Here is a 71,584-nt window from a genome sequence, read left to right as displayed (position 1 = left end):
TTAAGTTAAAAAGTGGTACAAGGGACAAGACAGTCTTGTATACTGATACATCAAAAAGTAGATGTAAAAATTGGAAATACATATGCACCTAACAGCAAATCTGCAAAATATATGAAGAAAATACTGGAAGATTTGAAGGGTGAAACTGATGGTTTTACATTAGCAGTAGGAGACTTTAATATACTACTCTCAATAATGGATTGAACATCTAGACACAAGATCAATAAGGAAATCGAGACTTGATTGATACCCTAAACCAACTAGACCTTACAGATATATAAATATATATATATATATAATGTTTCACCCAACAATAACATAATACACATTCTTCTCAAGTACACATAGATCATTCTCCAAGATAGACCATATCTTAGGTCACAAAATAAATCTAAATAAGTTCAAAATATTGAAATAGTACAATATATCTTCTCTGACCACAACACAATGAAGTCAGAAATCATTAACAGGAAGAGAAACTGAAAATTTGCAAATATGTGGAAATTAAATAATGTACTCTTAAACAACCATTGGGTTAAAGATAAAATCACAAGGGAAATTAGGAAATATCTTGAAGGCAAATGAAAATAAAAATATAACATACTAAAATTATGGGACACATCAAAGGCAGTACTGAAATGAAATTTATAGCTCTAAATGCTTACATTTAAAAGAAGAAAGATTTCAAATCATGGAAATCCACCTCAAAACTGGAAGAAGTAGAAAAAGAAGAGAAAATGAAACTCAAAGAAGCAGAAGGAAGGAAATAATAAAGACTAAAGTACAGATAAATGAATAGGAAGAATCAATAAAACCAAAAGTTGGTTCTTTATAAAGATCAATAAAATTGACAAACTTTTAATAAGAATGATGAAGAAAAAAGAGAGAGGAAACAAAGAACTAAAATCAGAAATTAAAAGGGAGCCATTACTACCAACTCCACTGAAATAAAAGGACTATAAGAGGAAACTATGAACACCAACATATTAGATAAACCAGTTGAAATGGACAAATTCCTAGAAACACCCAAACTACCACACTGACTCAGGAAGAAATTGAAGATCTCAACAAACAAATAACAACTAAAGAGATTGAGCCAGTAATCAAAACTTCTCAATAAATAAATCCCAGGATGAGATGGCTTCGTAGGGAAATTTTACCAAACATTTCAAGAAGAATTAACACCAATACTGCTCAAACATTTAAAAAAAATTGAAGAAGAGAAGCACTATGAGGCCACCAACACTGTCATACCAAGACAGATAAAGACACCACAAGAAAAGTAAATTATAGACTATTATCTCTTATGAATGTAGATGCAAATATCCTCATTAAAATACTAGCAAACTAAATAAAAAGCATATTAAAAGAATTATAAAACAAGGGAGAGGGGCAAGATGATGGCAGAGTTAGGAGCTTCAAGAGTCAGCTCATCCTACAGGGCAGCTAGTAATCATCCAGGAGACCAGAAGAGCATCCTGGCCTCCTTAAAAGAATGGAAGGAGGAGACTGCTTATCTGAAGTAAAGTTGCATGAGTAGAGCATTCCATGCCACGGAGGCTGGTGCCAATCCCCCACTAGTGACAGAAGCTGCCTCAGGAGCTATTCTGTGGCTGGAGTTGAAAACTCCATTCCCCAAAAACAGGGGAGGAAGAGATTGTTGGGCACCAACTTCAGCTACTGATTATTAAATTTGGCTGGCTAAAGTATAACCCTAAAAACAGAAAAAATTTGAACCTGCCCAAGTAGTAAAGAAGCCAGTAGTTGCCAATTTAACTCTGCCCCTGGGATGAGGGGAAACAGGGCTGATTGAAAATCACAGTGATGGTAGGGACCTGCTTCTTTCTACCCAGATCAGACTGCAGCTCTAGCCTAGGCTCCAACCCCACCTCCAGCAGGGAGGAAACTGGGGGGGACCTACGCCAGCTTCTCTGGGCAATTGCAGGAACTTTTGCCAGCACAGACTGAATAGTCAGACACCTGGGGCTTCATTCTCACACTCCAGTAGGATTGGAGAGGAGCTGTGTTTCCTTGGCCTCTCTGGGCAACTGCTGGTGCTTTCAGCCTCCACAGACTGATATGTTGAGCATCTTCGATTTCATCCCTGCCCCACCCCCCATAGGATAGGAGAGAGCTTATATTTCCTCAGCCTATCTGGACAACTGCAGACACTTTTGGCTTGCACGAACTCAACTGTTAGATGCATGTGGCTCCACCCCCACCCTGATAGGACAGGAGGGAGGCGGTGTCTCCCCAGCCTCTCTGGGCAACTTCAGGTGCCTTTGGCCCATACAGACTGAATAGTCTGACGCCTGTGGCTCCATCCCCATCCTCCTAGTATGACAGGAGAATAGTTGAGTTCCTTCAGCTTCTCAGGGCATCTGTATGTGCTTTTGGTCCACATGGATTAAATCATTGGGCACTCTGGAGGGTCCATCCCCATGCCTGATGGAGGAGGAGGGGGTTGGTGCTACATCAGTCTACCTGGGTAACTGTGGTCAGTTTTGACCTGCATGGCTTAGTTTCTACCTACACCTGCAGCTCCATCCCTGCCCCTGACAGGGGAGGAAGGGGCATGAAGCTTCATCAGTCTCTCCAGGAAACTACAGAGAATCTTGACCAACATGGCTTGGATTACTACACACAGCTGCAACTCCTTCCCTACCCTGGCAGAGGAGAAAGATGGGAGAAGCTTCATCAGTTCCTGGGGCAAAGTGGGTAGCATCAGCCTCCAAGCTTACATCCTACTACACAACCAGCAAAGGAGAAAGGGCAAGAAAGCCCTAAATTAAAGAGAGAATCTGTGCCCAGAATAAGTACATCTAGTAAGCCAGATGCTAAGACACCAACAAAAAATTACAATCCATACTAAGAAACACAAAGAAATGGCCCAGTCAAAGGGACAAGATAAGCCTCCAGATTACAGAAAGGAGTTGAGACAACTAATCATAGATGTTTGAACAAATCTCCTTAATAAATTCAATGAGATGGCTACAGAGATTAAGGATATAAAGAAGACATTGAGTGAATACAAAGAAGAATTTGAAAACATACATAGAAAAGTAGCAGGTCTTATGGGAATGAAAGGCAGGATAAATGAAGTTTAAAATACACTGGAGACATATAACAGTATATTTGAGGAGGCAGAAGAAAGGATCACTATGTTTGAAGACATGGCCTACAAAAGCAAGCATACTAAAGAACAGTTAAAGAAAAGAACGGGAAAAAATTGAATAGGCTCTCAGGGAAATAAATGATGGCAAGAGATGTGCAAACATACATTTGATAGGTGGGACATTACAACTGACCCCACAGAAATAATAAAGATCGTAAGAGGATACTATAAACAACTGTATGCCAACAAACTAGTCAATGTAGATGAAATGGAAAATTTCCTAGGAATGTGTGAACAATCTACACTGACCTTAGAAGAAATAGAAGACCTCCACAAACCAATTACAAGCAAAGAGATTGAAACAGTCACAAACAACTCCCCAAAATGAAAAGCCCACAACCAGATGGTTTCACAGGTGTGTTTTACCAAGCATTCAAAGAAGATTTAATATCAATCTTATTCAAGTTCTTCCAAAAAACTAAACAAGAAGGTATACTTCCACACTCATTCTTTGAAGCCAATATCACTCCAATACCAAAACCTGATAAAAATATTACAAAAAAAGAAGATCACAGACACATTTCCCTAATGAATACAGATGCAAAAATCCTCAATAAAATCTTTGCTAATCACCACAGTAAAAGAGTTATTCACCATGATCAAATGGGTTTTCTACCAGGCATGCAAGGATGGTTCAACACAAGAAAATCAATCAGCATAATGCACCACATTAATAAATCAAAGAAGAAAAATCACATGATCCTAATGATTGACACAGAAATGGCATTTGACAAAATGCTGCATCCTTTCCTGATAAAAATACTACAAAATATAGGAATTGAAGGAAATTTTTTCAACCTGATAAGAGCAATATATGAAAAACCCACAGCTAACACTGTACTCAATGGTGAAAGATTGAAAGCTTTCCTGTTGAGATCAGGACCAAGACAAGGATGCCCACTGCCACCACTATTGTTCAGTGTAGTGCTAGAGGTTCTAGCTAGAGTAATCAGGCAAGAAAAGAAATAAAAGGCATACAAATTGGAAAGGAAAAGGTAAAACTTTCTCTACTCACATATGATATGATCCTATACTTAGAGAGTCCCAAAAAATCTACAACAAAGATACTAGAGCTAAGAAATTATTTCAGCAGAGTGGCAGGATACAAGATTAATACACAAAAATCAGACATTTGGAAACCACATATCTAATAAGAGTTTGATTTCCATTCTGTATAAAGAGACCATATAATTCAACAATAAAAGAGCAAACAATCCAATTTAAAAATGGGCATAAGACTTAGAAATTTCTCCAAAGGGGAAATACAAATGGCCAAAAAACACATGAAAAAGAATGTTCACTATCACTAGCTACTAGGGAAATGCAAATCGAAGCAACAATAAGATATCATCTTCTACTGTATAGAATGGACATTATAAAAATAAACAAACAGAAAACAGTAAGTGCTGGAGAGGATGTGGAAAAATAGGAACACTTCTTCACTGTTGGTGGGAATGTAAAATGGTGCTGCCTCTGTGGAAGACAGTTTGGCAGTTCCTCAGAAAGTTAAGTATAGCACTGCGATATGATCCAGCAATTCCTCTACTAGGAATATATCCAAAAGAACTGAAAACTTTGACACAAACAGACATGGACACACTGATGTTCAAAGCAGCATTATTCACAATTGCCAAAAGATGGAAACCCAAGTGTCCATCAACCAATTAATGGATAAACAAAATGTGGGATATACATATGATAGAATACTATGCTGCTGTAAGTAGAAATGAAACTTGGACACATATGAATGTTGAAGACACTATGCTAAGTGAAATAAGCCAGACACAAAATGACAAATATGGCATGGTCTCACTAATATGAACTAAATACAAAGAATAAATTCATGGAATTAAAACGTAGAGTAACGGTTATTAGGAGATAAGAGGAGGGTTGAGGAGGTATACTAATGCTTAATGTATGTGGAAGTTTTAATTAACTTGATGGTAAAAGTATGGAAATGGATAGAGTTGACGGTAACACATTATAGTGAGTAAACTAACAGAGCTGGTCTATAAATGGGATTGTGGCTGAAAAGGATTGTCTAGGGATGTAAATGCCAGGTGAAAGAAAGCTAGAGAATAATCTAGGGACTGAACAACATAGTGAACCCAGAGGTGGATGAGAATTGTGGTTAATAGTACAAATACAAGAATGTCCTTCTATGAACTAGAGCAAATGTACATCACTATTGCAAGTTGGTAAGAATGTGGAAAAGTATGGTAAAAATACTATTAAGATAATTGATAGACAATAATTGACAGCAATACTGTAATACTCCTGCACCAAAGTCAAAGATGTACTACGTTAATAGAAGAGGATATGGAAATAATACCAAATATATGCTATAGATCATAGTTACGGCAATAATCTGATGATATTATCTCATAATCTGTAACAAATGTTCCACAACTATGTAGTGTGTTGGTGGAGGGGTGTTGTATGGGAATTTCACACATGTTCATGATTGTTTTGTAAGTTCACAACCTCTCTAATAAATACATACATACATACATACATATATTTAAAAGAATTTTTAAAATGACCAAGTGAGAATTATTCTTGGTATTCAAACGTATTCAACATAAGAAAAGCAATCAATGTAATGCATCGCATTAACAGAAGAGAAAAACACACAATCATCAAAATTGACACACAAAAAAAGACATTTGACAAAATTCAGCACTTCTTCCAGATAAAAACACTTAGAAAACTAGGAACAGAAGAAAAGCTTCTCAATATGATAAAGGGAATATATGAAAAACCCATAGTTATCCTACTTAATGTTGAAAGACAGAAAACTTTATCTCTAAGATCAGGAACCGGAAAAGGATGCCCAATGTCACCACTGTTACTCAACACTGTACTGAAAGTTCTAGCCAGAATGATTAGACAAGAAATAAAAATCATCCAAATTGGAAAGGAAAAAGGAAAACTTTCCCTATTTGCAGAAGACATGATCCTATATATAGAAAATCCTGAGAACTCTGTATTAGCTCCTAGAGCTAATAAATGAATTCAGCAAAGTGGCTAGATACCAGGTCAACATGCAAAATCAGTTGTTTCTGTACAATAGTAATGAATAATCAGAGAAAGAAATTAAGTAGAAAATCCATTATAATTTAGCAACTGAACGAATTAAATATCTAGGAATAAATCTAACCAACAATGTAAAGGATTTGTACACAGAAAAGTACAAAACATTGCTACAAGAAATCAAAGAAGAACTAATTAAATGGAAGGACAATCCATGTTCATGGATTGGAAGACTAAATATTTTTAAGATATCAATTTTACCCATGATGATTTATAGATTCAATACAATCCCAATCAAAATTCCAACAATCTTCTTTACAGAAATAGAAAAGCCAATTATCAAATTTTATATAGAAGGGGAAGGCACCCCAAATAGCAAAAGCCATCTTGAAAAAGAAAAGTGAAATTGGAGGACTCATTCTTCCTGACCTTAAAACTTATTACAAAGCCATAGTAATCAAAACAACATGGTACTGGCACAAAGAAAGACATACAGACCAATAGAATTACATCTAGAGTTCAGAAAACAATCCTCAAATTTTTGGTCAAGTGATTTTCAACAAAGGTTCCAAATCTACTCAGTGGAGAAAGAATAGTCTCATCAACAAATGTGTTGGGAAAACTGGATCTCCATATAAAAAAGAATGAAAGTGGACCCCTACCTCAAACCATATACAAAAAATCAACTCAAAATGGATCAACGAACTAAATGTAAGAGCCAGAACTATAAAAATCTTAGAAAAAAATGTGGGGAAGCATCTTCAGGACCTTGTGTTAGGCAATGGACTTTTAGACTTTACACCCAATGCACAGGCAGCAAAAAAAAAAAAAAAAAGATAAATGGGACCTCATCAAAATTAAAAATGTTTATGCTTTAAAGGACTTTACACTGAAAGTAAAATGGCAACCTATACAATGGGAGAAAATATTTGGAATCCACATATCTGATAAAGGTTTAATATCCATAATATATAAAGAAATCTTTATACTCAATGAACAAGAAGATAGACAACCCAATTTAAAAATGGGCAAAGGACTTGAATAAACATTTCTCCAAAGAAGATATACAAGTGGCCCAAAAGGACATAAATAATACTCAACAACATCAATCACCAGAGAAATGCAAATCAGAACCACAATGAGATAACATTTCACACCTATCAGAATGGCTACTATTTAAAAAATGGAATGACCATATGACCTGGAAGTCCCACTTCTAGACATATACCCAGAAGAACATCACATTAACAGAACAAAGGAAAAAACACACAGTCATCACAATTGACACAAAAAAGGCATTTGATAAAATTTAGCACTTTTCCTACATGCTTATTGTTTATGCATGTTTGTGTATGAATGATATACTTCAATAAAAATTTTTAAATGACAATAAAAGTGTTCAGGGCAAAATGGTTGATCCGCAACTCGGTAACTTTTACCAAACCAAAGGCAGCAGTTTGGTGGTAGGTGGGAATTATACTTGTATTGGTCCTGTAAACCCATGGACCATGCTGAAAACAGTAGGAAAAATATGCAGCACTAATGACAAGGTTCTCTTTGTGCTTACCGTTGTGATCAGGAGGGTTTTCAGGTCTCCCCATGATTTCATCCTCAGTGGCATTCAAATTCTGGATCAGAAAGTACGTGGTCATTTTCCCTTTACCTTTCACTTCAATTTCTCCTCTTTCGATTATTTCAAACCCTTGATTTTCTAGGGCTCTGCACAGAAAAAGAAATGAACCAGATGTCAAAGGTAGCAGCTCTGTAATTCAGGATCTGGCCACAATGCAAAGGGTGAGGAGAGAGAAGTCTGAGAACCAGGGCACACCATACGGGATGTCAAAGGAGAGGGAGGGGACAAGGACCTACCCTGGCCCTCTCACCACTTTCCCTCTCCATACCACATCCCTCATACATCAAAACCTTCACCCTTCTCCATTACATGTCATCGACTCTGGTGTGTGTACCATCACCTCACGGTTCTCACACCTGAGGCTCCTCGGATGTCAGCCCTCCTCGTTCCATCTTCCCAAGCACCCCGCACACCCCACTACCCAAGCTCATCCTAACTTCCAGCTTTCTCCACTATGATATCTCGCTGGCAAGGAGCTGAAGGAGAGTATAGGTAGATAACCATACTAGATAATCACACATATAGGTAGATAATGGGCTGTGGATAATTGGAAAATGTTTGTTTACTTAGGTACTCACCATACTGGCAGCTGAGTGGCATTGGGAGAAAAGCCATCAAATTGTGCAGAGGGGTAATGTTTCAGATTCATGGCCTCAGTCCTCCATCAAGCCTTCACTGGCTGCTGACTACATACATGGGTATTTCAGACTTCCACCAGGCGCCTCCAGTACCCCTATTTGGCACCTACTCCCCTTGTGCCCTACTTCATGACCCTGGTTCAGCTACAAAATCACAGTCATGATCACTGCAACTTCTCACCCCATTGACCCAACTGCCCTCTCCCCAAACTTTCTGATCCAGGCCACCCCATCCATGACCCAGACTCCACCCCTTCCCACTTCCTTGAGCCTCGCTTCATCAGCCACCTCTCTTATCTTCGGTTCCCCTCCATTTGCATCTTCCCCTCAGCCTACTAGCACACTCAGGTCTTTTGCATCCTAAATAGAAGCAAACACACTACTTCTCACTTGACTATCTCCTGCTTTAACCCTAAACAAAACAAACCCTCTCATCTCTTTGTCCTTGCACCCACTATAACCCAGCATCCATACCACCACTGTACTGAAACAGGTTTTGAAAATGTCCCCAAACCCTCTAGTGCAGGAATTCTTAACAAGGGGACCAGGAACTTGAATTTAAACTAAAAAAAAAGAAAAGAAAATTCTTATGAGGATGTGTCGGTGCAGGTGTGATATAGTTATTAAATAATACACAGTGTAGTGTGGACTTACTAAGACATGTGTGGTTTTCACCTGACTGGCAAAGGGGTCCGTGGAACAAAAAAGGTCAAGAACCCCTGCTCTAGTGGGTATTTTTTTCAGTCCTAGTAAGTCTATTTGATGTTTTCGTTCAATTCCCATCCCTAAAACCATCCATGAGGGTGCTTCTCACTCTGACCTCTCCTGGCTCTTTCTGACCGCTCCCTCTTCCGCCTCTTGCGAGGGCTCCTCTTCCTCCACCTGCCACCCTACTTCTTTCCCCAGGTGATCCCAGTCTCTATCTCCAAGTCTACCCCTCAAATTCAGTGATGTCCAAAAGGGACCTCATCCTTGGCCTCTTTGAACTGGCTACTCATTTTCTTTGTCCTACCTCAATTGGAGACACTACCATTCAGGCATCTGTTCACCCGGGGGGGGCCCTGGGAGACACTTGAGGCTCCACCCTTTTTCAAAGCCCCCGTTCCTAGCAATTACCAAATTTCGCCGGTTTTACTTTTCCCCATCATCCCGCCATTAGTGTCCTAGTTCTAACTAAATTCCTAACAGGTATTCTCCTTCCTGTCCACCAGGTCTGTCCTTCACAGGTGCTCTGGAGTGGTCAGTGTAAGCAGGACTCTGACCTTGTCGTGGTCTCCAGCCAGCACTCCCTTGGGCATCTCCCCACCTCTAACTCGGGTGTAAAGCCCTCATTCTTCAGTAGGGCACACACAGCTCTCTCACCACTTTTGGCCCTAAACCTTCCACTCCAGCCAAGCTAATTCTTTGCACATATTCTATATCTGAGCTTGTGCTGCTGGTTTCTTACTCCCAATATCCGACTCTTGGCTCAGTCCTACTCTAGAACTCATTGTTCAAGGTTCAGCTCAGGAATCTCCTCCACACAACCTTTCTTGACTGAGGAGGCATACTTCTCCCTGATGCACCCTGCAGTACCCTCGGGCATGGAAGTGTGTTAGTCAGGGTGCGGGACTCAGGAGCAGAACTCCTGGGTTATGCCCAGGTCTTCCTGGCCCACTTATGGCCTGCGACAAATCACTAACCTCTTTGTGCCTCATTGGTTTTCATCTATAAATAAGAGCAATAACACATAGTATTTATCTCCACAGAGTTGTTGTAACAGCCAATGAGTTAATGCATGTAGAAGACCTTAGGACAGAATGCCACCTGTCATAAGCACTTTGAACATGACTATCATATCTGAGAATCTCCAGCCCTGTGCTTATTACCCTTTAAAAATAATTATCTGTGGATATTTTTCTTCCTACACTAGACCAAAGGTCAGCAACATCTTTCTCTAAAGGGACAGACAGGAAATATTGTCTTTTGGGCTTTGCAGACTTCACGGCCTCTATCAGATTCCTCAGCTCGGACCTTGGAGCACCTAACAGCCATTGACCACATGTAAACAGAAGAGCATGGCTGTGTTGCTTCACTCACAAAACAGGAGTAGACTGGATTTGGCCCCTGGGTTGCAGTCTGTCGATCCCTGCACTAGATCATACACTCCCTAAGAGGGAAAACTCTTGTGGTAGAGGCTTAGCAAGTAACTATTGACTGACAAATGTCTGCTGAAAGGCAGGGTGGCATGGATGACAACCCAAGGGCGTTTTCCCCTACGGCTTCCTCCCATCCCCATGGCTTCCATTTATCCTTGTCTGAGGAGGTTCTCTGTAACTTCTGGAGGGAGACAGGGGCAAAAGGAAGGGGTGAATAAATGAAAGACAAATGACCACCTGTAGGCCGTGGGGCTGAGGTGCACTTTGTCGGGAAGCCCGTGGCTCTCCATCCTCGAGGCTGTGTTCACAGTGTCACCAAACAGACAGTAGCGGGGCATCTTGTCCCCAACGACCCCTGCGAGGACTGGCCCAGTGTGGATTCCCACTCTGATCTGTGTGGAGAGAGCCTCAATGAAGAGAGACCAGCCAGGACTCTTGCTTTGATTTCTAAATTGAGGTATGTTTTACATAAAATAAAAAACACAGATCTTAAGTGTTTTGCTCTGTGTGTTTTGACAAGTGTAATTATGCCTGTAATTACCAATCAGAATAAGACTTCCCAGAATTATCTTGTGCCCATTTCCGGATAATCTCCATCCCTTTTCACAGAGGTAATCACTTTTTTTTCCTTTCACCAAAAATGGTTTTACCCGTTCTAGAACTTTATATAAACAGAATCACGCTGTTTTGTATTTGGTTTCATTTACTCGACATCATATTTTTCAATGTTTTCACTCACAGTGTTGGATGGGTAAGTAATTCATTCTTTCATTGCTGAATTGTAGTCTATTGTAAGAATGCACCACAGTTTTTTATCCATTCTCTTCTTCATGAACATTTAGGGTATTGCCAGTTTGGGGCTCTTATAAATAAGGTTGCTGTGTATAAACATTTCTCCCCAAATGTGCACATTTGCTTTCATTTCTGTCAGGTAAACACTTCAAAATGGCTTTTCTGAGTCATAAGGTAGATGTTCATTTAATGTTATTTTTTTAAACATATATATTCTCCAACGTTGTTGTAACATTTTACACTCCCATCAACAATGTGAGACTTCCAATGGCTCTAACTTCTTACCATCATTTTGTCTTCTAGTGAATGTGAAATAATTTGTCATTGTGGGTTTCATTTGTGTTTCCCATTCATGTGCTTATCGTCCATTCATTCATCTTTTGTGAAAAGTCTGCTGCAGTTTGTTGCCCATTTTAGAAATTGTGTTGTTTGTCTTCTATTGTTAATATGTAGAAGTTCTAAATATGTTTTGGATATATCATATATATGTATTAAAATATTTTCCCAGTCATTCGTTTGTATATTTTCTTTAATGAGCAAAAATTTTTAATTTTCATGAATTTTATCACTTTTGTCCTTTTACAGTTAGTGCTTTTTGTGGCCAATCTAAGAAATCATCTCTTACCCCAAAAGTCAGAAACTGCTCCCCTCTGTTTTCTTTAAGAGTCCTCATGATTCTAACTTTTATACTTAGGTCCTTGATACATATCAAATTAATTGTCCTCTTGCCAGTTGCAGTAGAAAAAATTCCTAAAAAGAGTTTGCTTTCTCCATTGAACTGATTTGGTTCCTTGGGCAAAAATAAATTGGCCTCAAATGTGTGGTCTATTTCTGGACCTTCTCTACACTGATCTATTCATCTCTCCTTCTGCCAACTCTACTCTGTCTTTATGCCTATAGCTTTAGATTTAAGTTGTGAAATGAAGTAGTAAAAGTCCTCTAATTTTATTCTTTTCCAAGATTGTTTTTATTATTCTAGAACCTTTGTGTTCTACATGTTAGAATCAGCTTGTCATTTTTTTCAAAGAAGTTTGCTGGGGTTTTTATTAGTATTTTACTAACTCTATATATGAATTTGGGGAGAATGGACATCTTAAATATATTGAGTCTTCCAATCACGAATACATCATATCTCTCTACTTAAGCATGTCTCTTTAATTTCCCTAAGCAATATTTTGTAGTTTTCAGCATAGAGTTCATGGATGTTCTTGTTAGATTCGTTCCTAGCAATTTAAATCGTCTTATTTTGTTTTTTTATTTTCCAGGTTTTGTGTGTGTGTGTGTGGGGGGGTGGTTAGTGCATAGGAATCCAATTGATTTATGTGTGTTTTTCTTGACTCCTATGATCTAGCTAATCTCACTTATTAGATCTGGTAGTTTTAGGTAGTTTGTGTAAGGTTTTCTAGGTACACAATTTTCTGGTCTGTGAATAATTATAGTTTTATTCCTCCTTTCCAATCTTCATGTTTTATATTTCTTTTTCTTGCACTATTGCACTGGATAGGACTTTCAGTACACTTTGACTAGAATTATTTACCCTGCTTAGAGTTTGCTAGACTCTTGGACATGTGGGACTATTGCCTTCACCAATTTTAGAAAATTCTTAGTCATTGTTTCTTCAAATATTTCTTCTGCCCTATCCTCACTCAGTTCTCTTTCTAGGACTCCAGTTCCACCTGTGGTCTTACATTTGTTACTGTCCTACATATCTAGAATCCTCTGTTTATTTTTCTGTTTTCTTTTTTATGTTTCAGTTTGGATAAAATTGAAATTGCCTCTGCTGATGTATCTAGTCTCTGTTAAACCTACCAAATGAATTCTTGATTTTGATATCATGGTTTTGATTTCCATTTGAAGATTTTATATATTTCATTTCCATTTAGATTATATATATAATTTCTTTCTCTTGAAATTTCCCATCTCTTCACACGTTACCCTTTATCAGTAGATCCTTTGAAACATTTATCAGTGTTGTTTTCTAGACACTGCCTGATAATCCCAAAGTCTGGGCTTTCTCTGGGCCTGCTTCTATTGACTGTTTCCTTTCTTGGTTATACACCACTTCACCATTTTCATGCTTCTTCTTGACTCTTATAATTTTAAATTATTTAATTGTATGCCTCGTTTTGTATGAAAGTACAGTGGAGGCTAACACATAACATTTACCCTCAGGAAAGGTCATAACCATTCTGTTGTGCTGTTGGAGTAGAGACTGCATGGATTTCATGTGCATTTGAGTTGGAGCTGGGCTTTGTTCTAGACCTGTACCTAGATTCCACACAGGACTAGAATCAAACAGCATGGAGGCTGGGTCAGGGTTTTCTCTCCAGCAGGGCTTGGGATCTGAGCACCAGCAAGGCTCAAAGAATCCTGTATTGCTTTATAGCCAAGTGGCCAGATTTCTGAATTGTGGGAAATCTCTTTCTGTGTTATGGCCCAACACTGAGCTTTGGAGTGTCTCTTTCCACCCTGGATTTCTGCACCTTGGGATATTTCCTTCTGTCCCTCTTCCCTGCTCCTACCCTTTAAAAAGTTATTGTACCATTTGATTGTGGGTGAAATCGCTGATACATCTTTCATATTAATAAGATAAAGAATCATGATGTTGAAAGTATCCTATTTTCCTAACTGCATCAGTTGCTGTATAAAAACAATAACCAATTATTAAGGGAAAAAAGAAGGGTCATTGTAGCAGAGCAGGTTTTTCAGTGGCTGAGCACCTGCTTCACATGAACAAGGCCATGGGTTTGATTCCTAGCACCCATTAAAAAAAAACTAGAAGGTCATTCTGGTGTCCTTGGTGAGGACCAAGAACACCTTTCCTACTCTGATGCCAGGCTTCTGCCGGCTGCTGCCTTGCATTTGGGGAAGGGCTCACACACCTCCGCTCGCCTCCCCCGCTAAACCACCTCAAGCACTCAGTGAAGGCCCGTGGGAAAGAGCTGGCGGGTGGGCACACACCTGTGGCTGGGGCTCTTTGGGATTCTAACCTGTCGTTCCAGCCCTCGTGTAGCCACAGAAAGCTCATTAAAATTTATGCAGCTTTCTCTACATTGTTTCTTCCTTACCCTCACCTCCAGTGACTCACTTCCCCTCTTGCTCTACCAGGGATGGAAGTAGTTATGGTGTGTTCTCCTTGAAAGAACTACCATTTAGGTCATTTAGATTTCTTTGCTCCCTGAAGGGTTTTTAAAAACTACTAGTCTTTAGCAGATTTTACGTACTAACCAGATTAGCCTTTCCACACTAGATTTCCTTCTCCCTGAAGTAAGAGTATAAATTCCTGTAGGAAAAGAAGCCTGCAAAGCACCTACTAATACATGTCTCACGCATAGTAGGTGTTCAGTAAATGTATATTAAATGCTATGTGAATGAAAGAAGAAAAGATCTCAATAAGCACTAATTTTTAAACTGTAAAGATGTCAGCACAATTATCTTTCTATTTACACAAACACATATTTTCAATTATTTCCTTTAACTGAAACACTCATCCGTTATCTGACCCAATCACTACTCCCTCATTGCCTCCCACACCTGATTTTTTAATTATCTTGGGTTTTTTATCCCACAGGAGTGTGCTGCATGTTGACAATGACTCAAGTACTGGGGACATTTCACGTTTGCATTTACTGAGAACCAGCCTTGCCTTAGGAGGCCTCAGCAGGCGCCACAGCCAGGACCTGCGCCCCTGCTCCGCTCCTCGGTCCTCGTGGCAAGGATGAACGGGGCGTATTTCACAGTCTCCTGGGATGGAGTGAGAATTTGGAAAAACCGTATTTCATCTTAATATTGGATTTATTTCTTTTCAGTCAGCTCTTTAGTTTGAATTTTTGAATGACACGAAGCAGGGGAGGGGCCTATGTTCAAAACGGCAGAGGGACCCTGGCCTAAGCCATGTCAGGAGGCGGGAGCTGCTAGGTCGGAGCCCAGAAGAGGACAGCAGCTTTTCATCTCCGCGCTTCCCCATTTTTATAGCATGATCACACTTGGAAGGGTAGCTTCCTGCGAGCAAGGCAACAGACACCTCCTCTGCTTGCCACGCAGTGCAAGGAATGCCCTTCTGAATAGCTTCTGGTTCCGAGTACCTGGGCTGCGGGCTGGGGGCAGGTTCACACTTCAGCCTGATCCTGAACCCGCCAGACGGCATGTTTTTCCTTAAGCAGGGAAAATTGGCTATTCAGTAAATTTGAACCACCTGTTGAAATCCTTCAACAAAGAGTCTGGAATTATAAATAAACTGATTTCTAGAAGGGTTGAGCCCTGCAAAGTAAATGGGCAGATGTACCCTGTCCTGAGTTGTAGACAAAGGAAGCATGCAGTGAATAGCGTGAAAATCCAGATCTCTATAAACCTCTTCTGAAATTTGACTGAATATGGGAGAGTAGTGTTCTTACTAATACCTCTGTTATTTAGGAATGTATGCAAGAGAAAAGAAGAATTGGGAAAAATTACCTATTTTAATTATCATAACATACACAAACTATCTGAGCAGACAAATGGAATTCTACTTTTTTGCATAAAACATTTGGTATTACTCAAAGTACTCAGTTGCTCTCTACCTGGATGGGTTCTCCAGACACAGGATTCATCACCTCTCTTGCAGAAATTCTCATCCCCAAGGCAAAATTCGCCACTCTTTGAGCATGGCTTTCAGTTGGCACTGGAACACCCCCCACCACCATATAAGCATCTCCTATTGTTTCCACCTGCAAGGGAAAATTACATATTTAGAGATTTTTTTTTAAGATTTATTTTTTATTTATTTCTCACCCCTCCCCCCCCTTGTGTCTGCTCTCTGTCCATTCACTGTGTGTTCTTCTGTGACCGCTTCTATCCTTATCAGTGGCACCGGGAATCTGTGTTTCTTTTTGTTGCATCATCTTGTTGTATCAGCTCTCCATGCATGCGGCACCATTCCTGGGCGGGCTGCACTTTCTTTTGCGCTGGGCAGCTCTCCTTATGGGGCGCACTCCTTGCGCATGGGGCTCCCCTACACAGGGGACACCCCTGCTTAGCATGGCACTCCTTGCGCGTGGCAGCACTGTGCATGGGCCAGCTCCACACGGGTGAACCGTGGACCTCCCATGCGGTAGGCGGACGCCCTATCCATTGGGCCAAGTCCGTTTCCCTAGAGATTTTTCTTAATGCACCAACCATATCACTAAATATTTTTGTCCTTTTCGAAATATTGACAAAAGGACCTGTAACAATTTGATATTATTTATGACTTCTAAAAAGAAATAAAGATTATGTTTGTAAACTGGTAGTTTCCTCTGTCATGATAACCCTTTGATTGTATTAGATTCAGCTGAGACATCTGATTAAATTATGTTAAGATTAAGGCTCTGGTCCAACCACATTATTAGAGTGCAACTCAGCCCCCTTGGGAATAAAACAGATGCTCACATGGAAGGAGACACAAAGGAGAGGAACACAGAGGAATGACAGCTCCATAGACACTGCAGAGGCCCCAAAAGAGAGATGAGCCTGATAGCCTACAGCTGAAGCTGAGCCTGGAAAGAAACGAGCCCCAGGGAGGGAGACGAGACATCTGAAATCAGAAGGAGCTGGGGCCACAGAGCCTTAGGAGGAAGAGGAAGGCTGAACCCTCGCAGAGACTGGCCGCCATCTTGCTCCAACACGTGGCAACAGACTTTGGTGAGGAAACTAACATATTCATTATGGCCTTGTGACCGTAAGAGTCTACTCCAAATAAATACCCTGTGTAAAAGCCGACAGATTTCTGGTATTTTGCATCAGCACCCCTCTGGCTGACTAACACAGGACCAGGTTGAGGTTTGCAGTTGTTTGCTAGGGGTCTGAGGAGCATGAGGAAGGAGATGAGAAGGAAAATGTTTCAGGAAACAACCACGAGAGAACCAAAAGGCCTTTTTGTTTTGCTTCTGAGGAAAACAAATCCCTGAGAAGATGAAGCTCTGAGGTAGTCATGTGATGTTATATATTTGGGTAGAATTTCTGCTGAACAGAAGGAGTGGGTGGGAGAGCCATTCTCTGGGAAAATGGTGTTTGTCCCTCACAGGCACCAGAGCACCTCTTAGCACTGAGTATTATAAAAGGATTCTTAGAAACAAGCGAAAATGCCCCTGACCCTCTTGTAGCTTTGCCTCCTCATCCCACTCACATCCACCCCAACCCCAGACCAGCGAAGACGGAGGCAAAGGGACACTCTAGAGGAGGTTCTTCCTTCCCGAGCATGCTGGGAAATGAGCCACACGGCATGCAAACACTTACTTTGTAGATATCATGGACACTGGTTAATCTGTCAAACCTGGAGTACATGGAATTCAGCATATTCACTATTTGGATGGGTTCACAGGCAGCACAGATATTAGTAAAAGTCACCACATCACTGAAAAGGATTGTACAGGTTTTAAATTCTCCTGCAAGAGAAGCCAGAGGTCAGTGATAGCCAAGGAGAAAGGACAATACTTCTGTGAATTCTGGCTTCAGGTGTTCTCTGGGAATGAATCCTTCCTGGGAATGGGGTAAAAGGGCTGGCTGCCATTCTCCACTCACCCAGCAGACTTCTACTGAGCAAATGGTCATGCTAGGCATGAGATATCCCTTAGGAGCTCCCAGCCTGGCGAAGGACACAGATAAGTAAACAAATCATCGCCATATGACGTGACAAGTGCTGGGGGGTGACAGAAACGGGCCAGGGTGGGCACTGGCCTGCAGAGAAGTCCCTAGGTAAGCCACAGCAGAGCCCTAACCTACAGGGGCAAAGGCCGATGGAGACCGGTCACCATGGAGGGGTGGTGGAGGCCCCTGTCTTTGTCTGGCCCAGAGGCAGCCGTATCCTCAAGTTTAACACATTCTAACTAGTCTTCCTGCTTCCACTTTGGAAACCAGAGTGGAAAGTCCACTCTAATTCCCAAAGCAGCCAGATGACCTCTTTAAGTCAGATCCTCCCACTCCTCTGCCACAAGCCCTACATGACATCCCATCACACAGAACAACACCCGAAGATCTCACCGTGGCCACCAACGCCCTCTGTGATGTGGTCCTCCACGCTCCCCCGACCTCAGCTCCCAAGACTCTCCTTCTAGCGCATTCTACTCCAGCCGCGCCGGCCAGCTGGATGTCTCTGGAGCATGCGAAACGCCTCCTTCCCGAGGGCCCTTGCACCTGCTGTTTCCTCTGCCTGGCTCGCTTTCTTCTCTGATACCCGCGTGACTGTCTCCCTTCTTTCTCAAATGTAACCACCTCAGTGAGCACTTCCTTCTCACCCCAGTTAAATACTAGCCGTGTACTCTCCATCCTCTTGGCCTGATACTCTTCTCCCCTCTCCATAAGACTTCTGAGGCCTGGCATTTTACATCTCATTGTCTATTTGATTAGTGTCTAGCTCTCCCATTGGAACATGAGCTCCAAGAGATCAGAGACCTGCTCTGTTGTGTCTCCAGCACTTACCACATAGTAGGTGCTCAATAAATCCTTGTGGAATGAGAGAATGGAGTGACTCCTCGAGCACAGCCTGCTACCTTCCCTATTATCCACAGTTCTGGTAAAAATCTCCCCTTCTTGTAATGTTCTCTTCCCTTTGTCTTCTGGTCTACCATTCTCTCTTAATATCCCTCCTACCTTTCTGATTTCATTGGCTTTTTTCTCTCTTAAATGATACATGTTCCCTAAGGTTCCATACCCAACTGTCTTCTCTTCTTACCTCATACTACTGGATGATCTTCTCCTCATTCATAGAGTCTATGATTAAACCATCACCAGCACAATAGCTCCCAGATACAGGGCTCAGCCCAGAATTTCCTTTGCGCTCTCCCCACAGTTCCTAACTGCCTGTTGTTTATGCCATGTGGTGCTTCCCGCAGGCACCTACCTCCAGCTCAAAAGTTCAAAAGCTGACGCCCTCCCCTGACTCTGCTCTTCCATCTGGTCTGTCTCAGGATCAAGTAGCACAGCTTTCCATGCCAGGACCCTCAGGCTTACCCCCGACTCCTTTCTCTTACCGTCCCACCTTGTCCGCTGTGATGTGCTGCTGAGCCCTGCTCCTGCCGCCTTAGCGCAGACCCTTGCCATCCTCGCCTGCCCCTGGGACGGGCTTTCTGTCTGCCTCCCTCTAACGCACTCCCAAAACTGTAGACCAGATCATCTCCATAAAACGAATCATGTCACATCCATTTAAAGAAAAAAAAAATTCCATGAACCCCCATTGCCTACAGAATAGAAGACAGCTTCCTTTTACATGCTAATTGAGATTTGTCACTGTACCCCCAAGCCTCAGCCCCTCATCAGGCACTGATTTTCCATGTGTTCCCGCATGTTCTAGGGAGACTGTCCTGTGATATTTACTTTCATGTTGCCTTCCCTTCGCCTTTGCGATTCCATTTGCCTGAAATGCCCTTCCCTTTGCTGGCTGAAATTCAAGGCCTAACACAAGGGCCATGTCCTCCACAAAGGGCTTCAGCAGCCCGCGCTGCCCTTGCCTGCTCTCCTGACGCCTGCTGATTATGAGTCGCCCTGTCATCTGTGTGTCCACAGTCAGGTGGAACTCCATCTCTTACGCAGAAGCCGGGGTGAACGTCAGCTGGCCCGGCCGTACAGCGTGGGTAACGACACAGCTTGTGAAGAGATGCTGAGAGCAGCAAATGAGATAACCTCTGTAAAACCTTCACACGCATCCTGGCGCAAAGATGCTCCTGAAGGCATGAAAATGTCCTTCCCTTGGGTCACTCCCCACCCCACTATGACACACTTATTTCCCAGATGGAATCGTAATTTATTCTGTACTTATCTATTAAGCCACACTGCTGTGAACCTTGTTGCAGCCTCAACCTAGTATAGCACCACAACAAATGGAAGGGAGTTCAGAGAAAACGGGGCGTCCTTCGCTCCCCCAGAGTGGCCCGTCGAACCCCTGTGTGATGGAGCTAACGTGGAGCATATCATCTCCATTTACATATCAAGAGCCCTTCGGATGGTTACTGAACAATGACGGCAGTCTTGGGATGCACCCTTAAGTCCTTAGATAAGAACTCACTAAATGTGCATGTCACCGACGGGCATCTTTATTTAATCTATATTTCACTCCCATATTATTTTTATTATTCTCAATTTAAATGAAGAGATCTGAGGGTATACTGGTTAAGTAACTAGCCCAAGATCACACGGGTAAAAAAAACAGAGCCAGGGGCCAAGGCCAGCTCCGTCTGGTCTCAAGGCAGGAGTCCCTAAGCAGGAAGGCGCTGCCTCCGCTGGGGGGCCCCCGGGAAGGGGACACGTACCTGCAGCCACCTTCCTGCCCTCCTTCAGCTGGTTGGCCACGTGTTTGGGCAGCATGGCATAGAGCAAGGTCTCTGATTTCTTCTTCTCCAAGGCCAAGTGTTTGGAGAGGACCCGCAGCTCCTCCTTCTTCCTCTCCAGCTGGTTGGACAGCTCGATCTCGGCCAGTCGCTGCTGGTTCAGGAGGATGAGGTCCCTCGTGGTGTCGTGGGGGGCAATGTCGGAAAGGTGCATCCCGCGTTCCTCGAGCTCTTTCAGGCTGCGGAGCTTTGGGGAGCACATGTATATCATGCACTTCAGGGGCTCCATCCAGATCATCTGACCTTTTGCCACAGGGAGAAACGCAACGCTGTAGGGTCTCACCAATGGGAGATGAGGACGCCTCACCAGGTGACTTGAGGCAATGACTTTGAGAGTCTTATCTGCTCTCTTTGGACAATTATCTAAAACATACACGTTTTTCTTCCCTCCTTAAATAAGTACGTATCCCTACCATATTTATTTGTTTTACATCAACAACTCCTGTCATTAGTATGTGTATCTTTTAAAAATAAATAAAAAACATTTTAAAAAAAGAAAGTATTAATTCTCAAATCAACATTTATAAATATTTTGTCTTTATCTTTAGTCTACTCACATATTTTAATATTTCAGAGTTTATATTTATGGTAATTAAATATAGTTTAAAATGCATCTGTCTTTAATATGTAAAAGGTTTCTCATCTTAACAAAGTTTTTGAAAACTTTATAATAAAATTGCATTTAAATTTTAAAAAAATTGTTTTAAGACAAAATAAGGAAGTGGTTGTGGCTCAACTGATAGAGCGTCTGCCTACCACATGGGAGGTCCAGGGTTCAAACCCAGGGCCTCCTGACCCGTGTGATGAGCTGGCCCATGTGCAGTGCCACCACGTGCAAGGAGTGCTGTGCCACACAGGGGTGTCCCCCACGTAGGGGAGCCCCACGCACAAGGAGTGCACCCCACAAGGAGAGCCGCCCCACGTGAAAAAAGCGCAGCCCCCCAGGAGTGGTGCCACACACACGGAGAACTGACACAGAAAGACTACACAACAAAAAAAAGACACAGTTTCCCGGTGCCACATGACAAGAATGTAAGCAGACGCAGAAGAACACACAGCAAATGGACACAGAGAGCAAACAATGGGGGGGAGGGGGGAAGAGGAAAGAAATAAATAATTAAAAAAAAAACAAAAATCACTTCTGAATGCAGGTTTGAAGAACTCTTCCTTTGCATGTATTTTGTTTTAAAAGGCAGTCCAGAAGCATTTGGGGGTTGATTCGTAAATTTCCCACTTGAGATAAGCAGTCTCTGACAACTTACCTCAGCCAGAGACAACCCCTTCCCCAGATTTTTCTTGAGAAATAACTCACAAATAAGACTTAATAAAAGAAACGAACTTCAGGTCCTTAGGGATGAACTGAGGTAAGGAGGGCAAGAGATACAGAAAAAGATAACAGGGCTGATCATATTGCCAACGGGCTACTCTTGTCTCCCTGGGGAGGCAGGAGAGCCAAGTACTCAGAAACCTCACATTCAAGTAGTTGCCCACCAACTTACTTCCTCTTCCTGGACACACCATGGGACTACATTTCCCAACCTCCCTTGCAGTTAGTTAGTGTGGTCATGTGATAGGGTCGATCCAATGGAAGGACTACAGGAGTCATGAGTTTCCCTTCCTGGATGCGGTGGTTAAATCTCTGGGACGTTTTTACTCCATTCTCTCCCACCCCTTGTGCTGGCTGGGTGATGCTAGGGGGATCTCAAAGGAAACAATCTTCAGTCCCTAGGCAGAAGAGAGCCATCCCATCCAAGGGAGCTGTGAAAGGAATGAGAAATCAGGGTTGTGCTATGCCCTGATATTTTGTTGTGGTCAATAGATTGGGGTAATTTACAGGAACTAATGCAAATACGGAGTCTGGGATCAGACTTCTGAGTTAGAATCCTGGTTCTACCCCTTGGTGACTGGGTAACTCTCTGACTCAGTAAAATGGCCAAGGTAACAAGAGCACCCACCTCCTGGAATACCTGGGAGTATTTCATAAGATAATGTATGTGGGAGACTAGACCAAGGTCTGGCTTGAAATGTTCCCTGTCATTAGCCACAGGTTCCACACGAGGCTGTGAACTCTCCACTGCCACACCCCACATCAACAATCGGCCTCAGAGCTTTCCTCTTGGAAGCAGAAACCAAACTCTCTTTTTGTCCAGCTGTAATCCACACACTTGTGTTCTGGAATCTACATTATCACTTTGCAGAATCTGACTGCACTCATCACAGTCTCCCTTGCCTGTGTCTTCAGCCTCTCCTCAAGGGACATTTTCCGCTTGACCTATAGAGATGCTCATATTCCTTTCATTTAAAAAGGACCAATCTTCACATAACACCGCAGCCCCTCAATCCACCTCACAGTCTCCCACATTTCCCTTCAGCCAAATCTCGGGAGAGCGATCAGTGCTCTCTGACTCCACGTCCTCGTCGCCCCCCCCGTCCATACCCCACTGCTACTTTCCTTCCTTTCAGGTGGCAACCATCAATGGCCTCCAAACCACCGACTCCAATGTAACTTTTTCAGTCTTGTGTTTATTCCGTCGCTCTGCTGTTTGCTAATGTTAACCAGAACCTCCTCACTGAAATCTCATTTCCTGTTCCTTCCTCTAAGAAGTTCCCTGGTCTTTGCGTATTTCCTTTAAGGTGTTTTTGCTTATTCTTTAAATGTTGGTGTTCTCCAAGGGTCTGTCTTGGCGTTCTTCTTTTCTAGCACTACACAACTGCACCCTACACCTGCTGACAGTGATTATGGATTTCCAGAGAAATCTTACTTCTTAGACCACAGATGTGCATCTCTTTAAACATAGATATGTTTTCACCTAACAATATATAACAGATATTATCCCGTAGTATTAAAAATAGATATGCATTCTCATTCTTGCTCACTGCATTGATTGTATGATTTTATTTAAACGATAACCTAGTTTTGATTATGTTATATCCACATTCTCATCTTATAAACTGAATTGTAATTAAAAAGCATGTAGTTAAGTATTTATGTCTAATTGTGGCTACTTTATTAAAGGATAAATTCTTAGATGTGGACTGACTTAGACAAAGATTATGCTCATTTTTTGGGCTTTGGATACTCATTACCAAATTGCTCTGCAGAATTTATTCTCCCATCAACAGTGAGTAGGAGTGACCCAGAAAATGTGTGTAGCTGGACGTGGCCACATTAAGTCCCCTCAACAAATCTTTCTTTTTAAATTATTTCATCACTTACTTATTGAGTCCTTACTATGAGCCAGGCACTGCTTTAAGCTGAGGAGACAGCAGAGGCTCAGAATGACAGAAAATTCCTGCTCTCAAGAGCTTAGATTATGTCTATTCCCCATTAGAGAGACCTTCATTGCCCAGTTTATCCAGGCCAGAAAGCGAATCGCTATCCTGAACAGCCTCTCTTCTTCAGCGCCCACATCCAGGCACCATGTCCTGCCTTAATTATCTCTCGAATCTGTGCCTGACTGTCAGAATTCAGGGCCACTGCCTGGGTTCTTTCAGCCCCTATAAGCCCCTTGCTTGGACCCCTGCGTAGCCTCCACCTGGCCCCCAGCTTCTCCAGCTGCCATCCTTCTTTCACGTGCCTCCAAGTTGCCATTCTGGACTTCAAAGCTGGTCCTGGCAGACACACTTGGAAACGGAGTTCAAGCTCCTTATCTGGACAGCTTCAGCTCCATTCACTCTGCTGTACCTCTCTCTTGGGGTCCCCAGAACACGTCGTTCCTGTCCCTGGTGCCTCCCAGCTTTGCCTGCACTGTTGCCTGAGCGGAGTACCTAATCACCAGGCTCACGGGAAGACCGCTCAGAATGCGTGACCTGTAACAGGAGGTCAGATATGATCACGGTGCTGTAAACTCGTGGACGTTCACGAGTGCCAACAGCAGCACATGCATTCTGAACATTTTGGTAACAGAGATCAGTATTTTATCTTTCGGCTCACTTACGCATAAACCAGAAACAGCTGAGGAGGTAAATCATATTGCTGGAATGAAACAACAGCTCTCGATGTAGTCCCTGCCCCACACTGGAAAACTCTGTTTCTTCCCTCCCTTTCTAATCTCCCCAAAAAACAGAGAATAACAGGAATGGGGAGATTTACTACCTCGGAGTTTGAGTGTGGGCTGCTTTTTCCATGCTTCAGGCATCATTTCTCTGCGTGTTTTCAGGACGAATTGGCTGTTGATAAATTTGCAAATGCTGAAAATGTTGAAGGTGACTTGGGGATGAACGATGCAGAAATACTCGTCTACTCGAGTCTTCTGGTTTTGGAGTCCTGGGACATACTTTTGAATATTCACTCCAGCTTGCTTGACCCTTAGCTATGCATAGAGAACAGATATCATCCTATGTTACAAGAAAGCAACTGACTTCATAAATTTTCCCTTCAAAATAATAACATTCTGGTCAGGCTGGGTTGGGGAAAAAGAGATCAGGAATTAACAAACGCCACAGAAGTAATACAAATACTTTAAAAAAATCAAATTCACAACTAACCTCTGAAGCATAGTACGGAAGTACCCAGAAACATATTTCTGATTTACAGGGGAGAACGGTTAAATCTCTCAATTGAGCTGAGAGTTCTTCTCAGCTCTATGAGACTTACGTCTCTCTCTTTAGAATAAACTAATAGAGACTAGTGGGGCAGGTGTCGCTCAGTGGTTGAGTATCTGTTCTGCATGTACGAGGTCACAGGTTCAATCTCCAGGACCTCCTTAAAAAAATTACAGAGAAACAAAAATAAAGAGACTAGCACGTTCGGTAGCATTGGGACTGACATCCAGCCTGGGAACACACAGAAGCAAGAAGGAAGAATCATTACGTAAAATTCCCAATGCCAGCAGAGACCCTCCAGGCTTACTCAACTTCACCAACCCTGGAGACTCCAGCTGTTCTATGGAAAACAACCTAAACTTCTGCAAATTTTCTTGCATTCTGTGCTCATAATTTAATAAAAGAGTTTTTAAAGTGGATCAGGATTTAAAATATTAATAGCAGCAGCAATAATAATACTTTTCCCTAATTATTTCACATAGAGGCATATGTTTTCCTCAGTTAGACCATAAATTATTTGCAGACAGAGTCTAGCCTCAAGTGAGTAAATTTCATAGAATCTGTATCCAGCAGTCAACTGGTAGGTAGTGATTTAATAGGTCTGTCGCTTCAAATAGATACCAGAAAAATCCCAATGGCTGAAGGCATTCTAACTGGTTTTTTTCTCTGAACAAATTTATTTTGCCTGATTTCCCTTTAAATGATTTCATAATTAATTCCATTGACACATATTCCACGCAAAGAAATCAATAAAGATAAATTTGCTACAAGGATGGTAGCTGGTCAGGTGCTGAACTGGGCTCTGCTAGCTCATTATGAAGTGAATTTTGGTGTCATTTCTCTTTTCTCTAATGGCAGGCTTTCCAGGCCCTTCCTGGTTCCCACCCCTTGGCACTGACCCTGCATTTTGATTTCTGGAAGATGCCACGAAGAAAAGGAAGTAAGGGTCCTGCCTGGCTAAAGCCTAGTGTTCCAAAACCCTGTGGACTTTTCAGGGACTTGAAAGTCCCACCTAGCCTTAAAAGACTGTGAAAAATTCTGTCTCTCTAAAAAAATAAAATAAAACTCCTACATACCAAAAATAAAAAATTCTCCACCAGCCAACACCCAACTGCATGCTACCAAGGGAAAGAGCCTCTTACTGATTCATCAAAAACAAGGTGGAAAGGAAAAGCATTGCAGAAGGTTTTCTCTTCAATCCAGAGTCTCTCGGGATAAATCGGTTCGAAGATGTTGGTGAGGTGCCCTGCATGCAAAAAAAGAGAAACACCCCGTGAGCAATTCCCACCTTCCTCCTCCAACGCAAAGCCCCCGATGCTACCTTCGGGGTTTCCCAGGCAGAGCGCAGCCCACTCTCTTTAGCATGGGCTCCCTCCGTGTCTCCAGATGGCCGCGGCCATTCTTCTTCCAAATTAAAACAGACAGAAAACGTGCTACCAGGTTGAGACACCCTCCTGCCCCCTGCCAAGTTTCTGCCCGCCGCTGGCGCGTTTCTGGGCCGATTGAGTGTGTCTCTCCATGAACAGAGTCGGCATTGAAGCCGTGACAGCCAGACAATGAGCTCCCGGAGCAGAGCATGTGCGCCCAGCCCGGCGTCGGGGACATGTGCCATGGAGCTTTGTAGACTGACAGTTTTGGGTGGCACATGAAATTTTCACCAACAGCCCCATTTGGCAGGGGGTAGAGATTCGGAGTGGAGCCTTTTTGATATGAAAATCTCCTAGACAAAGGATGTCAACTGCATGTGTGACTCGCTTGCCAGGGCTTGAAGGACTCAGAACGCAGCCTTTGAGCCCTGCAGCCCTTCTCCCGGGTGCAGGTCACCCCAGCCCTCCGGGCAAGACCAGGCGTGCTCTGTCCCCTTTATCCCAGAGGATGGGAGCCCTATTCTGACTTAGGCATGAGGTGGGGACCCTGAGAACCACGGGGTGCACAGAGTGGATGGGGGACCGTGAGAGCCTGACGCCTTCATTTGCAGAGGGGAAGAAGGAGAGGCAGAACGTGGTGCCTGGCCCACAGCCCTCAGCCCGCCAGGGGCAGAGGCGGAGTTCCGGCAGGTTGGCCAGATATGCCTCCCAGTCAGGAAGGTCTGGATCCAGAAGAGGAGTCGGCAAATCCATTGTTCTTGAAAGGACGTCAGTATTTCCTACTCATTCTTCCCTTTGACAATCACCAGTTGGCACTGATTTCAGCCCACTCTCTAAAGGCTCTCCCTGATCACAGGAGACAGTGTCTCATCGTCATCAACTCCAACAAAAGGGGCCACGAAAGGTGAGTAAGCAACTCAAGGTTTTAAATTTAAAAACCGTGGCTACCCAATCCAAGGGCTACAGAAATCTTTGCTATGATAATCGTAGAGGACTTGGGGCACTGGTGCGCATTGGCTGCTGTGGCCGAGGACCAAGCCACCCTCTGACCCACGGAGTATCAGCAATCCTTCCAACCGAGGAACTGGGTGTGGGATTGGGAGAGCAGCCGACCCACCTTTTCCAAATAGGACTACATTTCTCATACCTTCCCAGCGGGATTTCCTCACAGGACCTACGGAGACGCTCACATATTTCTCCTTCATCCTGAATAAAGTTGCCTCAAGTGCCTGCCGATGACAAGGAGAGAAGCACACGTGTCTGGTCATGTGACTGGAGATGTGTAAGCCCCGTGTTTGCTGTGGCCAGGCCCATCTTAAGTGCCCAGATACTCTGTCCTTGAGACAGCAGCGGAAGAATGGTGTGAGGCATGTGCAAGATCAATTCTACCAAGATTTTGTGAGTCCCTAGATTTTTATCTAATTAATCCTCATGATGTTCTTCTAGCAAAGGCAGCAAGAACTTCTTCCAAAATCTCAAGAGGGGGCTGGGGTGATAGCTGGCAGGAAAATCACACATGAACATCTTCTCTTCCTATGGCTGAAAATTCTGCCTATGAGCAAACTCTGAGTCAAGCTTGGAATCCTGGAAGATATAAGCACCCTGGATTTATCACCGACTTATCTGGATACTTGTCCAAGCTACATGGACTCAAGGAGCTGTCCATCCATTATATGTGGCCCCTAAACTGGTCATCATCAGTCTACAAGTTGGTATTGAGGTGGCCAAACACTGGATCTTGAGTTGACTCCGAAGCCCAGCTGCAGAAGTGGGCACTGGGTATGTGAAAAGCTAACCTATTTTTAGAGAGGTTGCAAAATAAGCCACCAGGTCCAGATTTCAGACCCTTTAAACTGGTATTTTGGGAGATGAAAATCTTCTAGGCGAAGCTACATCCCAGAAAGCCTCCCTATGCACATTGGGTTACCGTAACCCAGTGTTTCTCAACCACGGGTTCCTTTGCTCTTTGCTGTGGGGACATTTGGAAATGCCTAGAGACATTTTTCTATTGGGGTGGGGGAGTTGGGAGAGGAGTACTATGGTAACTGGTGAGACCAGAGATGTTGCTAAATCTGCTACAGTGCAAAAAACAGCCCACCACAACAAAGAATTATCTGGTCCAAAAATGTCAGTGGTGTTGAGGTTGAGAAAATCTACCTTCACCCCATTATTAGAAAGTCCAGTTGATTCCATTCGTTGTGTAGATTGTTCTAAGGCTGGTAGCTCCACTTAGGGGGAACTGTGCTTTCTGAGCCCGGAGCCAATCTAATACCTCTTGGTCTCTCTGGACATCCTGGCCTTCTCGTGACCTGTTCGGCCTTGCCCTTCTCATCTGTTGGCGAGCCTTCTGCACAACAAGAAACACAACATGCTCCTTCTTTCCTGTCCTCTCTTCTTCTTCATTCATGTCAAGGATATCCATGGTCACATCAATGTCAAAGAAATCCTTGGCCACAGCCTCAATGATGCCTATGGGTGAGATATGGTCAAAGGGAATTGTGTCAGCAAAAATCATAAAATACTCAAGTTATAGGGCCACAGACGAACATTGCAGAGTTCATCAAGCTCAGGCCCTGCCTCAAGACAGGCGGCATATGACAAATCAATAAAATATGACATGTAGAGAATTGTTATACATGTCTGGGTTCCTGCCATTCTAATTTCTAGCTCAGCATTTAGGAAGGCAATGAACTTATTAAACAAGCATATAAAAAATTCAAGAGATAGTATGAACAAACTTCAGGTGTAAAACATTATGGATCATGTTCTAAAAAGGGTTTCCCTAGGAAGTGATCCCAAGTTTATAATCCAAAACAAGGGGAAAACATGCAGAAGATGTTCACCACAGCATAGTTTACAATAGCCAAAGATCAGCAATGGAAAATTCAATGGTAGAGGACTAGTTAAGATAATTACAATACGAAGTAACATTCAACCATTTAAGATAGTGATTTTAAAGAGGAAGAATGATTTTCCATAAAGCTGAATACAATAAAAATCTGATACTACATAATATATGCAGAATGATTACAACTACGTAGAAGACTGCATAATTTAAAATGTTGGAAGAAAAATAAAAATGATTCCTTCTTTTGGCACACTGGAAGCTTTCAAATGAAAGGCTCAGAGACTTTGGGAGTAAATGTCCAGATGAAAAGGAGCCAGACTTCGCACCAGAGCTTTAAATCCCGGTCCGTGGCGGGCTGTGAGCAATCCCAGTGGCCACGTGGCTCCGGCTTAGCCAGCCTCATACCTGGTACAATGTGACACAGGCCACGTCTATCTGAGTAGTAATGAAGAAGCATCTTCCCATCTACTCCTGTCTCCACGCGGAACGATGGTGCATTCATCTCCTAATTAAAAGAAACAATGCATATTTTCCCGGTGAATGGAATTTGTTTCAATTACGCTTTTGAGGCTCGGTGAACCAATAGTACTTACCCATTACATCACACAGAACACTCTCCCAAATTCCCATCCTTATGTGGAATGTTGTAATTTCCAACCACATGAAAATAGAAACGATCCATGGCTTTGGCTCCTACCTATCAAGAACTTTATTCCTCATCCCCCAAACAATTACAGATGATGGATATTATTATCTCCATTTTAAAGAGGAGAAAACTGAGGCTCAGGGAGGTGAAGACTAAATTAATGGTAGAAGGATGTGTGGCCCCACAGGAGGCTCTCCCGCATGCCATGCCGTGTCCACCCACACAGCAGGGCATGCCTGGCCGCTGGGTGCTGGGAAGCCCCGGTGAGGTTCTGTCCTGCGGGGCCTGCCCCCAAGGCTCACGCTCTGAGGGTGAGAGCCACTTTCACTCTTAGGAGGGCCAGGAGCCACGAGGAGTTCGCACGTGGAGAAGAGTTCATTTCTAGTTCTGGAAGGGTAACACCGCCTGTGGTGAAAGACAGACCCCTCCCGGATACCCCAAAAGAGGTCCTTTTCCTCCAGGAATAACCGTGACTATCACACACACACCATCCAGGGCAGGTGCGGCGCACGTCAGGAAATAGGGAAGACTACCTCACCTCTAGGAAAAGCGCTTTCCCCTGCACGCCTGCTGGGCGACTCCCGCCCCTGCACCCAGGGCTTGTCTGGGTCAGGGAAGCAAGCGGGCTCCTTCCTGGACCTTCGCCTTCCTCGTGGTGGAGGGTCGCTGGTTAAATGGGTCTCTTTCTGCTCACATAGTTAGTGTATATTTCCAAAAGGATATGCAGAGACGGTGTGTGTGTCTGTACGTACGTGCGAGTGCGTTCTCACTGACTCTACACAGGATTTCAGGCAGCACATTTAACAAGCACGTGACAGTGCTCACTCTGGCAGCACGTATACTAAAACTGGAATGCTACAGAGAAGGTTAGCGTGGCCCCTGCACAAAGATGGCACGCAAATTCATGAAGCGGGCCATGATTTTACCATTGATCTAAAGGCAGAGGCCACCAGAGGTTCTGAGGGGAGGGAGAGGAAAGAATAGGTGTGATATGGGGGCATTTTCGGGACATGGAATTGATTTGCATGACATTGCAGTGACAGACAAGGGCCATTATATATTTTGTCATAACCCACAACAGTGTGTAGGACGGAATGTAAACTATAATGTAAACTATAGTCTATGGTTAGTAGCAATGCTGCAACATGTTTTCATCAATTGTAACAAATGTACCGCACTAATGAAAGAAGTTGTTGATGTGGGAAAGTGTGGGAAGAGAAGGGGGTGGGGCATATGGAAATCCCTTATATTTTTTATGTAACATTTATGTAATCTAAATCTTCTTTAAAAATTAAAAAAAAATTTTAATTGAAAAATATTTTAGGAAAAAAAAGCATATGATAAAATAGGACCTAGCAACAGTCTCATAATTACCATTCAATAAAAATTAGCTAAAGAAGAGCAAGATTGAGTCAGGGTACAGTTATACTCAGAAATATATGTCTTTAAGGCACCTTCCAAATTACTAGAGATAAAGATGAAGAAAATAATCAGCATTATCTTATTTTACTCATTTGTTCCTAAAGAGAATCTACTTGACAGCTGTTTGCACAGGGAAAAGTACTATATAACTATGAGGTATCATTGCATTCCATTTCAAATTCCATATCATAATATCGATATATTTTATTTTTCTCATCATATGCAAAATGTCCTCATTTTCCCCCAGATAGGTTGTATTCTGCATCTTTTCTAGCATTGGCTTTGGCTTATGGGGAATTACTGTCAAAAGGAAAGATAACAGTTGGGTATAAAAACAATGGGCTTTGGAATTCAGAATCTCAATTCCTTTCACTCCTATTCATAAGGGTGATAGAAACACAGTGAAAACAATGTCTGGAACATAAAAGATAGTCCACACATGTTTGTTGATTTAATGAACAAATGGAGAAAATATTAATACCTTCTCTTAAACTGTGACTTAAAACATCAACCGATTTTTAGATGAGAGGTGTGCTATTTAAAAAATACTATGAAAGATTATCAAAGGGACCAAACTATAGTTATCCTAATTGTAGCGCTTTAACTAAGAAAATTAGAAAGGAAGTAGCCATATAAATTATTGCAAGGTAAAAACTGACCATGTTGAACAGAAAGAAAAGGAAGCTGAAAGAAGGGAGTCATTGTTTATGGAGTTGCTTTTCTGAGCAATTACTAGGATAGTAAGGTTACCTTTCTTATTCCACACATCACTATGAGGTGGATTTTTTTTCCTATTTTTTCTTTTTGTCTCTGTGTCTCCAGCACCTAAAATGGTGCTTGGCACATAGTAGACACTCAATAAATACTTATTAAATTTTTTAAAAATTAGGGCTCAGAAACGGCAAACAATGTGTCCAAGATTACACAGCTAATAAGCTACAGAGTTGGTCAGACAGATTTGTAAACCCAACTAAGCCCACAGCAAGGCTCTGCACTCCCTCTGTCCTTGAATAGTTCACATGAGAACGATAGGACAGGGCTAACCACGGTTTATACTTAAAGTCAATTAAGCTTTCCAAACCCCCTGATTTCTTCTCTGAAAAATGCAGAAAAGTAATATAGTTCCCATTTACCGTCTGTAGGGAGCATAACGGCTGATGAAGCACTTTAACAGGCATAATCTCATTTTATTCCCATGACAACATTATGGACATTAAATAAAGAAATGGTGAGGACAGAGCTGGGTAAACGATCAGGTGGCCTAAAAACAAATATAAATGATGATGATGGCGGTTTATGAGCCCCTCGGCCGTTGCCCCATACGCTAATCAGAGGGGGAGCATGTCCAACTCCGGCCCGTGGCCCCGTCACGCGTCCTTGCTTCTGATACATGAATGACATGAAGCTGGCTGCTGCGGCTCTTTATCAGCTCCATCCCAGGCCAGGAAACCTGAAGAGAGTTTCCAAACCCGCTGAAACCTGACTGTTCTCCAGCCTTCATTTCCATTGTGATCCATCTCAGGTTTCACTCCAAATCCAGACCAGCCCCGTCAGGAGCAGCCGGCGTCCCTCGCCGGGAGCTTGGGCCTCTCCAGCTAGCCCTTCCTGGATTTTTGTTTTTTAGTTTATAAAAGTCTCCAAAACAAATGCAAGAGTGTCCTTCTGAGGGGTAGAGCAGATGTACTTAACTAGTGCAGGGTGTTGGGAACGTGGAGAAGCGTGGGAAGACGACAATTGGTGGGACCTACAGACCGTGGTTAACAGCAGTACTATAATATTCTTGCATCAATGCCAAAGATTGTTGGCAAACGATTGTTGCCAAAGATTGTGTTGATAATGGGGGGTATGGAAAAAGTGTGCCAAATGCATGCTATGGACTGTGGCTGCTGGTAATAGTCTGATGATATTCTCCCATAATCTGTAACAAATGTTCCACCACGGTGTGGTGTGCTGGTGAAGGGGTGTGGTATGGGAATTCTGCACCTGGGCATCATAGGTAGTCATACTCATTTGACGATGCTCCTGCATAGTTGTAACACGTTTCACAACAATGCAAGGTGGTGGTGGTGGGGCGACGGATGAGGCCCCGTAAGAGGCTATGCATGTTTATTTTGTAACTTCACAATCTTGACTATACACTTATTGTTTATGCATGTTCATGTATGAATGATATACTTCAATAAAAAATATGCATATTTTTAAAAAGCCTTGAACAGGCATTTGTTTTCTGTTTTCCATCCCTTTCCCAGGAGAAACCCTCCGCCTCCCGACACGGCTGGCCCAGGTGGCAGGGCCCGCCGGAGCAGAGGCAGCTCCCTGGCACCTGCAGTGACGCTGGAGGTCTGCTGGGGTGGAGGGGGAGCAGCTACAAGGGTGTGCTTCCTCTCAGGCCCGTGCAGCCTACCCAGAGGGTCTTACCTGGTAAGAGAGCGCCAGGTAACTGTGGAGGGCGTCCAGGTTCTCGATAAACTCCGTCAGATTCCCTCCTAGCGTGCGGAGCATCCTGTCGTAGCCAGACATCTTACAGAACTTAAAGAAGTGTTCTCCGAAGAGCTTCAGGATGGCCTCCATGGAGACACCTGCGGAGGCCAAAGCACACCCAAAAACATCCGCATCTGCGCCTGCCGGGGGCTGTTCCCGCAGGAAGCCTGGACTGCCCCAAGGGGCAAGCCCTGCGTGCAGGTAACTGCCTGGCCTTCTCTCTCAGGCTGCACTGTCCTCACGGGAAACCGCCAGTGATCGCAGCCTGTCGTGAGGTGAGGTGGGACCTGCGAGGAGACGGGAGCAGCCGGGCACTGGGAGGTGCTGGCTTAGCTGTCACGGCCCCACCCTGAACCTGACACCCGGGACGAGCCTCTCTCGGGGCCTCTCCTCCCACTTCCAGCCATCTTCAAGGCAACAGACTTTACCAGAATCGCAGGCTTCCTCACAGGAAGCGCTCACGCCGCCACCGAAAAGCCACCCCGGCACGGGCACGTTTTCCTGATTTCACCACAGGCTGATGCCAAACATGCCCCCTTTTCTCTCTTGGCCTCTCTAACGCCTTCCAGACCCAGTTTCCTGTCACATTCTCAGTAAAGATTTCTCCGAGGCGAGTAGATGTAGCTCAGTGGTTGAGCACCTGCTTCCCATGTACGAGGTCCCAAGTTCAACACCTGGCACCTCCTAAAAAAAACAAAATTATCCAAATATTCTGGGTCATATGGATTGCCTCTTCCTCACTGTTGCTTTTTCTTTTCTTTCTGTCTGGTAAATCTGGAGGGTGGGGCCTCATCCGACGCCCCCCCAGAGCACTTGCAGGGGCTGTCATCTGCGCCGTGCACGGGAAGGGACAGCTGCCACCCTTTGCTCAGTGGAAGGGACAGCCCTTCAGAATGTTTTCCAGTTTCTGAAACACTCTTTCGCCTATGTTAGGTTCTCAGTCCTTGCCACCTTCTTGCAGGGAAACTGTCCCCACCCCCTTTTACAGGGGAGCCCACTGAGGCTGTAGGTCATCTTTGGGAATTGCCCCGAATCACAGAGAGTGGCAGAGGCCAGACTTGTTGAAGAGGCTCTAACTCTAAACTCAGTGCTTTTGGCCTTTTGTTTTGTTTGTACCATACCCTGCAGCCTCTGGAGCGGCCACCAGAGAAGTAATTGGGGGGGGGGGCTGCTCCTGGCTTTTTCTCCCTTTGGCACAGGTGACAGGGAACCCACAGGGCTGGTGGCCCAGCACTGCTGTGAGAGGATGCTCTTTCCTCTCTCACTGACTGTGGCTTGGGGCTCACGGCACCCCCCTGGGGCTGGGGGGGGGACTGCTCAGGTTCATGGGAGACCTACAGCCTTTCCAACCACCAGTCAACCTCTCCTTGGCTGGATTCCTGCAGGGGCGGCAGGAGATCAGAGCTGCTTCCCAGCCTCTCCTTGCTTCCTAAGAGGACTGAGCAGCTGACAACCGAGAGCTCCTGGCTGGCAGCCAGACTCTGGGGTAAAAAATTGTTCTGGAAAATGAGCGACCTCGAGTTCCCAAGAAGTTGTTCTGCTCTTGTCAGAGGTGAGTTGGACATACTTTCCCCGAATGTATGAGCCTGGTCTTCCAAATCTAGACAGAGCTGGGGACGGTGGGGCGGGAGGTGGCGCTGGCCCTGTGCACTGTCTCGTAGGGATCTCGCTAGCGGACGCTTCCCTGGCTGGACTGTGTGCGCAGTCATCGGGAGCCACCTGCTAACCCCAAAGGAAACTGAAGGAAAATTGCTACTCAAGTCCTTTCCAAGGGTATGAGTCCCCGGGTAGAGAAACCCTGAAGAGCAAACGGACAGAGATGCAATTGTTCCTTCCTCTTTCCTCTTTCCACCCCTTCCTGCCCTCTAAATCTAGCAGGGTCCCGCTGCGAGAAGCCAGCCGTGTGCCCAGTAGCTCTGAGCTCTGAGCAGTGCTTCCTATTACTCGCCGGGAAATGCAGCTCCCGGGGACAGATCACAGAGGCCTGGGCCGTCAAGCCAAGCCCCATGATCTAGAGAGTGGCGGCCTTGTGTAGAAAGACATTCCGGCACGACTTTTCCTTTAAACCCGGAAACCTACAAAAACACATACAGGTGCTTGTCCAGACCCCCGCGGTTTTGTTTCCAGGCACCCAGCTCCACTCACAGAACGCGTCTGGCTGGAGACTAATTCTTTCTTAAACGAGGCTCTTGGGAGCAGGGGCGACATTTCCCATCTGGGCTGGGTTTGGGGCTTTTTCTAGGGTTCCTGGTTGAGACCACTTGCCTAACAAAGGACAAAGGCCACTTTTAACCATCAACACCTGCATTATTTTGTTACACAGTTTCAGTTCAGGGAACTAGGATTCCAAGAACCCTTCAAATCACAAGGGACAGGGATATATAGGAAATGGTAAGAAAGAGCAAAGAACAAATCCCGAATGTTTAGTGCTTTAAAATAGTTTTTGATAATGCAACGGAGATTAAAGTATGTTTGGTATTCTATCATTTGTGTGAAAAAGGGGGAAATTAGGAAATATGGATGTATCTGCTTATTTGTGTAAAATTAAGATAAAAGGAATAAAGCAGGGACTATTGAGAGTGGCCGCCTGCAGGGGACTGCTGAGCGTGAGGTGGAAAGGATAGACGATCGTGGGAGTGTGTGAGTTGCGGGGAGGGGTTGAAACGTCTCTATGCACAACTTTTTTTTTTTCAGGAGGTACCAGGGATCAGACTTGGGACCTGTACGTGGAAAGCAGGCGCTCAACCATTTGAGCTACATCCGCTCCCTCTAAGCCTAACTGTATGAATGAGTCTGGTTTCTGGAACCATGCTCATGTTTCACATACTTAAATAAAAAGAAAATAAATAAGATTAATAATTAAGGATAGGGGAAAACCCTAAGGAGAACTATAAACAAACATTAAAAAAACCATATTTCAATTGAATAAAATAACCACAAATGAAAGAAAGAACAAGTAAAGTTGCAACATACTATTTAGACTGCTTTGTCCTCAGGCTAGAGACAAAAAGAACTTTAAACAAATACACAATTACAGTTAGTAGGCTTCCTTTCCTCAGAGGCATGGGTCAGCAACACTGAAACCACTTTCAGAGCATTTTAGGATTAAGCAAATCAGTAAATATATTGTGGAGAATGGGAGCCAGATTTCTCACGGTCTGGGAATGAAGTTGTAATTATGGAAAAGAGAAGGACAGAACGAATTCTAAGGGATTGGATTTGGAAGTAGCAGCATAAATGCCTATTTTAGACAGATACCTGCAGAGATGAATGGATGGTCATAAATGATAGATAGGTAGATGAGAGGCAGATAATAGACAGATGAGCAATAGAGAGAGTTGGGGGCTGACTCTTGTTCCTCACAAAAGCCACTGTCAGGTCTCCACCTCTGGTTCTGTGGGTATGAACCCATTTGTAAATAGGACCTTTGAATATCTTATTAGTTAAGCTGTGCCCAAATTGAATGAGGGTGGGCCTTAATCCAGTAAACAAAAGAAATTAGACACAGAGAAAAGGCGTTGGGGAGCAGTCTGAAACTGGCAGTCAGTAGGACCCAGAGAAGAAAGAAATCTTTAAAAAAAAGGAACACTTTTATATAAAGGAAAAAATGAAAGAGAGAAGAAAATTCTTCCTTATAGTAGAAATCCAACTAGTAAATGTAAAAGTGATGACAGTACTTAGAAAGTCACCCTTTGCCCACCCCCACAATCACTGGTTCAGGCACAAGTCACCAATAAATACTAAAAAATAGTATAGAGGGGATGGTTTTAGAAGCAACAGGATAGTTAACAGTTGAAAGGATAAACAGGATAGTCACACACGATACTACTTACGAAGGGGGACAGAGTGACTCTGTGTTGGAGAAAGCTGGCAGATACCACCTTAACCCAGCGACGAAGTTAGCGTCACCGACAATGGCACAGAGTCACAGAATATGCCTCCAGATAGGGCGACTTGAGAAGGACAAACCACAAATCCTGCGGCACTCCTGCCAAGAAAGCATAACCTAAACCAAATCACAAGCAAGTATCACACACTCCTTAACTGAGGGACATTCTACAAGATAACTGGCCTGTATTTTTAAAAATGTCAGTGTTATAAAACACAAAGACACGCTAAAGAGATATGACAGCTGACGTGAGCCAAAGTGTTCTTTCACTCTAAAGGACATCACTGGGAGAACTAGAAAAGTTTCAATCAACTCTGTTTGTTGCATAATAGTACTACATCATTTCCTGAGCTTAAAAATGTACCATAGTTATGTAAAAGAATTTTTAGGGATAAAGAAGTGCCATATCTGCAACTTACTCACTAACAAGGTAGAAAAAATAGAAAGAGAAGGATAGAGCAAATATGGTGAAATGTTAACATTTGGGGAATATGGATGAAGGGCATTTGGGAATTCTTCCTAGTATTCATGCAAACTTTGCGTGTTTGAAATTAAGTCAAAGTAAAAAGTTAAAGCAAAGTTTTCCTCCCTGAGTGCCCTGAAAAGACCTTAGAGCATCTCATCTAAAGAGGCTGGACTTAGGGCCTCTAACAGTGTAAATTTTGTTCGGTGTAATCAGAGCACCATGGCTGTGTTTAAAAAGTCTTCAACTTGTCAGAGACTCCTACGGAAACATTTACAGGTGAAATTACAGGAATCCTGAGATTGGCTTGAAGATCTTCCAGCAAAAATAAGAACAGAGAAAGAGTGGAGGGAGTAGAGAGGTGAAATGAGATTGGCAAAAATCTGGATAATCACTGAAGCTGGGTGAAGGGGACACGGGCCTTCATTTGTTGGCAAAGCGATTAAAAATGCCTTCTGAAAACATTAAAAAGAAAAGACATCTTTGTTGGCCGGAAAATAGCTGTCACAGCACCTCCCCTTGGCTCCCCAGGAGAGGCGCCGAGCCCTGTCTCAGGCGCTGAAGCAGGAAGGCTACGTGAGGTCGCGCTCTCTGCCTGAGCAAGCCTGGCTCTCCGGTGTGCCCAGGAGCTGCTGGCTTCCTGCCGGGGTGGGCAGAGGGGGGCTGTCAGGGAGCGGAGTGCCACCCCGGGCAGAGGGCCCCCCAGGGCTGGAGTCCCAGGAGCCCTGCCCATTGCCCATCCCCCAAGAGACGGGCAACGAGAGCAATTCCAGGGAAGCAGCTGCTGTGCCACTGGACAGGGACATCAGCGGGCTCAGTTCGGAAAGCTTCCCGTCAGAAAATGGATACATCATTTTTTTCCCCTAAAACTTTGGCCTCCGAGGGAAGCAGCATCAGACATGGGGAAAGAGCCATCATCTGATCACCTCCATTCTTAAATGAAATCACGGATGGAGGAAATCAAGTACTTTGTATTTTTGCAATTTAGGAAAAGGAGAGAAACAGTTCCCCAGGGATGCCAGAGCTTGCAAGCAGGCAGTGGACTCCAAATCGAGCTGCGGCTGCCGCCACCCGTGTATCAGGGTGGAGAGGAAAACAGACCCCCGGAGAGGGAAGCAGGCGGGGCAGGGCGGCTCCGTGCGGGAGGCGGCAGGCGCTGGAGCCTGGGGAGGAGGAACCGTCTGCTTCCAGCAGGCCTTGAGCAGGGACGTGGTCCCGCAGGGGCACGGCGACAAGCGCTCGCCCGTCTGACTCCATCTGTAGGTCAGCCCTCCAAGGTAGACGCTGTACATGTCTGCCTTGGTTCACAGCTGCAGAAGGAAGTACCACAAACCAGGGTGCCTAAGACCCGGGGAACCTACTGCCTCTCACTTCCAGAGGCCGGAAGCCCCGAACCAGGCGGCAGCAGGCGACGCTTCCTCTCGCGTCCGCAGAGAAAGACCCTCCGTGCCCCCGCTGGCTCTGCGGTGGCCCGTGGCAGTCCACGGTGACCTCTGCCCCGCAGCGTCTCCCCCCTTCTGTCTGTGTCCAATTCTTCTCTTCTTCCAGGGCACCAGTCAGAGGGGACTTAGCACCTACCCTCCCCCAGTAGAACATTTTAACTTGCCGAATTCTATCTGGAAGGACCCTATTTCCAAATAAGGTCAAATCCCGAGGTCCTGGGGATTAGAAGATCAACACCTGCCTTGGGGGAAGGCCGCTCATTCCAAAAGTGTCCCAGTGAGAAAAGCAGCTTGTGCGCCCGGCCGCAGAGCTAAGACTGGTCCAGCCAGGGGCTCCTTCTGAGCCGCCTGACCCCAAGGCCCGGCCGGAGCCAGCGTGCCCCGGGCGCACGGCTCCTGCCTGCACACCGCGCGCCAGCCTCCGGATCAGACCCGAGCTGGGGCCCCGCGGGGCGGCGGCTGCCTCATCTCCTCCGCACGTGAAGCTACTGCTTGGCCCGCCTGCGAGAGGGAAGGAGAGGGGCCAGTGGCACTGTGGGTGACTCTGGGGCGTGGTGAGGCTTCGTTGCACCCCTCCTTTTTGAAGAAGTGGGTGTGGAGAAGGCTCGTTGGCCCCTGCTCATAGTTAACTCTGGCTGCTGCTTCACTACTGGGTCCTACGCAAGGGCAGTCTGGGCTGGCGCGGCTGTGCCAAGTGGCCGCTGTGTGTTGTTTTTAAATGCGGCACTGCAGGTCACTAATAACCCGCTTGGACACTGAGCAGGCACTTCCTCACGTACAGGACAATTGCTTACGGAAGGTCCAACCTGCCATCTGGTCCCATCCTGGATTATACGAATTAGAAAGCACAGAACTATGCAGTGGCAGAAGGACCTGGAAAAGTCCCAACTGCTGCTTGAAAGTAGGGAAATGATATTCTGGAGTCCACTTGGAAGGTAAAACACTAAAGAAAAGCACTGTCTGGGGGTAACTGATGGCGCTTTCTTCCTTTTCAAAGGGAGGACCGCCTCTCAGCTGACCAGTGTATGTCATTAAACGCTAAAATGCCCTTCCTGTGCCTGGCTCTCTCTGACTCACGGAAGTTGTTTATGGAGTACCCAAATGGTCCAAGTTTCCCAGCAAAATCCTGGTGCCAACTCTCATGCATGCCCTTTCCTGATATTTGAAAAATGCATTCATCAAGTTTATTGACCCTTTCCGGTTCATGGCAACAGATGTTTCTGAGACAGGCAAGAATAAGCAAAAAGACTTCTGATTTTCAAAGCTGGATGGAGGGAGCTTTGTCTTGTGGTAGAGATGATGTGTGTGACAGTTTAAGATTATTTATGAATCCCAAAAAGATTATGTTTGTAAACTAATCTCTTCTTCTGGGTGTGATACCCTCTGACTATATTGGATTATACTGGATTCAGATGAGGGGCCCTTGATTAAATTACATGTTAAGATTAGGGCTTTGATTGACCACCTGGGTAAGGTGTGACTCAGGCTGACCCCTGCCCCTCGGTGGGCCCATATAAACGGACACTCACTCAAGAAGGCACAGGGAAGAGAGAGAGCTCTGCCATTTTTGATGCTGGGGCTAGACAAGCCATTTGCCTGACCGCTCACAGCTGGCCTTGGGAAGAGAGCCGAGACTGATACAGAAGGGCCCGAAAGAAACGAGCCCTGTGCCAGGGGAGAGGAAGCCCTGAGAGGCAAGCCCTGGGCCAGCCGCAGCTGAGAGAGAGGAGGCGGGAGGGGAAGGCGGAACCCTGGCCGAGGCCGGCCGCCATCTTGCTTCAACCCGTGGCAACTGGCTTGGGTGAGAGAGCAGCCTTGAGGTGGACTCCCTAGGGCCACGTAACCGTAAGCTTTTACCCTTTTTAAAGCCATCCGATTCCTGGGACTCTGCATCAGCACCCCTTTGGCTACTAATACAACGTGGGTCAGCCAACACCAGGGTCTGTACACTTGCTGCCTCTAGACTTACCGGTCGCTTCGTAAATGGGAGTGCATAAGGCATCCAGCTCTCTGTGAAAGCAGCTGCCACGCCATAGCCACACACAGTCACGAAAACGGACTGTGGAAATGGAGCCGAGTGTCCACCAATGGACACGTGGATGAACAAGTGGGGTCCACGCATGCCATGGAATATTATTCAGACTACAGAAAGGAATGAAGTTCTGGTACACGTGACCACGTGACTGAGCCTCGAAAGCATGACACTAAGTGAGAGAAGCCAGTTGCGAGAGACCACGTTTGGTTATGATTCCATTTATTAACACACCCAGTGTCCAGAAGAGGCGACTCCTAGAGATGGAAAGGAGATTAGTGCTTGCCAGGGGCTGGGGCCAGAGGGAGACAGGGAGAAGCTGCTGACTAGGGGCAGGACCTCCTTGGGGATCATGAGAATGTTCTGGAACTAGGACAGACATAGCAGGAGCACAACAGTGTGAAGGTACTAAATGCCGCTCAATTGGGCACTTTAAAATGGCTGTTTTAGGGAAGCAGACTTGGCCCAGTGGTTAGGGCGTCCGTCTACCACATGGGAGGTCCGCGGTTCAAACCCCAGGCCTCCCTGACCCGTGTGCAGCTGGCCCACACGCAGTGCTGATGCGCGCAAGGAGTGCCCTGCCACGCAGGGGTGTCCCCCGCGTAGGGGAGCCCCACGTGCAAGGAGTGCGCCCTGTTAAGGAGAGCCGCCCAGCACAAAAGGAATTGCAGCCTGCCCAGGAATGGCACCTCACACAGAGAGCTGACACAACAAGATGACGCAACAAAAAGAAACACAGATTCCCGTGCCGCTGACAACAACAGAAGCGGACAAAAAGAACACGCAGTGAATGGACACAGAGAGCAATAGAGAGCAGACAACTGGGGCAGAGGTGGGGAGAAGGGGAGAGAAATAAAATAAATCTAAAAATAAATATATGAATTTCACCTCAAAAATATTTTAAAAATAATAGATGTATGAGTGATATTAGATGTACATAGAACTTCTCTCTGAAGATAAAAAAACTGATTAGAGTACTTCAGTAAAAAAGAGATTTTAAAAACATTCAAGCTTTCTATGTTAAAGATTCATTCCCTAAAGCATGGAATGGCAATCTTTCCTGTAAAAGACAAATGGTAAATATTTTCAGCTTTCTAAGTCATATGGCCTCTGTCACACCTATGGAACTATGCCTGTATAATGCAAAAGCAGCCTTAAACAATATGTAAATGAATAGGTGTGGCTGTGTTCCAATAAAACTTTATTGACAAAAATTAACAAAGGGTCAGATTAGACCTGTGGTCCATAGTCTGCTGACTCCTCAGAAAGTTCAAGAATTATTCTTTACCACAGCTGTCTGAGGTGGCCAGCAGAGCCTTTCTCTCCTTTTAAGAGACAACGGCCAGAGGTACCAAATGTAGAAATACCTCTCCCTCCCTTCAGTCAACATTCAGTTCACATTACGCCCCCTGAGGTGGCACCCTCATCGGTTTGCTTATTGTTTTTGCTCATCGTCTGCTCATTGTTTTTGCTTGTTGTCTGCTCATTGTCTGTTTTTTCTTTAGGAGGCACCAGGAACAGAACCCAGGACCTCCCATGTGGAAGATGGGCACTCAACTGCTTGAGCCACAGCTGTTCCCTGCTCATTTGTTTTTGTTCATTGTCTGCTTGTTGTTTGCTCATTGTCTTGCTTGTTGTTTTGGTCATTGTCTGCTTGTTGTTTTTGCTCGATATCTGCTCGTTGTTTGTTTGCCTTCTTTAGGAGGCCCTGGGAACTGAACTTGGGATCACCCATGTAGGAGGCAGGTGCTCAACTGCTTGAGCCGCATCTGCTCCCCAGTTCCTTCCTCCTTTCCAAGGAGATCTACACTCAACGAAATTATGAAGTCCTAGTTCCAAAGTCACACAGTTGTTGTGAAGGAGCAGAACCCAGCTGTTAATTCTCATCCTAGATGACAAGCAAAGTGCCCTTGGCAGCGTGCCAGGGGCCAGCCTGGAGACCCCGCGTCTCACAACATAGCCACTACTTCCTTCTGATGCTGGGGTCCCTTAAAGAAAATCAAGACAAGACTGAAGTGGGCTTAATCTCCCCACCCAGTCAAAGCTAGTTTTGCTCTTTTGTTTTTGAAGTTCTGTAAAAACTCCAGCTGTTCAGGTCAGGTTTAAATGGTCACCACTCAGAAGGGAACTCCCATCTAATGATTTTTATTCTTTTTGTGGAGGAAGCATGACTGGATGCTTCTACTACTTATCTAGAAGAAAGGAGACAGTTATAAACATTCAGATTGCGTGTGAGCCATCAGCTTTCACTCAGAATCACAGAACTGTCAAAGTGTGGAGGAGAGGGGATTTCAAGGACAGCACCTAGGGCTGGCAATTGCCTAAAAGGTGCCAGCGGCAGGGATCGTGCACATTAGAACCAAGACGGGGTGTGTCTGCGTGGTTGGAGAAAGCACGGTTAATATCATCATCTCACCCAGGCATCTTCATAGACACTGTGGGCTTGGTCCCAGAGCACCACAAAAAGCAAATAGTGCAATAAGGCGAGTCACATTAATTTTTTTTGTTTCCTAATGTATATAAAATTATGTTTATACTATACTGTAATCTGTCAAGTGTGCAATAGCCTCGTCTTAAAAAACACAATGTACATACCTGAATTAAAAATATTTTATTGCCAAAAAACGCTGTCCATGATCTGTGCTTTCAGTGAGTCACCGTCCTTTTGGTGGTAGAGGGTCTGGCCTGGATGTCGAGGGCTGCTGGCTGATCAGGGAGATTGCTGCCAAAGGCTGCGGGGCTGGAGCAATTTTGTAAAATAAGACAGCAATGAAGTTCGACACACTAAATGACTCTTCCTTTTATGAAAGATTTCTCTGTAGCATTCAGTGCTATTTGGTAGCATTTTACCCACAGTAGAACTTTCAAATTTGGAGTCAATTCTCTCAAACCCTAATACTGCTTTATCAACTAAGTTTATGCTATATTTTAAATCATTTATTGCCATTTTGATGATGTTCAAGGCATCTTCACCAGGAGTAGATTCCATCTTAAAAAAACATTTTCTTTGCTCATCCATAAGAAGCAACTCTTCATCTGTTTAAGTTTTATCAGGAGATTGCAGCAATTTAGTTACATCTTCATACTCCACTTCTAATTCCAGTTCTCTTGCTACTTCCATATGTGCAGTTATTTCCTCCACTAAAATTCTGAACTCGTCAGTCATTCATGAGGGTTGGAATCGACTTCTTCCACACTCCTGTTCATGTTGACATTTTATCTCCTTCCATGAATCGCAAATATTCTAGATGGCATCTAGACTAGTGGGTGCTTTCCAGAAGGTTTTCGACGAACTTTGCCCACATCCATCAGAGGAATCACTATGTATGGCAGCTGTAGCCTTACGAAATGTATTTCTTAGGAATAAGACTTGAGAGTTGAAATTATTCCTTGATCCATGAGCTGCAGAATGGATGCTGTGTTAGCAGGCCTAAAAGCAACATTCATCTCATTGTGCATCTCCATCAGAGTTCTCGGGTGACAAGGGGCATTGCCAATGTCAGCAAGATTTTGAAAGGAATCTCTTTTTTCTGAGCAGTAGTTCTCAACAGTGGGCTTAAAATACCCATTAAACCATGTTGTAAACAGATATGCTGACACCAAGGCTTTGTTGTTCCATTTAGAGAGTACAGGTGAAGTAGATTGAACGTAATTCTTAAGTGCCCTAGGATTTCTGGGATTATGTATGAGATTGGCTTTGACTTAAAGTCACAGCTGCACTAGCCCCTAACAAGAGAAAGCAGCCTGTCTTCTGAAGCCTTGGAGCTGGCATTGGTTCCTCTCCTCTAGCTATGAAAGTTCTAGATGGCATCTACTTAAACATCATGCTGTTTCATCCACACTTAAAATCTGCTGTTTAGTGGAGCCACCTTTCTCAGTTATCTTAGCCTGATCTTCTAGATGACTTGCGGTAGCTCCTACATCAGCACTTGCTGCGGCACCTTGCACTTCTTGTTATGGAGAAGGCTTCTTTCCTTAAACCTCATGAACCAACCTCTACGAGCTTTAGGCTTTTCTTCTGTAACTTCTTCACCTCTCTCAGCCTTCATGTACTTGAAGAGAATTAGGGCCTTTCTCTGGATTAGACTTTGGCTTAAGGGAATGTTGTAACTGGTTTGATCTCTTCAGACTGCTAAAATTTCCTCCATATCAGCAATGAAGCTGTTTTGGTTTCTTATCATTTGCGTGTTCACTGGAGTGGTACTTTTAATTTCCTTCAAGAATTTTTCCTTTGCACTCACAAATTGGCTAACTGTTTGGCACAAGAGGCCTAACTTTTGGCCTGTCTCAGCTTTTGACCTGTCTTCCTCACTAATCTTTATCATTTTTAGCTTTTTGATATGAAGTGAGTGACATGTGACTCTTCCTTTCACTTGAACACTTAGAGGCCATTGTAAGGTTTTCAACTGGCTTAATTTTAGTATTATTGTGTGTCAGGGAACAGGAAGGCCTGAGGACAGAAAGAGGGACGGGGGACAGCTGGCCGTTGGGGCAGTCAGAACACACAGCACTTATCGATTAGGTTCACCATCTTCTATGGGTGTGGTTCGTGGCGCCCCAAGACAATTACAACAGTAACGTCGAAGATGACCTTTTCAGATCACCATCACAGATAAAAAAATAATGAAAAAGTTTGAAATAATGAAAGAATTACCAAAATGTGACACAGAGACACAGAGTGAGCACACGCTGTTGGAGAAATGGCACCGACAGACCTGCTCCATGTGGGGTTGCCCCAGGCCTTCATTTTGTCAACAACGCGATAGCCACGAAGCACAATAAAGCAAAGCGCGATAAAACGAGGTACACCGTAATCCAAAGCAAAAACGACAAGGCATTTTTAAGAAAATAGAACAAAATCCTTTTGGCAGGTATGTGAAAGAAGAAGACTGAGAAATGTGGCTGGGGGCGAGGCAGGCACGCTCCCGAGCAGAGCTGCGCCTGGAAGCCCGGTCTCCACTCCAGGCCCCGGCCCACCGGCCTCAGCTCTGTGCTGTAGAGAGCACGTGCTCTGGCGTCAGACTCCGGGGGAGAAATCCTGAGCCACTGCTTTGTTTGTTTGCTTTAATACTGAGTGAGGTGGTGCATTTGTCTGCCTTTTGATAAGCCAAGCCCCACGCAAACCTTCCTCTGGAGTTAGCTGTGGGGGAGACGAAGACCCCCTAGCCCCCAAACAGGCTGCGCAAGGAGCAGGGTTGGTAGCTACTGGTGCAGCGCTGTTCTGGAAACTCTCGCTGGGCGCCTCTCTGGCAGAGGTCGTATTGGGTGGGGTGGGGGTGCCCAGCTGGGGTTGCTGGGGCCCTGTCTGCCAGCCAGCACGTGCTCCCTGCAGGGGCCCTGTGGAGGGAGGCTGGACCCCCGGCTGTCGGAGGCGTCCCCGAGGGCCAGGGGCTCCAGGGTGCAAACGAGCGCCTCACTCCCTACACCTTATTTCCCATCCCAGGCCCAGCCGGGTCTAGTTCCAGCAGGAAGGGCAAGCGCCCAGCGGTCAGGGTTGCACGTGCCCCTGGCTGGCTGGAAGTGCTTTTAAACGCCAGCTGGGCCCTGCGCTGCTCCCAGCGTGGTGCTCTGCAGACCTCATGGCCCCTCTGGGCCCTGCTTGGCTCTGGGGCTCACAGACAGACGCCAGCGGCCCCATGAGCCAGAGGGCAGCAGGCAGGGCCCGCTTAGGCAGAAAGCCGGTGACAGCACAGGCCTGGCAAGCCCGGCCCCAGCGCCTCTGCTTTGCAGAGAGCTTGGGCGTCTCTGGATGCAAGTCCCAGGAGGTTGTCCGCCTCCAGGGGTGACCAGGACATGAGAAGGGTCACAGACGCCAAAGCGCCATGTGAAGAGAGAGGGAAGAGCCGCCTTTCTATCGGATCCAGGCTCAGGGCATTGGAGCTGTCACTATACTTAAAACCAGAGAACTTCTGATGAAAACAGGGGCAGCACCCACAATGACCGCATTCCGCCGAGGGCTTCACACCAGCCAGCGGCCCGGCATGGGTGCCAGCGCCTGCCGGCTCCGTTCCAGGGGTGCCCGGGCCTGACGCTGACCTGCAGCCCCCTTGAGGGGCTCCTGAGGATGGCGGGCCAGTTTGCTGGGTGCCTGGAAGCAGCGTGGAAACCAGCCCGCAACCACAGCCTGCGCCTCCGCGGGCCACCCAGGGACCACAGCAAGCCGGGCAGGCCCTGAGCTCCTGGACCTGCCCTGACCCTTGCCACCGCTCTGCCCCAAGATCTCAGCTGCCAGCCACAGATGCTGATGGGATTGCACCTGCAACAACCCCTAAGGGCTGTGGCGCCGTCTCGCGGTTCCCTGAGCGGAGCTGACGAAGGAAGTTAAGCTGGGGGAAGCGGATGTGGCTCAGCGGTTGAGCGCCTGCTTCCTATGGATGACGTCCTAGGTTCAATCCCCAGTACCTTCTTTAAAAAAAAAGTTAAGCTGGGACCACAGTGGTGGCAGTGGCGGGGGGCTCGGTCAAAGAGCCTGGGAGTGTGTGGGGGCTTCCTGTAGGCAGCTCCCCAGGGCCTGGGGCAGGAGGCTGCCTGCCGCTCCCTCCCCACCAGGCCTGCCCCAGCTCATTTGTGCTCAGCGAGGGTGGGGTGCGCCAAGGAAAGAACAGTGTCCTGGGTTGAACTGTGTACCCCCCAAACTCAGTGAGACCTTATTTGGAAACAGGGTCTTTGCAGATGTGATTGGTTAAGATGAGGTCATCCTGGTTAGGGGGGGCCCTACACCAATGACTGGTGTCCTCGTAAGAAGGCCATGGGAAGACACAAGGAAGGTCAAGGGAAGGTGGGGGCAGAGCCGGGAGGGGGGCAGCGCCAAGCCAAGGCTCGCCCAGGACGGCTGTCTCTACCACCAGGAACCAGAAGAGGCACGGGGGTTCCCCCCAGAGCCTCCAGAAGGAACCAATCCTTCCAACACCTTGATTTCATCCTTCCAGCTTCTAGAACTCCAAAAGAATACATTTCTGTTGTTTTAAGCCTCCCAGCTTGTGGTACTTTGTTACAGCAGCCCCAGCAAACTAACAAGGAGGGAAAGATGGAAGGAAGGAAATATTTTCTGAGAGCCTATTATATGCCAGACACCATGGTAGATATTTTAACATACATGATCTTAGATAACCCTTAAAATAACTCAAGGGTAAATATTATTCTCATTTGAACACTGAAGAAACTATGACTGCTAAAGTAACTTGTCCTGGGTCATTAAACTAGAAGGAAGCACAGCCAGCATCCTCCTTTGTCCCGGACCTTTCCTTGGTTGGCACATCCACAGGTGAAGTCATATGGATGTTGTAACTGGGACCATCCACCATGGTTCCCCAATTACGAGTGCCGATGGCGTTTTGATGTCAGTGAAGATGGGGGAGCTACCCACGACAGAGCAAATGGGGAGAAGCAAAGCACCCCAAGTCCACTGCTAGATAAACAAGCCTCTGGTTCCAGTTGGACCTTCTAGGGCTTGCGGCCCAGTCAACACCAAGGCCAAGTGTGATGGCGGTGGTGTAGATGGTGATGATGGAGTGACGCTCGTGGTTTTTCTTTGTGAGAAGCTTAAGGTTGACTCAAATCGAAAGGGCCACACATGAGCCCTCTTCCTACTTACCCAGAACCTTGCAGGCCTCCTGGATGAGCGCGGTGGTGATGAGGTCATCATACACGGTGTAGGTCATGAAGGCATCTTGTACTTCTGTGGAAGCTCTGAAAGATGAACCAAGGTGCAGTGAACACTCTTCCCCAGGAATCTGGTCCTAGGAATATACCCACCGACCCAGCAAGCTGTAACACATCAAAACCACTCCTGATCCTAAGGAACGTAAGACACTGCGGTGTTTGGGGGCGTCTCCTGCTAGAAGCTTTCCCCAGGCCCCAGATGGGGCCAAGAGCCCCCTTTGCCAAGGTTCCCCAGTGGACTATACATTTCCCCAACGCGTGTTAAGATGATTGGTCTCACCCCCTAACCTGGGCTCTCTGAGGGTGGGCTCTGTGATTTAGACTTATCTTTGACCCCCAGAGAGGGGTACTGTGCTTGGCACAAGGTAAGAACATAATACACGGTGGCAAACTTGGAACTGTATGTCCGCAAAGCCTCATTCTCCAAAGTAGGTTGAGCAGCTGCTCGACCGTCTCACTGCTTGGCAGTGTAGTCGCCTGTGTTGCAGGAATTACTGTTGTATTCTGATCGTGCAGCAGTCAACCAAATCTGATGAAAAGAGGCTGGGGCGGGACCCAGCAGGCGCTCTCGGTTTGTCCGTGGGTAAGCTGTTGAGCTGCAGTTAGCATTAGCCAACACATCAACACATCGGTGCGGAGGGAAGGCAGGTCAGGGGATGCTTTCCTGATAAAGGGATGTTTACTTGAGACTGAAGGGTCATCAAAGAACATTCTGGGCAGAAGGAATAGTGCATTGAAAGATGCTGTGTCAGCCAAATGCACATTTGAAGAACAGGAAGAGTACAGAACATCTGCGTTTATCCCAGAACACATCAGAGAATCCTGAAATTGGGAGAGGTGGGAAATTTCCGAATCGTCCAGTTTCCTGCCCTATGTTATCTCTGACTGCTGCTCTTGCAGTTTCTCCTTGATTGCTTCCAGTGACAAGAAGATCACTCCTTTGCAAGGCCGCACACATTCCATTTACAGACAGCTTTCTTTGACAGTTCTTTCTTCTGTTGAGCAGAAACCTACTTCTGAACCCTAAAAATACCTTCAAATTGTCAAGCATCAGCATCCAGCCAGGTGGATTACAGCGCAGTTCTGAAAACCCAACTCACTATTGATAAGATCGGCCTGCCGTGCTGCTAAGCAAAATCTAAACACGATGGGCGAGTCCCAGGTCTAAACCTGACCCTTCATACCTGGTTCTGAAGCCCCCAGAAAGGATTATGCCATTTCCAGGAAGCTTGGGGAGGGAACACCCTGCAGCTCGCCCCAGCCCTCCGGTGGGGAGCCACCCAGCCCTCCTCGCCTGGGTGTGGCGGCGTTTGGACAGCTGGCATGCTGGTGCCTAACGGTTGCTCGCGGTTGCAGAAGTGTTGCACGGGGGGAAGGGCAAGCACGCTGACTTTCCTGGCTGCACGAGATTTTCAGCCTCGTTTATTGATTTCTGGGATCTTGTATGCAACATTTTCCACAGAGGCAGCAGTTGATATTTCCTAATGAGATGGCAAAGGCTCTGGATATGAAGAAGGGAAGGAAATTAAAAATGGCTGTGACAAAACATTTTGAAGAGATTGGGGGCTGGCAAAGCAACCCAAAGGGCCAGTGAAATAAGAGCCGAGTGTTTTCCGGCTCCCCAGCTGAGACGCACATGTCACTTAACGTGAAAAATGTCACCCGCATGGTGCGGCCGTTTGCACACCAACATGTAAGCCCGTGATGAATTGATATTTAATTGGCATGGTCAGGCATTAAATGTTTGCCCCTCTTTAGTTAGTTCCAACCAGTGATGCCCAAAATATCTGGGTGGGAAACCAGGCAGCCTGTATCAGAATAACTGGGGAAGCAAAATAAACATTCCAGTACACTCCTGGTATCTGGAAGGGTGCTTTAGCCACTGGTCTCAGGTGACTCTCTAGGTCTGGAAACCATTGCCCCGAAAACACTTTCTAGGATTCAATCTGGCATGGCAACCAATGACAAAATTCTAGAGCCTAGGAATTCTAGCTCAATGTCTCTAAACTGATGAAGTGGTTTCTAAAAGCCTAGAGGGCTTTGCCACCAGTTTCCAGCCAAGAGGATGGGACCAACTCAACCTTGGGAAAGACTTCCCGGGAAGCTCCGTACCTGCAGGCTGGTTACCTGCCTAACACACCCGCTTGAAAAGGGGCGACTCAAGTTGTACCGGGAAGGACCAGAGCCCCGGCGTCTGCTCCTGCCGCTCTCGCCGGCTTCTCCAGCTCCCCAAGCTTCCGTGATGAAGTCCGGGCTTCCTGGCTGCCACACGGCCCTCCAAGGCCCGCACCTGCCACTGCTCTGTCCCCTTCAGCCATGGCCTAGAGCCCCGTTCGTCCAGCGACTTACAGCTCCAGGATGGAAGACGCAGCCCGTCCCCAGGCCTTGGCCACGAAGGCCCCAGCTCCCCTTGATCTCGCTGAGCCTCCGGCCCCCTCCCCACCGGCTGAAGACCCACTGTCGCCGGCCTGCTGAGCCACTTCCGGAGGCAGACGTGCCTCCTCCGAGCCCCCACGGCTCCCGGACTTGCAGCCTCCGTGCCGCCCGCATGCGTTATCGTGGATGTACCTGTCTCGCCGCTTCCCAGCTAGAAATCCCCGAAGGGCAGGGAAATATTGTTCGGTGTACGTCTTCAGCCCCTAGCACCGCGCCTGGCATATATCAGAGCCTGATCAGTATTTATAAGAGCAACTGGGGAAGGCGGGCTCCCTCGCCGGGCGAGACTGGCTGTCCGGTGTGAGTTGGGAGGCCTGGCCGCCACCGCAGCCTCCGCGCACGGCCGGGACAAGCCTCGGGGGCCGCGGCTTCTTCAGCTTTGCCACGAGACCCTCGGAGGACGCCCCGTTTCCCTGGTGCTTGTGATGTACCACCCTCCTTTCCCTTCCCCAGCCACCAACGGTGTTTCCCCGGGACTCTCGATGACTCTGAAATGTAAACTGGCGGTTCTCAAAGTGCGGCCTACAGAACCCCTGGGGGTCCCTCAGATGCCTTTAGGGGAACCACGGGGCCGCAACTACCTCCATAATAAAACTACGACCTTATTTGCCTCTTCCACTGGCTGACCCTGCGCCGCAGCAGTGGTGGGTGTGGGGGTTTGGAGCTGTCTGAGCCCCCGAAAAGCACGTGCCTGACTAAACCAGGCCTGTTCAGTGGGACCTTTTGACGAGGTCACTGCAGTTGAGCCGGGGCTCGGGCTGGGTCCTGCTCCTGTCACTGCAGTCCTTCACAAGCAGATTGAGATTCAGACAGAGGAAGCCGCAGGGCGTAAGAAGCTTAAACTCGGGGGAACCGGAAGAGAGCAGAGAGCAGGAGAGCCGCCAGGCGCACTGCCACGGACGGAGAGCCCGGGGCCGCAGGGGCCGCCAGCCCCAGGCTCCGGGAGGAAAGCACTGCCTTGACGGTGCCTCCATCAGACTTCACTCGGCCTCCAACCACGAGCTGGTAAGTTGTAGGGTATGAGCTCGAGCTGCCAAGGAAGCTAAGACAGTGGGTAAAACTAGTGTGGCCTTAGCACAAACCAAGGCGGCAGTGCCAAGATCGACTCGCAGCCAGTGCCACACCTGCAGAGAAACACAGGCCAGTTTCATTCAGACAGACTGATGGCGCAGGGAAAATGACCAAGCATATGAAATCTCAACCCGATTACCCATCTTTCCAATCGTCTAAGCGATGACGTGGGGAATATACACAAAGCATTTGTGCACAGCAGAGTCTGGATGGCCCCTCCAGGAAGCGCTCCGGTACCACTGACTTCCGAGCCGACTTGCCCACTTTTTTCATGGAATCACTGTACTTGAATGAACCACCTGATAGGCTTAAATGAACTGTAGTCCAATGGCTACTCAAACTCGCGCACTTAGCAACAAGTTTTTATTCAAATGAACAAAGCGAGCCTGTCGCTTCAAGGAGAAAAACTGACAGAATTTGTTGCCCATGATAAAATTTCAGCTTTCAACTGAAAATCAATTTTGAAAAACTTGCATCTGCCACTATGAGCTTATTAGCGTCACAATACTTAGAGGCTTTTCTGATGAGATGGCAGTGGCTTTGACAAAAGCGATTTTGGTAGAATGGAGCATGTCGACGTTTGTTAAGATCTGCATAACTTAGTGACCTAATATCTTCCAAATGTCTAATGCATGATGGTACAAAATGATGGTAAGACGTTTCTCTCAGAGTGGTAAACAGATGAAGGGATTTTAATGCAGCCGAGTACTTAAAGATGATTGGTGTGATTTCAACTCAACTTGTAAGTGACCTGTAAGAAACTCCCACTCTGTCAAGACCCTGTGCTGAGGCTTAGAAGAATATCCACAACTAACTGAAAAGAGTACTAAAGTACTTCCTTGTTCTACAATTATTGGAGGGCAGATTTTCTTCATACATTTCAATCAAAACAACATATCACAACAGAGAAGAAGAGAGAAGATAGAATCCACCTGCCATCATTAAAGTCAGACATTGAAAAATTGGAAAAATGTGAAATGATGCCACTCTTCTCACTAATTTTTAATTAGCTGATATAGTTATTCTTCATAAAAATGTTGTTTATGTTAACAGGTAATGGGTTTATTATTATTTTAGATGAATAAACATTTTAAAAATTTCTCCATTTTAATTTCTAGTACAATAAATTGGGGCCTCAATTTTTAAGAGGGTGAAGCTTCCGAAGACTGCAAGGTTTGGGCACGGCCGGCTTAAAGGAAGATGGAGCCCACTTGCTTTGGAAGCTTCTGACGCTGAGGCTTCCGGGCTGTGGGGGAGAGCAGTCCTCCTGCCCCCTCCAGCCTGGGACCCTCCCCAGCCCGGAGCGGGCCGCCACCCCGGCCCCTGAGCACGGTCCTGGGTGCTTGCGGGGGCACTGTGGGTCTCCACTGCCACTTCCTTATCCCCCTGGGCCCCCGGGACCCCCTTTCCTAGAGGACTCAGCACGCGCCAGTTCTTCATGTGAGGCCTGAAGAGGCTCACGGGGAGGGTCTGCATGTTTCTTGACGGGAGTCTCACCCCAGAGGATCCACCCAGAGGATCCGCCCTAAAACCTCACCCCAGAGGATCCACCCAGAGGATCCACCCTAAAACCTCACCCTAGAGGATCCACCCAGAGGATCCGCCCTAAAACCTCACCCTAGAGGATCCACCCAGGGGACCCACCCTAAAACCTCACCCCAGAGGATCCACCCAGAGGATCCACCCTAAAACCTCACCCCAGAGGATCCACCCTAAAACCTCACCCCAGAGGATCCACTCAGAGGATCCACCCTAAAACCTCACCCCAGAGGATCCACCCAGAGGATCCACCCTAAAACCTCACCCCAGAGGATCCACCCTAAAACCTCACTCTAGAGGATCCACCCAGAGGATCCACCCTAAAACCTCACCCCAGAGGATCCACCCTAGAACCGAGGTGGGCTGGTGGGGGTGCGTGGAGAGCAGGACCAAGGGCTGGAGGACTCTGAGACTTCCCCACCAGGAAAGAAGCACGCCTCCGCTAGGAACTGCCGAGAAAGCGATAAAGGTGCAGAAAGACAAGTTTCAAAGCTATCAGTAAAAAGAAACTACAATGCAAACAATTTTCACCTGACCATGTTAGAATATTCATTCTACTCTTTTTATAGAAAATGATATTATAAAATTATTGACATACCAAGAGGCAGAGCAAATAAAATACAGCCAGAAGAAGAGGGGGAAATAGTATACAGATGGCTCGGGGAGTGAATTCGTGATAATAATAATAATAAATACATGACATTTTACATTTTCGATGTTTATCCGTCAGCTTTTTTAACGTTGCTCATTCTAAATACTCACTTCTGTAGTTAAACTTTTATTTTTAATTTTGTATTCATTTTAAAAGAAGGCTCTCCAAATTATATATGCTTCGGAATTCATAAATATCTGTTTCAATACCTGCTAAGTTTATTTTCCATTTTGTCCCACTAGCAAAATTATCTCTCGAGCTTTATTTTCCATGATTTTTATTAGAAAAACTATTTCTACATTATATATAGAATATTATATTACTAAACATTTTTAAACATTTTTAAAAACTTCTTAAACCCCTAGGTATCTGATAGGATTTGCAGAGGGGCAAGTCTCCCCAAAAGGTAAGTTGAGACATCCTGACCAAAGTGATTCTGAAGGGCCCTTCTAGTTCTGACGACCTATGGTTTTAGGCAGCCAGATAAATGAACAACTTTATTCATGCTTAGAAATGGGGTAGGAAAGGGGAGACAGGCAGCCTGTTAAAGCAGAAAAACTCAGCTTTCTGTTATTTAAAAGTAGACTTTATTTATGGGGAAGTAGAGAGCACGGAGGGAGCGGAGCTCGCATTCTCTGGGGGAGGATTATGAGGCAAGCTGAGAACGGATCAGAGAAGGACAAATCCAGCCATCCTGGGCTTGTCTTCTCTCTTTTTTTCCTGGCTCAAATAGTTTTTCAAGGGAGGCTTTTCAAGACTTTGAAAGGTTAGGAGGATTTCCTGCCTAGCCACCGAAGCAGGCGTCCTTGAGCTTTGGAGGTCATCAGACACTCGGGGGTTTGGAATTGTGTCCCCCGAAAGGCCTGCTCAAGCCCTAACCCCTGATCCTGCAAATGGGGCCTGGCTGGGAAACAGGGTCTTTGAAGCGGTGATCAGTTCAGATGAGGCCCGTTGTCCTCAAAGGGGGAGGCGGTGTGCGGCCCCCGAGGCCGGGCGGGCGTCTTGCTGCCCCGTCGAGGCCGCCCGGGGCCACCGGACGCGGGGAGAGAGGCGTGGAGCAGGTGGTTCCCTGCGTGGCCGAGGAGGCGCGACCCTGCGCCCACCTCGATGTCACACTCCCAGCACCAGGGCAGGGGAGAAATACACGCCTGTTGTTCGTAGCCTGGCAACCCCGGGACACCAAGACAAGATAACGGACTTTCGCCCCAGAAAATACTAGACTTGTGCACGCAAAATTTTCACAGTTGATTTCCGAGGCTCCTCAGACTCGCTGAACCCCTCCGTGACCCTCTAGGGCAGAGCCCCTGCACAGAGAGAAGCCCCGTGGCTTGCTCCGCAGGCCCTCTCCAGGGGGCTGGGCCACTCGATTCCTCCCCCAGGCGCACACACAGATCCTCTAGCCGGTCAAACTGCCCACACCCTATCGGGCAGCGGAGAAGCTATGCCCGGCCCGGGGGCTCGACCCATGGCCTCTCCTTAGGCACCCTGCTCTCCTCTCATGGGGGCAAGTCTGCACCCCTGCCCCGGGCTGGCCCCTAAAGCCTGCGTCTCAACCATCTGGAAGGGAGACCCTGAGAAACGGGACCACTCAGATGACGGTGGCCTCCAGACTCAAAAGGTCACGTGGAAAAGTCCGGAAGAAACAGGAATTGAGAGACTAGCAGAGAGAACCGGGAAGGTAGAGCAGAGAAGGAGAGAGGCCTGCCGGCCTGCCGTGTCCCGGCAGGTCCCTCGGGGGAGGCCTCTGGGTCCCTATAAGAAGTCCTTTGACCTTGGGCTCGCACCACAGGTTGTGGGTCCCTGCAAGCCAAATCCTGGCCTGAGTTCCTCAGCCAGGAGTTTTCTGAGGCCCTGCTCCAGGCAGTCGCTGCACTTCTGTCAGTGAACACAAGCCTCCCAAGAGGCAGGGGTGAGCACCAGTTAATTTCCAAGTGAGGACCCAGAGGCTCAGGCACCTCGGTTATCCATTGCAATTGGAATAAAGTTTCCACAACTTTCCACCTTCTGCACGCGGCATATCCCGGGCCTGAACTACTCCTCTACGTTCATCGCCTACCAGACTTCCCACCCTGCACCGTGAGTTCTCTTCAGTTTGCCAAGTCCAAAGAGCACTCGCTGCTCTCTGCCTGAAACACACACGCTTGCGCCGGCTCAAGGCTGGCTGGTGCCTTCCTCTGAGCTCAGTGTGCAGAGAGGTCTTCTCTGGGGACCTCAGAGAAACTGGCACCTTCTTCCCGGGGGTGCTCACCTACCCTCGATTTTTACTGCACCTACCACAGTCAGAAAGCGTCGCTGTCTGCTTGTTTTTCGGCTGCCCTCCTCACTGGAATGCACATTTCCAGAACACAGGCCCTTTGTCTCTTCCCCTCACCACCAGTCCCAGCGCCTAGAACTCTACACGGCCCCGACCTGCAGCTAAATAAGTATCTGTTGAACAAATAAACCTGCCGAGTCAAACAGCTAACAAGTGAGGCAGGGAAAACGTGCGGTGACTCCAAGGTTTCACCCTGCCCAGTTTATTAGTTACTTCTCACCGGTAAATTTGATAAAGCTTAGCAGGAGGTTGGAAAAGAGCAGTTCATAATCGGGAATCTATAAATCCAGGTTATATGCGAGGAAAATTTAAAATGCAGGCAAGAAAAGGAGGAACATCTGTTTCTGGTTATTTCATATAAAATAAAAATTTAAGTCCTAGACTATGAAGATATTTCATTTTACATAATCATTTCTTCCTAAAATTTATGCTGGAATTGATGGACTTTTTTTCCAGCTAAAATTCAGTTTTAGAAGCACCAGGGAACTTATTATTTAAATGTAGCCTGAAGCAAATGCTTTTGCACAGCAAATAATGCTGCCTTAATTGGTGTTTTATAAGTTGAGTTTTGTGTACTACGTTTTTTTTTTTTAACAAGTTCTAATATGATGCAATTTTCATAGCATGTTGGGTTTGCTGGAGGAGCTTTTGCTATGAGTTTGAAGAGGTGTCACCTGCTCTATATGCAAACATATCCTTTGAGGCTCCATTAAGCAGAGAACTGGCACTTTAAGATGAAAGAAGTGAAAGCCTAGCGGCGCAGACTCAGACCTGCTGGGCTCCCTGTTTCTGGCTGTGTCTCTGAACCCCGGGTACTCTTTTCTGCCCTTCATTCAAATGTCCTTCACCATCTTGGAGGTCAGGTGGACTCCAGGGCTTCCTGTTTGTTTGGGAAAGCTGAAAGAGCCGTCCGACAGTGGTAGGAAGAGAAGACATTCCTTCCCTACCATTTACCAAGAAGCCGCCAGCATCCAAGAGGGAACAAGCTTCTTCCATCTACCTGCACCAGGAAAGCTGCTTTAAAGACGTGCTGACTCTCTCAACCAGAGCTCAGGGAGCTGGGCGTGCTGCCTCTGCTTTGTAATGTAGGGGAAGCAAGTCACTTGACACCTGTCGCTGCTTTATTCCACCCGTCTGAGTGTTCCCGTTATTTCAAGCCACTTCTGGTTATTTCTAGAGCGCTGGCCTCTTTCCCAGGGGAGCTGAGGCTAAAGTTCCTACCCGGGGGTTCCGATGGAATGAGGCTGCTGAGGAAGACTCACCCCCTGCCTCGCCTGTGTTCACGAGGGTTCCTCACAGCGGCTGGACGAGGGCCTGGGTGTCGGGGAGCCAGGCTGGAGAGAGGGGGCAGGCCAACACAGCCATCACATTACGCTAACTCAGAGCTGAAGGAGCGCGGCTGAAGCCAGGTCTCCTCTGGGAGCGGGGCAAGCCTTGGAGACAGGTGCCTCTTCCAGGTGGAAGGCATACCGATCTGACCGTGGCAAAGTCATCCCTGTTCACGTAAAACCAAAACTAAGTCCTAATAGTCGCACCTGTACACTGGGGAGATGGGGGGTGACAAGTGCAGGTGGGGGGGAAATGAACACTTACTGAGATCCACCATGCACTTTTGGGTTGATTGTTCCATTCATCTTCTCCTCAATCCTAGAAGACAGGTGCAGCATTCCCCTTTTATCAATGAGGAAACAGCCTCAGAGAGGTGAAGCAACTTGCCCCAGAATGCACAGCACTGGGCAAGAGCCAAGACTCAAATCCGGGCCAGTGTGATGCATGCCCTCTGCCCACCTGAGAAGCCACTACTTGTCCAATAAGCAAGTGGGAAGCAGCAGCGCCGATGACCATGTGGAACGTGTTGCGCGGTCACCGTGAGCCAGGCGTGTTTCTAAGATCGTCATTTGTCTCATCTAAGGCTGGCGTTAGCCACTTTCACTATCACCATTTTATGATGAAAAGTCTGAGTCAGAGAACAGTTACATGCCACCAGAGGTGCATCCAGACTTCGGCCCGGTGGCACATCTGACTGTGCATACTCCCCCAGCCCTTCCAGTTCTTGCCCAACCAGTCGCAGCATCATTCCCAAACAGCCAAGAGGCAAGCCTCGGGAACCGGCGCGAACTGGCGACCAACGGGAAAATCCTCTAACACTGCGTTCTTCAGAAGTCCTGCGCCCCCCACGTGCCCTCCCAGCTGCACAGAGGCTTGTGTTCTAAAAGACCTTCGCGTTTCACAGCACGCGCAGCCCGTGGAGCTGGGAATGCCGCCTGTCCCTGGGGAATACCGAGGACGAGGACCCCACGTAAGCCCCCCACATAAATGCTCACTCCCCGCCAAGCGGGGCTTGTCCGAGTCTCTCTTTGCTCTGACACGTTCATTCTCAGCTGGGCCGGGAGCGGTCGTTTCACACACCTCGTCACACCAGGCCTGCCCGCAAGCCCTGTGGCCGCACAGCCCACGCGGGAACCAGCCACAGCTTCCTTGGGCCTGGCGCAGGCCGGCAGTCCAGGGGAAAGGGGTGCAAGAGCACAAACACCCGATTTCCCAGGGTGACTGCCGTGCACCCTGCAGGCCCAGCCGCAGCCCCCCGAGCTGCGCGTGCCCCTCCCCACTTCCTCCTCCACCTGAAGAGGCAGAGCAAACAACCCCAGGCTCCTGCCTGACGCGGGCCTTCGACCCCCAAATCCCTATATTTCAGGTTTATATGGCACGTTTCTGCAGATTATAAACCTACGCAGGCACACTTGCCTGTCGGGGTCTTTAATCTCCCAGTGTGTTCCACAGTACTGGGGATACTAGGAAATTCACTCTGTCCCTCCTCCTTTCTCCAGGCAAAGTAATAAAAACAGAAGGTTTGCAATGCAAACCTGGGTTGGAAGCTCAGCCCTTTTATTTAACTGTGTGCCCTCAGCAGAGACTCTCTTTGGGACTCACTTTCATCCTTGGTGAAATGAGAAAAACTTAGCTTGCAGGGTTCTAATTGGCTTTACATAGATAATTATATAAGGTGCCTGGTCCAAAGTAAGTGCTTCCCACAAGACTGTTCTTTTCCTTCCTCCGCATACTGAGTTTACGCTTCACAACAGTCATTAAAGAAACTGCAGTCTCAGAGTCTCAGCCAGGCCGCTGTGAGGGTGGAAAGGAGCACTTGAAAACACTCCCATTGCATCGTGGCCCTGTTGTCCACATGCAGCCTTGGGCAATCCACTTGACCTCTGAGGGCCTCGGTTTTCTTCAATATAAAATGACATTTGAATTACTTGCTCTCTCAAGGGTCCACCAGTTTACGGATTCTTGGATCATAATTCTTTAGTGTTCCTACTTGAAATGTTGGAAATGAGTGCTCTCTGCTGCTGCAAGACCAGAGCGAGCTCCCCTTTCCCACCCTAACGTGTGGGGCTGTAAGCAAGTTATCCCAGACAGGCCTTCCCCAGCGTAAAGGGGTTGGAGGCAGCATGTGCACGGGTGGTGGGCTTCTCAGGGGCGGGGCTGCGTGGCTCTGGGTGGGCTTCTCCGGGGCAGGGCCACGCGGCTCTGGGTGGGCTTCTCCGGGGTACGGCTCTGGTCCAGCCAAGCTCAGTCTTAGCTCTCACCAAGGTCAACCCTCATTATCCGTGGGTTCCGTATTTGTGAATTCACCTACTTGCTAAAATTTATCGGAAACCCCCAAATCAATGCTCGCAGCACTTTCACGGCCATTCGTGGCCATGCACGGGACAGCAAGATCTCTGAAGGATGGCCACGCACATTCCCAGCCGAGCCTGAGCAGGCGGCATTCTGCCTCCTTGTTTCCGTGCTCAGACCTACCACGTGTCCTGAAGCACTTGTGCAGCGTCTTTCACATTTCTGGGCTTTTTTAGGGTGATTTTGTCTTCAAAATGCCCCCCCAGGGTAGTGCCAAAGAGCTGCCTAGGGTCTCTAAGTGCGAGAAGGCTGCGGCGTGATTTACAGAGCAAGTGCATGCATGAGATCGATTTCATTCAGGCACGAATGTGAATGCTGTAGGCCATGAGGTCAATGTTAATGAATCAACAGTAAATACTAAATAATGTGTCTTTAAATGGAAACACACATAAAACAAGTTTGCATGTGGACTGGTTGATAAAAATGTGGCCAGAGGCTCGCAGGAATTTAACCCTGAATTTCCCCTAGAAGCAATGGTTTGGTATTTGCTAATGTCGTGTTCATGGTGACTTTAAAATACAACTTTTGCAAAGAATAAGAAATGACTGTATTTTAGTTGTAAAATGAGGATAGCAGGGGAAGAGAAAAGTTTGCACTAAGGGTTTGACTTAAGTTGTTTTTACATTATAAAAACAATAAAAGCGTTAGAGAGTATTTGGGAAATGATGCTAGAAAAAGTAACATCCAGTATTTCACTTTTAAATTGAACAACTATTATTAGTTTGGTCCTTCTCCTAGTCTTTTTATTTGTGTGATTTATTCAGCTTTGAGGTTTGATTTTTTTATACTAAGTAATATCATAAAGTTTTTCAGGTGGCCTCATGATTTTTTCAATCATTAATACATACAGTGATGCCTATTTCTTTAGACATTCCATTTATTGGTGGACAGTAAAGATTTAGTTTTTTATTTCATTATTTATAAATAAAGTTGCATTAGACATCTTTTTGCATATATCAACATAGATCTATTTCCTAGTATTGTGGCTCTTCCCTTAGAATAGCTTTTCAAAAATGGAATCACTGGTTCCAAGGATCTGATCATTTTCATAGCTTTGGGCACGTGCTGTCAAATAGCTTTCCAAAAGGACTGCTCTGGTTTGCAATGCCGTCAGCAACTACCCATTTTGCTGGATCTTAACCAGAATAGGTTATTATCATTTAAATTTTTTGGAGAGGAGCCAGCAAAGCAGTGCCTAATTGTTTCAATTTGCATGTAATTGATTAACTGAAGCCAATCATTTTTCCATATTTGTGTGTTCCTCTCTTCATTGGACCAAGTGATTTCTGAGAACCTTTCAGACCCATCCTCTAGCCTTCTAAGGCTGGAAGCCTCCGGGAAAGCAGTGGGCAGCACAAGGCCACGCAAGCAGGCGGAGACGGAGATGTGGGTGGCAGTGGGAGGGGCTGGCTGCCAGGCACAGAGGAGCCGCCACCACAATCAACAAAAGAATAGATGATACCGCTAAGCAGTGATGTGGCGGCAGGTAAAGGGGACTGTTCCTCTTTTGTGGGATTTCAGCAGCTCCATTTATGGATAAAGAAATAATTTAGTCGTTTTCTGGTCTGTGATTAAAACGGGCAAATTTAAATTCTCTCCAGAGATGATAAAAAAATACAATAGCATCAGTACACGTTGGTACCCTGTTTTAAGGCCGGTTTCAGGAATTGAGGCTGGAAAATTAGGAGTTAAAGACAAGTACAGTAGAGGAAGTGTTGGCTTTCGTTTGTTTGTTTGCTCTACTTAAGGCATTTCAGTGATGGCCCTAGTAACTGAATCTCCTTGAGAACCGGCTCTATGTTACAAGGGGTCTTCTCAGCTAACTGGTTTAGTTTTTTTAAAAAATCAGTAAAAACCAGTTCTCTGGCTTACCGGCTGTACCAGGAATGCTTCCTTTTTCTTTGAATACACTTACTTCAATTTTTCCCACGTTTCTTCACCAAATTTCTCTATCACAAGGGACTGCAGACAGTTGTTGATAAATCCATACTGGAACACAAAACAAGAGGGAAAACAGTATGTAAGGAAGCACGACACCCCTGCCGTAGGGTCTGCCTGTCTCCTGGGCAAAGGGCAAGGGCGTCCCTTGGGGAAGCTGAAGGACCTTCTTCTCCCTCCAGGGAGGCTGCTGAAGGGCTGGGCTCAGGCCCCCAGGACCCCGCGGGTGGGGTTTCCACAGCGAGAACATACGGACTATAGCTGACCTCAGATTCCAGTTAGAGACCGTCAACGAAGTGCTTAGTGCTCTCTGCCATGCTCTCAGACACAGGGAACTGGCTGGGGCAGAATGAAGAGCAAAAACACAACAGGGGCAAAGGGGGTGTCCGGAGGTGCGGTGTCAAAGGGCCACCCCCATGTCAGTTCCAAAAAGGCAAGTGAAGGGACCAAAGTCCTTCTTCATAAAGACGTGTCTGGGGCTGCGTGTTGCGTGTGGAGGTAGAAAGCCAACAAGAGAGCAGACAGCCCCTGGGTTAGTTAAAAAGCGCTTTCTGCTGGGTTTGCTGCATAATCTGTGATCTTTCTTTACTTTCTTCCCCCGGAAAGGTAAAATAAAATTAAAAAGCAGAGAAAAGTCCCCAAATCCCTCTGCTTCCTGAGGGCAGTGGGCCCCACAGGGGACCCCTTTCTACAACACGGGATTCCTGCCTAAGGCAGGAGATCGGCTTCTATCTGAGAGTGCCGAAGGAGCTCAGTTTTAGAAGGATTTCCTCATCGAGGGAAGAATGCTTTTGTCACAGGAACAGCAGTCTTGAGGCTTCTAAGTTCGGGGTTCCACTTGCGGGGGCTCCTTAAAGCAGAGAGCCCAGCGCGGGCCGGGGGGGCCCTGGGCTCAGCTGCGGCAGCTGCTCTGAACAGGAGGGTGCCGAGCCCGGCAGGACGGCCAGCTCCCCCAGGCCGGCTTCCCCTGCCCGTCTCTCCCTGCCTCTCCAGCCCCTGCCCCAGCTCTGTGGGGATGTCCCGATTTAGACTTCCATCGCCTGCTCCTGCTGCCCTGGGCCCACGCACATGCCCCCCTCCCTCCCCAAGGCCGGCCTGGCTCTCCACGCCTTCCTCTGCCTGAGTCAGCCCGGGCAGGTCGTGGCTCAAGAGCTGCGCGTCCGCGGAACCCGTCCCAGCCCCCAGCCAGCCCCGGCAGGCCCGGGGCCCCAGGCCTCACCCCTGGGCCCTCTGAGGCTCGTCACCACTGGCTCGTTTTGTTGAAGCACCACGCCCCATGTATGCGTGTAACATGCATGTAGTGCATATCTCTTCGCCTGTACACGCGTGCACACACAGGCACACGGCCGTGTTGTATAACCGTATTTCCTCTCCTTTGCTGGATTACAAGCCCTCGGGCTCGGGAAGTAGGCGTCATTTCTCACCCACTGACCAAGTGTGTGGCCGTAGTAGGTTCTTCATGAATTGAAGCCTCCCTCACCAAGGTCTTAAAAAGCCCCAGCGACTGAAAATCATGCCATGCTACCACCGATGCCACTGTTTATCCCTCTTGGCAAGAGCACCGGGTCACACGCAAACATCGCAGCATGGTGAAACCCCGAGGCGTAGGGGAGGCAGCGCACTGCGCTGCACCCGCACGGTCACACGGCTGTCAGCGTCCCTCGGGCCGGCGGACCTAGGGTCAGCGAGACCCCAGGGTCAGCACATGGTCCTTGGATCTCAACAATCCCCCAACCAGAGGCACAGCTAATTTGCTGGGGGGCCCCGAGCACGAGGGTCCAAGAGGCCATGAAGTGTGCCCTCCTCCTGCCCGCCGACACCGGGCAGTGTCTGCCCCTGGAGGGAGCAAAAGGGGGCCACAGATGGGCTGGTCCCTGTTATCTGGCCAGCCTGAGCGGGGGGCCCTCTCCACGGCGTCCTGCGCAGGACCCTCTACAAGTGAGGCCCTGGCTGGACTGGGCGAGGAGTACACATCGCCGTCTACATCAGGGTCACAACTTCTTCCCTCAACACAGGAAAAGGAGGGAGGGGCAGGACGACCGCGCGGGCCACGCATTTGGAGGGCAGGGGAAGTGTTCTCCTCGATCCTGCAACGACGGCACACGGCGCGATGCACCTGTGTGGAAGGCCTGCGGAACCGTACAGCTGAGCGTAAGCCACAAGGTACGTTGTGGACCACGGTCAAGCAGAGCTCCAAATTGGTTCAGTTGTGACAAACGTTCCACACTAACCTAACAGGCTGATAACAGAGGAAATTGCGTGTGGGGGTGTAGGGGGATTTATATGGGAATTCCCCAAAAACTTTTGGTGTAATTTTTCTGTAGGTATAAATCTAAAACATCTCTAAAAATAATATTTATTATTCCCCCCAAAAAAGAAAATAATGACAAGCCAGCACTCAAGTTCTCCCTCACCCTGGAGTTTATCGCCGTTGACCTCGTGGAATCATCAGACAGCTGGCCTGGAGGCACCTTAATCCTTCAGGGGCTGGTGGGCAGTTGTGGCACCTATAATCTAACCCCTGGCAGCCAGCCAGCCCTGAGAAACATTGGGGTTCAGAGAAGCAATTTGTTTCTTTTTTTAAAAATCCGGAAATGCTGAGCTTGAGCTAAATCTTTCCGTAAAGGTGGCCTTTCCACTCCAGCAATCCTGTTCATCATGCACGCCACCCGCTGGCCGGGGACTGGGGAAAGGCGGATCAAGTAGGTAATGCAGCACCAGGGAGCCCAGGAAGGGGGTGCAGCCGAGAGGAGCGGGTGTGGGTTTCAAAACCAGATGCGTTTCTGTCTCTTTGCCTTCTCACTGTGCCACTTTGGGCAAGTTACCTAACCTCTCTGAGCCCACCCTGCTCAGGAGTCAATGTGGAAATAATCATTGCTCGGCTGAGGACTGTGCTTGGGGTCACAGAGGAACAATTCTGAAGTCAGGCTGCGAGGTCGAGCCCGGACCCCGGGTCTGCCTGGCTGCGTGGCCCTGGTGGCTGAGCACAGCTCCCGCGCCTCCAGCGGTCTCCCCTGGAAAACGGGGCTGGGAAGGGACGTTCCTCTCAGGCTTGCAGGGAGGGTTCCGGGAGGTAGCAGGTGCCGGCTCAGGGCAGGGAAGCCGTTCTTTCGGGCTGCTCAGGCAACACGCGCGGAGGGGAGACGGGGGTGGGGAAGAGGCTGCGGGGAGCTACTCACCATGCTGCGGCGCCCTGGCCCGGCGATCTGCGCCGGTGGCTCCCCGCTCCGTCGGAAGCGCAGCCCCTCCCGGAAGCCTGCCTTGCCTTGCCGAGGCCCACGCTGTCCTCGGGGAACCAGGAGCTCAGCAAGGAGCAAACTGCTAAGCCCTCGGTGGCTGAGCAAGCAGAAGTGTGGACGCGGGAGGGGGGCCGCTGCCCGGCGCCCCAGGGGTGCCCACCTCTGGGGAGTGCAGCGGCAAGCATGGGGCTTCCCTGCTGCGGGGCAAGGCAGGGCAGCGCCAAGTTTCTCCCTCGCTGGGGGGGCGGGCACGGCCCTGGCCCGTGGGCCTCCCTGTGGTGGGGGAAGGCCTGGAGCACCAGCTGCCCTCCGCTGCCCTCCACTGGGCTCTCTCCCTCATCTCTGTCTCTTCCCACAGCTGCAGGGCCACAGGCCGGCCTCCCGCGGACAGGCAGGGCCCCGGCGTCTGTGCAGCCTGCTTTCCCAGAGCCGGCGAGCGGGAAGGCCGGGCGCCCGCCCCTGCAGGGTGCTGCACGGCCACTCCTCCTTTCATCTGAGCGATGACAGAGATGCACGCGGTGGCACCCCGGGGAAAGCGGATACCGAGGCCGGGCACGGGGCTGCGGGCCCAGGCCATCTCGGGGCCCCCGCGCGCCCCTGGGGGTGCCCCTCGGCTCCTGAGGGACGCCTGCCTTGAGAGCGAGACGGCGTGCTGGGAGTTCAGTCATTAACCTCCGCGATGGGACCCAAAACGGCGGGCCTCGCCCGGAGCTGGACCCTGGGGTGTCGGGCAGGACTCCCCTGGTGCCATGCCGCCTCCTTCATCCCCACTGCCCGTCCCCTGCAGGCTGTGACCGGTGCTTCCCACAGTCCATTTCCTGAGGACGGCCTCGGTCAGGGGCAAGAAGTCCAGCCACCGACCAGGCCAGGCAATTCTGGCAATGCCAGCGGACCTGCAGGTTGGGGAGTGAAAACGAGAGTAAAGATACAGACACCGTAAGATCCAGGGGTCCCCGTAAGCCCTCCCGGCTGCTGCGCCCTGCGCAGGGATAAAGCCACTGCACGGCTGTGACTCACGGTAAGGGGGCATCACGTGACCCTAAAAATGCCAGACACCAAGGAAGGACACGGAAACGGATGTGCAGGCAGCTATCAGATGCTCCCTCCTTAGCATCCCCACACCAACAGTAAGATCCCAAATAATTTGGCGGAACTGTTTCCTCCCCAAGAGGCCCACTCCCCGCCGCGCCCCCGCGCCCCGGCCGTGAGTCCTGCCTTCCTGGAAGCTCTCCCGGGCCCTCCACCTTGCAGCCTCTCCCCTCCCTGGTTCTTGCCCCCGCCCCTTCTTTGCACCACCTTCTCTGGGGAGAGTCCACGTACTCCGAGGGCCTCGTATCTGATTCAACCTCCTCTTCTTCCTGAAACAGGGGTCTTGGCTCATTCTCAAAAGCCGGACTCCCCATGTGTATTCCTATGTGGAAGGAACATGTGGTCAGAAAGGAGAGAAACAGGCTCTGGAAGGGATGATTTCCATAATTGCGCCTGAGGCCTGTGCCGCCCTTCAGCTGACGCTTCTTTCCCCTGCCAAGTGGCTTGCTCCCGCTTTCTCTGCAACAGCCCCCCCCCCAGGCCTGCTTTTTCAGGCAGCGCTCTCACGTTTAACAATAAGTAAATGGAGAAAGGAAAAAAATCTGCCTCTTCCTTTTCAGGCAGCAGATGGCAGGTCCCAGGAACTTGGTGGAAATTAGGCTTTCTGATTTTCTAATAAATTTCAGCATCTCCCACAAAAAAAGCACAAGCTCATTTTGCTTCTGATGTTAAGCACCAGATGGCACGGTGTTCGTGGGCTCCGGCCGCTCCCACCCAGGGACCTGCGCAAGGAGGGCTCGTTGCTGTCCCACAGAGGCTGAGCTTGCACAAACCGCCTGAACCCCGCGGTGGGCAATGCCCGATAATGGCACCGTCTACAGCAGGGGAGCAATTACCCCTCGTCCACGGTACGTGTGGATTTTCGCTGCCAGGTTTCCTAATTACGACCGCCCCCTGACGCCTGCTTTCGGTCAATGCTCTGTAAACATCTGAAGTGACAGGCACAGAGTGTGTCCGAGGAGAAGCGTCCCGGGTTTGAAGGCGTCTGGAACCCGGGCTGGTGCGTTCTGCTCTTCCACCGCCCTGGCAGCCCAGGAGGACGGTTTTCTCTCTCCCATTGCATCACAGGCCTCTTGCCTATCGCGTGATTCCTGTTTTCAGGGGCCTTTTCTCACTGCTACTGCTTTTTAAAAATCTTAAGCACGCCGTTCTGAGTTTTGACAGACGTCTACACCGGCGTCACACACACCCCAATAAAGACGTAGACACAGTAGAGCGTCCCCATGGCCTTTTCAGGCGACGATGCCCCACCCAGCAGCCATGCTGATAGCTAGTGCTGTGCATTGCAACCTCACATAAGCTGAATCACATACTACATTCTCTTTGGATGTACCTGCCTGCTTAGTTTTTTTTTTTTTGAGGTACCGGAGCCAGAGATCGAACCCGGGGCCTCTTTTGTGGGAAACCAGCACTCAATCCCCTGAGTTGGTTTTCTCATTTGTCTTTGTTTTTTTTCAGAGGTACTGGGGACCGAACCTGGGACCTGCCATGGGGGAAGCAGGTGCTCAGCTCCTGGAGCCTTGCCGCTCCTGCCTGCTTAGCTTCTAACCCACGGGTAGCGACGTGAAGCGTTCGGCTGCCCTTCCCCAAAGAGGACACCTGTGTGTGAGCAGAGGCCATTCGGTAGATATTCTGCACATGCAGTGAGCTCCAGGAGGACACGCCATGGCTCCTGTGTACAACGAGCAATGACAAACGCAAGCCCCCTTTCCTCAAGAGGGCAGGGGTAAGACACTGGGGGGAGGTCACGAGAGTAGGTCTCTAGAGTTGGAGCAAAGAGATGAGAGCAAGAAGGCAGGGAAGGAGTATCAAGGGAAGGAAATCTTCTCAGAGAGAGCATCACCATTCTCCGGTGGTATGCTGGCTTTTGCGCTGTAGGAACGGCCGCCTTGCTCGGCATGGGGCGCTGGGGGACCCCAGGCCGCCTCCGGCTCTGACCAGCCCCGGAAGCAGCAGAGGGGGCTGCACGTGTCCTGGACGCACCTTAGGACCCCGAGGGGGGACGTGGCCCAGCTGCTGGGCTCCCCGAGACCCCTCTGCTCAGACACGTGCCCCACATGGCCCTGCCACACATCTGGCGTTCTCATTCCTGCAGCCAAGGCTTCGGCAGCATCCACGAAAAGGAAAGCATGGTCCTTCCTTTCGGCTAAGTGGAGCGGCTGGTGGTCACCTGTTTGGCCAAGGGGGAAAGGGGCACAGAACAGATAAGCTTTGAGGCGTGTGCATCAAAAAAAAAGAGAGCGATCACTCTCAGAGCACCCGGCAAGGCTGACAGCACGGCCTGGGAAGGGCTAGCTCGGTGCAGGGCGCGGGGAGGCCCTGGGCAGGGGAGGGAAGGGAGGACAGGCTCGCCGGCCCTCGCAGGTGGCGCAGGTTGGCTTTGGCTGTCTCCCTTGCAGGGCTAATCCCTCAGTGCGAGAGGCCTGGAAGTGGGCAAGACTCGGCTACGGGGACGGGTGATAAGAGCCAGGTTCCCTTCAGGCCTATTTTCGTCTCTGGAAGGTTCGCGTGTGGAAATGCACCCGGCACTTACATGACCCACACGGAATCGCCACGCGTGGAGGTCAGAGAGTGTCAGGGATCGGCTCCCCTTCCTATTAACGCATCCCGACGACGTCTGAAGCAGCTCCGAGCACGTTAACTCCCCCAGAGAGGAGGAAACTAGGGATTCAGAGGAGTTAGGTGGCTTCCTTGAGGTCCCCACCAGCTATGGCAGAGCAGGGGTTCGAGCCCAGGCCCCGCTCCTACATGTGCCTCCGAGAAAAGAGGACCGACGGCTGGAATTCGCCTCCTTCTTTTTTTCTGGAAGAAGCCAGGCCCGCCTTCCCAGGAGGGTCGGGCCTCCAGCTCGCGGGCGGGCCGTCTGCCACCCCCGCGGGGACGGCGTCTGCGCACGTGGAGGGTGCGGGGCCGAGGAGGCCCCGCGCGCCGCCCCGGGCCGGAGCCCTCCGTGCTGGGATCTCAGAGCACGGCCTTTCGCTTCGAACGAGGAGACGGGCAAGCAGGGCCCCGTGCGCGCTGGCAGTGCCACCTGCGCGGGTCGGAGAAGAAACTGGGGCCGGCCGTTCCCTTCCGTTTGAATTTCAGACCCTCGCGCGCACGCACGAGGGGACGGCGGAATTGTTAGGGCGCGGCGCCCCCGTGTGGCCGGAGGGCGCGCGGCAAGGCCTGCAGACGCGCCCCTGCCCGGCCGGGCGCGGGGTGGGCATGTCCACGCAGCCCGAGCAGGTGCGGGAGCGCGGCCCCGGGGCAGCCGCCGAGGGCCACGCGAGGCCACGAGCTCGTCATTCTCCTGCCCCGGGCGGCCGTTCCGCTCCGTGTGGAACGGGCTGGGGAGCCTCTCTGGGGGGGGCCCGGCCAGGCCGAATGGGAATTGTGCAATCTGCCTCCTTCACAGCTGCCTACAGGCAAACAAAAGGCAGACTCGGAGACGTGCGGTCAGACGAGGGTTATGGCGCTCTCTTCATTTGGGGGCTCATTGATGACCAAATCCAGCAACATTCCAATCTAACCCAATCTCTACTTCCACGTATTGCTGGAAAACCTACAAATAAGAAAATTAGGTGGTCTGGGGACCACATGCAGAGGAGGCAGGACAGTGACACATTGTCGCGTGGTACTCAGCTGACCACAGCTTATGTACTGATGTTTTCCAAGGTTCCATAATACTAGCATTTGCAGTGTTTACTGTGCACGAGATCCTGCAGCGAGTGCTTTCGTGCCTTATCATATTAAGTGCTCATAGCCAGCCCATGAAGGAGACACAGGTAATATGCCCCTTTCACAATGAGAAAGCCGAGGCTGGGGCCATCCGGTGGGTGTGGGGACAGTGGACTCAGCAGAGCTTCGCCGCAGAGCCCAATTTAACCACACATAGGTTCAGTGACAGACTCTGCAATAGGCAATTATTATATGCCAGGTACTTTAACAGGTCTAAATTCATTTAATCTTCATAATAACGCTGTAAGCAAAGAACTATTATCGTGAGGCCTGATTCAGCTATGTGGGAAATAAGGCCTGGGCAGCCTAAGCCACCTGCCTGAGTCCACACAACCGGCTTCCAGGGTCGGCCTGGGGCCGT

The 71,584-nt window shown here is 47.7% G+C and overlaps 1 protein-coding gene and 1 non-coding gene across 2 annotated transcripts; one reads left to right on the top strand and one right to left on the bottom strand.

The window, feature by feature from the left end:
- Positions 1 to 16,156: 16,156 nt before the first annotated feature.
- On the bottom strand, positions 16,157 to 57,639 carry LOC139436504 (guanylate cyclase soluble subunit beta-2-like). The gene is made up of 9 exons (XM_071208118.1): positions 57,517 to 57,639; positions 49,477 to 49,571; positions 33,994 to 34,154; positions 29,913 to 30,012; positions 28,932 to 29,128; positions 27,807 to 27,888; positions 26,435 to 26,538; positions 24,844 to 25,060; positions 16,157 to 20,990 (listed from the first exon to the last, which is right to left on the bottom strand). The coding sequence occupies exons 2-9, from the start codon at positions 49,541 to 49,543 to the stop codon at positions 20,530 to 20,532; spliced, it is 1,389 nt and encodes a 462-aa protein (XP_071064219.1). The 5' UTR covers positions 49,544 to 49,571; positions 57,517 to 57,639; the 3' UTR covers positions 16,157 to 20,529.
- On the top strand, positions 30,971 to 31,077 carry LOC111766029 (U6 spliceosomal RNA). The gene has a single exon (XR_002798197.1). It is a non-coding gene; the product is annotated as a U6 spliceosomal RNA (small nuclear RNA).
- Positions 57,640 to 71,584: the final 13,945 nt, after the last annotated feature.

Source organism: Dasypus novemcinctus, chromosome 15 (genome assembly GCF_030445035.2).
Source record: "Dasypus novemcinctus isolate mDasNov1 chromosome 15, mDasNov1.1.hap2, whole genome shotgun sequence".
Lineage (NCBI taxonomy): Eukaryota > Metazoa > Chordata > Mammalia > Cingulata > Dasypodidae > Dasypus > Dasypus novemcinctus.
The sequence above is the reverse complement of the archived record's forward strand: the minus strand, read 5'-3'. Positions and strand labels throughout refer to the sequence as shown.

What these genes read in the sequence shown, in the direction of transcription:
- LOC139436504 (XM_071208118.1), bottom strand. Translation starts at nt 49,543, where the DNA reads ATGACCTACACCGTGTATGATGACCTCATCACCACCGCGCTCATCCAG. An exon ending in ATGTCCAGAGAGACCAAGAG is followed by an intron (nt 27,889 to 28,931) that starts GTATTAGATTGG and finishes TGTCATCGGCAG; the next exon opens with GCACTTGAGGCAACTTTATT. An exon ending in GCCCACACTCAAACTCCGAG is followed by an intron (nt 20,991 to 24,843) that starts GTAGTAAATCTC and finishes CTGTGGCAAAAG; the next exon opens with GTCAGATGATCTGGATGGAG.